General features: G+C 34.2%; 8 protein-coding genes and 2 pseudogenes across 8 annotated transcripts in view; 8 read left to right on the forward strand and 2 right to left on the reverse strand.

Annotated features, from left to right (window-relative positions):
* LOC111430234 (probable polygalacturonase) overlaps window positions 1-3678 on the forward strand; it is a 10706-nt gene extending 7028 nt beyond the window's left edge. The window contains exons 3-7 of the mRNA XM_023066402.1: window positions 1702-2040; window positions 2162-2282; window positions 2446-2620; window positions 2822-2892; window positions 2975-3678. Coding sequence (XP_022922170.1) covers window positions 1702-2040; window positions 2162-2282; window positions 2446-2620; window positions 2822-2892; window positions 2975-3678 — 1410 coding nt within the window. The remainder of the gene's footprint in view (window positions 1-1701; window positions 2041-2161; window positions 2283-2445; window positions 2621-2821; window positions 2893-2974) is intronic.
* Window positions 3679-7578: 3900 nt separating this feature from the next.
* Window positions 7579-11516, forward strand: LOC111430235 (annotated as a pseudogene).
* Window positions 11517-20635: 9119 nt separating this feature from the next.
* Window positions 20636-22892, forward strand: LOC111430236 (probable polygalacturonase). Its single transcript, XM_023066403.1, has 6 exons — window positions 20636-20671; window positions 20945-21283; window positions 21405-21525; window positions 21699-21873; window positions 22036-22106; window positions 22189-22892. Exons 1-6 carry the CDS (start codon window positions 20636-20638, stop codon window positions 22890-22892), a joined length of 1446 nt encoding a protein of 481 aa, XP_022922171.1.
* A 3752-nt stretch (window positions 22893-26644) lies between these two features.
* LOC111430374 (probable polygalacturonase) lies at window positions 26645-28513 on the forward strand. The gene is made up of 5 exons (XM_023066592.1): window positions 26645-26944; window positions 27072-27192; window positions 27363-27537; window positions 27689-27759; window positions 27843-28513. The coding sequence occupies exons 1-5, from the start codon at window positions 26672-26674 to the stop codon at window positions 28511-28513; spliced, it is 1311 nt and encodes a 436-aa protein (XP_022922360.1). The 5' UTR covers window positions 26645-26671.
* Window positions 28514-32429: 3916 nt separating this feature from the next.
* Window positions 32430-34681, forward strand: LOC111430373 (probable polygalacturonase). The gene is made up of 6 exons (XM_023066591.1): window positions 32430-32462; window positions 32729-33067; window positions 33185-33305; window positions 33473-33647; window positions 33825-33895; window positions 33978-34681. Exons 1-6 carry the CDS (start codon window positions 32430-32432, stop codon window positions 34679-34681), a joined length of 1443 nt encoding a protein of 480 aa, XP_022922359.1.
* A 4715-nt stretch (window positions 34682-39396) lies between these two features.
* LOC111430237 (probable polygalacturonase) lies at window positions 39397-41642 on the forward strand. The gene is made up of 6 exons (XM_023066404.1): window positions 39397-39429; window positions 39697-40035; window positions 40156-40276; window positions 40443-40617; window positions 40787-40857; window positions 40939-41642. Exons 1-6 carry the CDS (start codon window positions 39397-39399, stop codon window positions 41640-41642), a joined length of 1443 nt encoding a protein of 480 aa, XP_022922172.1.
* A 3014-nt stretch (window positions 41643-44656) lies between these two features.
* LOC111430419 (protein REVEILLE 6-like) lies at window positions 44657-48957 on the reverse strand. The gene is made up of 8 exons (XM_023066645.1): window positions 48691-48957; window positions 47857-47914; window positions 47524-47647; window positions 47262-47429; window positions 46864-46968; window positions 45965-46074; window positions 45745-45804; window positions 44657-45181 (listed from the first exon to the last, which is right to left on the reverse strand). Exons 1-8 carry the CDS (start codon window positions 48891-48893, stop codon window positions 45074-45076), a joined length of 936 nt encoding a protein of 311 aa, XP_022922413.1. The 5' UTR covers window positions 48894-48957; the 3' UTR covers window positions 44657-45073.
* Window positions 48958-55336: 6379 nt separating this feature from the next.
* On the forward strand, window positions 55337-57121 carry LOC111430294 (heavy metal-associated isoprenylated plant protein 39-like). Its single transcript, XM_023066490.1, has 3 exons — window positions 55337-55601; window positions 55694-55769; window positions 56611-57121. Exons 1-3 carry the CDS (start codon window positions 55596-55598, stop codon window positions 56949-56951), a joined length of 423 nt encoding a protein of 140 aa, XP_022922258.1. The 5' UTR covers window positions 55337-55595; the 3' UTR covers window positions 56952-57121.
* Window positions 57122-60647: 3526 nt separating this feature from the next.
* LOC111430238 (uncharacterized mitochondrial protein AtMg00810-like) lies at window positions 60648-61184 on the reverse strand. The gene has a single exon (XM_023066405.1). The coding sequence runs from the start codon at window positions 61182-61184 to the stop codon at window positions 60648-60650; it is 537 nt and encodes a 178-aa protein (XP_022922173.1).
* A 7765-nt stretch (window positions 61185-68949) lies between these two features.
* The window catches only part of LOC111430240, a 4463-nt pseudogene continuing 1323 nt past the window's right edge, over window positions 68950-72089 (forward strand).

Consider the following 72089-nt stretch of genomic DNA (forward strand, 5'->3'; position numbering starts at 1 on the left):
TTCCTTAGTATGTATGCATTTGGTTGAAATTATAGAACCATAATATCCCTAGACCATGTATGGTATCATGTGCGGAAATGATTCAGTGTTTCAACAAGACCTTTGTTTCGTAAACTAGTTTTCGGGTGGTCCACAGATCATATGGATACATTATGAGATGAGAGAAACGAGTATGACATGATGTTATGGTCCTACTTTAGAATTGTCATCTATTCTTTGGTATGTATGCACCCATAAGGATCAAAATCATAGCATCTATAAGCCATCAGTGTCACTCAAACGTGGGTCGTGCCTCACCATAACATGCGTGGATAACTATATCGTAGTGCCTCACCATATGCACATATATGTATGTATCACACAACAGACACACATATATATATATATACATATCTATGTATGTATGTGTGTTATGTATTTGTATATAGCACATACTTATACATTTTTTAAATTTTCATCCTTTTTGTCTTTAAATGTGAAAAATTTACCATGTATTCATTCTATATTCTTTTATTGAAAAAGATTTGTCTAAAATTTCAAAATCCAATTAATAATAATTTATTTATTGATAAAAAAGAACTAGCTAATTTCTATATTACATAATAAACTTCATAATCTAGATAAGGTAAATTAATAAAATTTTGATTTAAACATAATTTAAGAAAAATTCTTAATAAAGAAAAAAATATAAAAGAAAATTTTAACAAAAATATCAATAGAATAAATGGAGATTAATATTAAGTTTTGCCATATTTGGAGAGATTTCCGCCTATATTCAACTCGCTATAATTAGTTAAAAAATAACTGATTTAATTAAAGGTTAATCAAATTAATATAGAAATATCATTTAAAACTAAACAACCCATTATTTTGGATTGAACATATTTTAGACATAATTTAATTTTTTGGACCATAAACTTTTTCAGTCCAATAAATCTTTATCAAATAATGATTTCCCTTAATCTAACCATAAAATATTTACGTTAGGTTGATTCTCGAATAATTTACTAAAAAAAATTAATAAAAATAAATTTTTAATATGGAAAACCTTTGTTAATTTGTTTTTAAATACTGATTTTGTTCACTTAGTTTGAGCATGTTGTTGGAGTAACTATTTTAACACTCTAATACACGTAAAAGAATTATATAAAAAAAACAAACAAGATGTCAAATTTAAAAAGATCTCACTCCTTATGTTTCTTAAATAGTCTGTTGGACTAATATTTTAGGTAAATCCAACCATTTCATTTACGACAGGAATTTTCAACATAAAAAAAAAAAGTAATAATAGTAATAGTAATAAATTCCTTCCCTATTTTTTATTCTTCAATTATCCTATAAAATCATTTTTCCGTGATCTGAAAACCATAAACTCACCAAGAAAATTAATCATGGAACTTCCTCGAAAACCCACAAAAATGGATGTAATTTTTCTTCTTCTGTCTTTGAATTTCACTTTTTTTTCTTTCTATTGGTCGTGTGGGCTTGGCTTGGCTTGTTATTCTACTTTTCATTGGTTTTTGTTAGGATTACTTAAAATGATTACGAGTTTTTGTTCTAAACCGGGATTGGTTGATTGAAAAACTTTGTTTTTTTCATGTAACCAACATAAAGATGAACCAATAAATCTAACTGTCATTTTAAACATTATTTTATCGAGAAACAAAAAGAGATTGAATCATCTTTGATTTTGTTCGGCAGGTTACTTTGGTGAGAATCTCAGCCGTGATCGTACTGGCATTGGTGAGCATAGCCACAGTGGACGCTATGAATCCGCGTCTAAGTTCGAACACTCTGAAATTTCAGGCCATCAATTGTCGGAAACACTCGGCGTTGCTGACGGAGTTTGGCGGTGTCGGCGACGGAGTAACTTCAAATACTAACGCGTTCCGAAAAGCGATTGAACATCTTAGCACACTTGCGGCGGATGGTGGTGCTCAATTGATCGTGCCGCCGGGGAAATGGCTGACCGGAAGTTTTAATCTGACTAGCCATTTCACACTTTTTATCGATAAAGAAGCAAAAATTCTTGCATCCCAGGTTCGACCTATCGAGTATTTTATTTTTATAAAGCTAACAACTTTGGGAGTGGTGATTTGAATTTTAATTTTTAATCGAAATTAAATGAGTTAAATTTGTTCGTCGTAATTTAATGGTGCAGAAAGAATCAGAGTGGCCACTTGTGGAAGTTCTCCCATCTTATGGGAGGGGAAGAGAGGCTCCGGGTGGACGGTACAACAGCCTCATTTTTGGAACTAATCTCACCGATGTGGTTATCACAGGTGATTATTTTTCTTTTAACATTCTAATTTTTTTAAATGGTTTGCAAAATTATAATCTTATAAGCTTTCTTGCTATCAGAATTAAATAAAAAAAATTTAAGGTAAATGAAAACATAAAAAAAACATTTATAGAAAATAAAGTCGGGTTGGTGACATGGTGTAGGTAACAATGGTACAATCCACGGGCAAGGATCTTCTTGGTGGGAAAAATTTAAGAAAGGGGAGCTCAAGGTAACACGACCGCATGTGATCGAGATCATGTACTCTGATCAAATCCAAATCTCCGATCTCACTTTGATCAACTCACCTTTTTGGTGTGTCCATCCGATTTATAGCAGGTTTGACTATTTCACTTTACTCTCATTATTCTTATATTTTAGGATTATGCTGGAAGAAAAAAAAAATTAAAACTTGTAATAATATACCGTTCAAATCATTCCCAACTAATTTTTTTTTGATATATATATATATATATGTATAGATTTATATTATTATGATTTATTTTTAATTTAGTTTGGTTGGGTTGGGTGAAAATGCAGAAATGTGATTATCCAAGGGCTCACCATCTTAGCTCCCGTCACCGTACCCAACACTGACGGAATCAATCCAGGTTTTCTTCTTCTTCACCTTTAAAACCTCATGGTTCTTTTCTTCGTCAATCCCTCTCCCTAATTCTCTATTCAATTTATCAGATTCTTGTTCCAACATTCGAATCGAAGACTGCTACATTGTCTCCGGTGACGATTGCATCGCCATCAAGAGCGGATGGGACCAATATGGTATCAAGTTCGGAATGCCGACCGAAGACCTTGTCATTCGCCGCCTCACTTGCATCTCACCAGATTCTGCAGGTATCGCCCTTGGTAGCGAAATGTCTGGCGGAATTCGCAACGTCAGGATCGAAAACGTCACTGCAATCAATACACAGTCTGCTGTCAGAATCAAAACTGCTCGCGGACGAGGTGGTTTCGTCAAGGACATTTTCGTCCGAAGAATGTTTCTATCCACGATGAAATACGTCTTCTGGATGACTGGAGACTACAAATCGCATGCAGATGACAAGTTTGATCCCTCGGCATTGCCAGTGATTAAGAACATTAATTATAGAGACGTGGTTGCTGAGAATGTTAATATGTCAGCAAATTTGGCAGGGATATCGGGAGATCCATTCACGGATATTTGTATGTCGAATGTAAAGATTGGATTGTCGAAGAAGCCTAAAAAGTTGCAGTGGAACTGTACGGATGTTGAGGGATTTAGTAGCGATGTGGATCCGCCGCCATGTGCTCCACTGGCTAAAGCAGTGAAAAACGGTGGATGTGACTTTCCCGAGGACAAGCTGCCAATTGAGAATGTTGAGCTGAAGTCATGCTCCGTTGAAATTCCTGCCTTTTAATAGATTTTGTTTTCTTTTTAATTCTATCGAATAAATGGTAATGAAAAATTTAAAGATATAGATAAAATGTCTTTTTCTTAAAATTTGTTAAAATAAGAAGTTTTTAATTTTGAAAATAAGTTATTTCTACCATATTGGTTATAATAAAAATAAAAAAAATAAAAATAAAACTCTTAAATCCAAATATGTTAGTATATGATATTTATGTTTTATTTTTACTTTAATTTTAAGTTATTTTGTTTAAAGACTCTTTATTAAACATTAAATCTATGGCATTTTATGAATACGTCTCAAATGATTATTTTCGCATAAAATGGTTATATTATGTATATGATAGCGATTTTAAGTTAGTACTTAAAAGCCCGTAAAACGGTGAAATTCCAACAAGTTTACAAGGAATTCGAATAGAAGATGTAATATGATCAAGCCTGATTTGGTTTTCCTTCTTGGCTTGATGTGCTCTCAGCCCTTGAATGTCGAGACCTACACACTACCAACACTATTCTGGAAATGAACAAGTTCTAGAGACGTGCGAAAGTGCTAATATTTTGGTGTTGTAGTGTTGTTTTGATAAGTAGTGTGTTGAGTAAGGCATCAATTATTTTTAAGCAATGAAGAGGGCCTCAACATGTTTTTTTTGCAAAATGTGAGCTCTCATGAGAAAGTTAGATGTCACTAAAAAGTTTTCCTATGGTATATGAGTGAGTGTGACGACCCTATATTTCTAATAACCTAGTGTCGCTAACTTCATCATAACATACTCTCTTGTACGGAAATAAATATTTAAAACTTAAGCATAAAATATTTTCATGGACTTACATGTTCGAAAACATCTTTAAAATAACATAATGAAATATAAAATAAAAAAAAAATAAACATTAAAAGTAAACACCCTACACTAAATCATGTGTGACTCTAAACACCCTCATTGAGTTATGAATTTCGACTCTAAAGGGTTGTCTTTTGATTTGCATGGGTGATAATTACTCTTGTAGCCAATTCAATATGCCTAACCATTTTGGAGATCTGGCCAAATATGGAGTCGAAAGCATAATTTTACGAAATGGAGTTCACTTTTTTCGATATAAGGTAAGTAGTGAATAGTTCCCTTAAGTGTTGATTTCGGAACTTGAAAAATGGAATCTCGCCTTCTCAATGTCTCGAGAGGTGCATAGTTTCTAATCAGATCGTAAATAAATTATTTATAAGAGAATCGATGGTACTTCAGGCAAAAAATGTAATTGCATGGGTAAAATAAACTTTAACTCAGTTATAATTATGAACAACTCACAAGAATTGACTAGCTTGTGATGATTATATTAATGGACACAACTTATCATACCGTACATAAAAGTGTAACTCTAGATCTATAATAGGGTATCCTTTGGTTAATGAATAAAAATTAATTAATTTTAATTAATCAACTTTTATATGATTATGGGAGCTAGGCATCCCCTTGCTAACTCATAAGATTTAATTTGAAATGTTTAAATTAATATTTAGTTATAGGGACCCTACTAAGACTCAATTAAAATACATTGGCCTGACAGAGTTGAGGTTGTTGATACCATGTACCCTATAAGCACTAGTCATCATAGATAAGGCACATTCTTATGCCAATGTAGATTCAGATTAGTCTCACCATGATTAAATCTTACTTAGAACTTAATATGTTTCGAGTATATGATATCATGTATGGAAATAAAGTAGAGGCTCTTATCAAGATTTCTATTTCATAAACCAACTTTGAATGGATTAGGGACAACATGAATACACTATGTGATAGCATACTTGAGGATCCCTTCTTCCCAAATTAGACATGATATTATGATCCGACTATAGTCATCACCTATTCCTTAGCATGTATGCATCTGGTCACAATTATAGAACCATAATATCCCTAGACCATATATGGTTTCATGTGCGAAAATGATTTTGTGTTTCAACGAGAGCTTTGTTTTGTAAACTAGTCCTTGGGTGGACTAGAGACCACATAGATATATTGTGAGACGGGAGAAATTAGTGTATGTCATGATGTTATGGTCCTACTTTAGAATTATCATCTATTATTTAGTATGTATGCTCATAGATATTATCAAAATCATAATGTCCACAGGCCATCAGTGCCACTCAAATAGAGGTCGTGCATGACCATGACATACATGGATCACTATATGGTCGTGCCTCACCATGGCATGCATAGATCACTATATGGTCGTGCCTCACCCTATGCATATATATATATTTCACAGCACACACGCACATATATAATAGATACATATCTACATGCATAAATACATACATACATATACATATATACATATCTCACACACACACATATATATATATACTTATACATTTTTATAATTTCATCTTCTTTTATAACTTCAATTTTTTTTTCTTTTAAAGGTGAAAATGTTGCCATATATTTCCTCTATATTCGTTTATTAAAAAAATATTTCCCAAATAATTGTAAAATTTCAAAGATTTCTATATTAGATAATAAACTTTTATATTAAATAGTCTCATTTTTATAAATACTTTATTATAATTTTATTGGATAACAATCTATATACTTTTTTTATTTTTTATTTTTTATTTTTTGAAAAATAAAATTGAGGGTAATATTTCACTTTGATTTAAACATAATTTAAGAAAATTTCTTAAAAAAGAAAAAAAAAAAAAAAAAAAAATTTTAACAATTTTAAAAGTACTCTCAAACTAAAATTGATTTAAAAAAATAATGGGTAGAATAGTTGATAACATGGATCATCAACATTTATTCGATTTCTAACAATATCATCAGAACAAATCAAAATTTTTGGACTTAATATAAAAATCGTGGGATTAATTCGACAACTATTTTGGATTGTAGAAGCACAAGTAGTTTAGTGGTAGAATAGCACCCTGCTAGGATATAGACTCGGGTTCAATTCTTGGTAGGTGCATCNTTAAATTTTAACCATATAGCATTTTAACCACATTTGCGAAAAATAATTCATCTAATTAAATATAAATCAAATCAATAAAGAAATGTAGTTCAAAATTAAACAAGATACTTATAACTTAATTTACGGTTTGGATGGTAAACTTTTTCACGAATTTAACCTAATCTAATCATAAAATATTTAAGTTAAATTGATTCAAGTTGTTCGAGTAATTTATTTAAAAATTTTGTTTTTTTAAAAAATAAAATGTTAGTATAGAAAACGTTTAATAATTTATTTTTAAATATAAATTTAATTGACTTGGTTTGATTTATTTTAACATCCTAATACTTGTAAAAGAGTTTTAACAAAAACAAACAAATAACTAAAACAAGATGCCAAATTTAAAACCCTTTCACTCTTAATATTTCATTAGACATTGTATTGTCTTTAGTATTGTCCTTAATTTCACTATTATTCATCAACGGTTCTCTCTACAACCCAATTTTCACCCTCTAAATAATAATAATTATAAAAATAAATCCCTTTTCTATGTTTAATTCCTAAATTATCCTATAAAATCTTTTCAAACCTTCATCTAAAAACCATAAACTCTAAATGAATTTTCCTCCGAAATCTACAAAAACCAAGGTAATTTTTCTTCTTCTTTCTCTTCCAATTTCCTTTTGGATCTTTGTTTTCTATCTTCACGTTTCATTGTTTTTTCTTTTGGGTTATTGAAAATAATTATGGGTTTTTGTTCAAAATTTTGATTGGTTTTGGGTTTTGTTTATTGAAGAACTTTTTTTTCCTAAATTCTTACTTTTTTTTTTTCGAGAAAATTCCACAATGTAACAAAAGATGAACCCATAAACTCAACTGCATTTTCCACCATTACTTTTTCGAGAAACAAAATGAAATTGAATCCTCTTCTGTGTTTTTTCGAAAGGTTCTTACATCGAGAATCTCGGCAATGATTGTATTGACATTGGTGAGCTTAGCCACCGTGGATGCCATGAATCCACGTTTGAGTTCGAACTCTCTAAAATTTCAAGCGATCAATTGTCAGAAACACTCGGTGTTGCGGATGGAGTTTAGTGGCATCAGCAACGGAGTAACTTCAAATACTCACGCGTTCCAGCAAGCGATTGAACATCTTAGCGCACTGACAGCGGATGGTGGTGCTCAATTGGTTGTGCCGCCGGGAAAATAGCTGACAGGAAGTTTTAATCTGACCAGTCATTTCACACTTTTTATTGATAAAGAAGCTAAAATTCTTCTATCACCAGTTGGACCTTTGAGTATATTATTTTTATAAAACTAACAGCTTTGGGAGTGATGATTTGAATTTTAATCCTTCGTCAAAGCTAAATTGGTTAGATTTATTTCTCTTAATCTAATGGTGCAGAATGAATGGGAATGACCACTTGTGAAAGTTCTCCCATCTTATGAGAGGGGAAGAGATGCTCCTTGTGGAGGGTACAGCAGGCGGAACTAACCTTATCGACGTGGTTATCACACCTGATTATTTCTTTTTCTTTACCTTTTTAACATTTCTTTTCTTAAAAAAATGGTTAGCAAAATTATAGAGAAATAAAATTGGATTGTTGACATGGTATAGGTAACAACCGCAGGATCGCGGGCAGAAGTCTTATTGGTGGGATAAGTTTCACAACGGGAGCTCAACGTAACACGACCATACATGATCGAGATTATCCAGTCACCATACCGAACACCGACGAAATCAATCCAGGTTCCCTACTTCTCCACCTTCAAAATCTTTGGGCTTCTTTTTTTCATCATCCCTCTACCTAATTCTCCATTCAATTTCACAGATTCTTGTTCCAACACTCGAATCGAAGACTGTTACATCGTTTTCGGTGACGATTGCATTGCCATCAAGAGCGGATGGGACGAATACGGTATCAAATTCGGAATGCCGACCGAGGACCTCGTCATTCGCCGCCTCACTTGCATCTCATTGAATTCCGCAAGTATCGCCATTGGTAGCAAAATGTCTGGCGGAATCCGCAATGTCAAGATTGAAAACGTTACTGCAATCAATACAGAGTCTGCTGTTAGAATCAAAATCGCTCGTGGACGAGGCAGCTTCGTCAAGGACATTTTCGTCCAAAGAATGTTTCTACATTGCCAGAGATTAAGAACATTATTTACAGAGACGTGGTGGCCGAGAATGTTACAATGTCGGTAAATTTGGTAGGGATTTCGGTGTTGGGTTTTATGTCCTAAAACTCATAGTTTGTAAACAAAGATATATTCTATTTTCAATAAAGTTATTATTGATGTTTATTCAGTAAAAATTGTTATGGAATAAAGTGAACTTTACGATCATTAATCTAAATCCAATAAACTAAGAACACTCTGGCTATAGTATGATTACTTGAACTATATGTAGAGACATAAGTGGGGATCAAGTTCAAGTATATAGTTAAAATGATCTATAGTATAAGGATAAGGCTGAGTACCTTATTCTGGGGACACTATGAATGCAACCCACTTTTGTATATGATATAAACAATGTGATCACTAAATTGTACATGTGGAGACATGTGAGTGGGGGCGTCCTATGCAATGAGTATTGCATAAGATCGGATCATGAAGAAAACCACTCTCACTTTATAATATCGTTTACTGTTGAGACTAATTTTCTTTTCATTCGATAACCTAGGTAACTCGGTTTTAATCCTGAGCTAACCATGAACTCCTGTTTATTCGGAATTATCCTTAGATTTGCATGGGTGAGAGTGGCTCTAGTTCGCCGACTCAACAGACCTCCCATTTCAGGGGTAAGACTGGGTGAATGGCTGGGGATGTGGGGTGCAAGACGGAATTCACTCCTACCCACTTTTAGGGATATAAGAAAGGTAGTTCCCTTAAGCACTGACTCCAGGTCTTGAACAAGGGGCCCCACCCTCTCATTGGCCTGAGAGGGATTCGATTTACTGGTTGGACCACAAACCAATTGTTCATTAGAGGATCAGTGAGACATAAGGAACAAGAAGTAACTTCAGGGGTAAAACAGTAAATTGACCCAGCTCTAGTTACGAACAACCTGTGAAGGATCGACTTACTAATCATGGTTATATCAGATGGACAGAAATATATCTATAGTGAGGGGAGTGCAACTACTAGGCTATAGTGGAGTGTCCTAGTAGTTAACGAATGTTGGTTAACCAGGTTAATGAGTTTAAACCGGTTAATCTTGGATCGTTGGAGCCCATGATCTATAGGTCCATTATGTCCCTCTGCTAGCTCATATCGGACTAAACCATAGAACAGTGTGACGAGTGAGTTCAAAGTGTTCGAATTCAAATTAGGGAATATGCGTTACATATATACGATATATTTAACCGCAATTTTGTTTTATTTACGAATTAAACAAAAAGAGAGAATCTGAGATATTTAAATATCTTAATCAATTATGTGTTGGAATTGATTGGGATTGGCATTTGAATTAATATTAAATATTAATTAAATAGTTTAATTAATCATTTAATGTTACTTTAATTTGAAATTCATTATTCAAATTAATTGTTGAATTAAAATGAAGAAAGTCAAAATGTTGACTTTCATCTAATGGAAAAATCCATGTTAGTGGAATTTTGAGGTGTCAAAATTTGGTTTAACCAAACTTGCATGTTTGCCAAATAAACCCCACAAGTTTGAGTGGAATTTTGAGTGTCAAAATTTGGTTAACTCAAACATGCATGCTTGCCACATAATCCCAAACATTTGAGTGGAATTTTAAGTGTCAAAATTTGGTGATCTCAAGTTTGCATGAACATGCAAACTTGACTCTTTAAATAGAGTGATTATGATACTTGGAGGGGATTCTTCATCTTGATGAAAAACCTTGAGAAAAACTTCTCACAAACACTCTCTTTCACATATACAAAATCCCTCCCAAGTTTAGTCACTCACCGGATTCCACAATCCCATTCTAAGGCCGGAGGATAGTGGAGAAGACACTAGTGGAGGTTTGAAACCGGTTCGTGTGGCAAAAGAAGTTTGAACTACAAAATATTAGTATTTAAACTCATTAAGTTTTAATACTTATGAACATGCTAGTTATTTACAATAATTGATGTTCTAAAAGTGCCTAAGATCCAAATTGCTTCCGCGTGTGTTATATTAACACCATCATTCGGGAGATCCGTTTACGGATATATGTGTTTCGAATGTGAAGATTGGATTGTTGAAGAAGCCTAAAAGTTGCAGTGGAACTATACGAAAATTGAGAAATTTAGTAGCGATGTGGATCCGCCGCCATGTACTTTGCTAACTAAGGCAGCGAAAAGCGGTGGATGTGACTTTTCTAAAGATCCGCTGCCAATTGAGAATGTTCAATTAAAATCATACTCAGGTTGAAATTTTTGCCTTATAGTAAAGGCTTTGTTTGTTAATTTGTTTTTTAATTCTATGAAATAAATGGTAATGAAATTTAATGAAAATAGAGACAAGATTTCTTTTCCCTAAAAATTTATAAAACAAAAATAAGAATATTTAATTTTGAAAATAAGTTATTTCAATAAGATTTGTAATATTTAGCTATTATGAAAAAATTAGTACAAAAAAAATAATTAAAATACTCTAACATTACCCCTCTCAAATCTATCTACCTTTATTTCCATCATAGTTGACGGGGACAAGCACTACGCATCATTGGCCACTGCTGATGGTCGACGTGCAATGATCACCGAGGAGGTAAAAGGAATGACTTATTCATTCGTGTAGCAGAAACATTTGATTTTATTAAGAATTAAAACAAAACATGTAAATTGAATACGAAACATACCTTTGTAGATTGTGGAAGACAATTCTCTTAAATGTGTTGTGACTATATCGAACTTCCTCCACAAGACCTTCACACCAAAGCAACAACGTGAATGACTGTTTATAGCCTTAAAAATGCGTCTTAGAGTAACCTGTGGTCAATTAAAATGTTATAACTCTCATCCAGCAATACTAGGCCAAATTTCTAATTGCAATTTAAAACCTTAAAAATAGTACTCTAAAATTGAAAAATGAAACTTCCTAAATCTAAGCAACCTCAAGTTTGTCAACCTCCACCCATCTAACTACAAAGCTACATGTGTCATGCTCGACCTAAACATATTTGATATATCCCCTACAAGCCATCTCACTGCTTCAAAGTATGTAAAAACCTGTTTGACTTCCTATTTTAATTTGTATGGTTCATGATTAAAAAAATATATATATATATTTCTAAGCATGATTAGAATGAATATATTGAGAATAGGTGTTATATGTAAAGTTATGAATTTATATATTCTTGTTTCATCAATGTCTAGCATGGTTTTACGGTTGAAATTTATGTCATATGTCTAAAATTTCATGAGCAAAAGAATTCATGTAGTAGGTTTGGGACTCAGGTGTTTTACCTTAAAATACTTAACTCAACCTTAATTTCAACTTTCTCACTTTGTTCAAGACTTGCTTCCTTTCATCAACTGGATCAATATTTAATCAATTTCTTGCATTACATTGTCCTTATGAGTAATAATAATTTTCTTTTATACCAATACTTTAATTTTATATTTGCATACTTCATAATGACGCAATTTTGTTTCGACACTATCACTTTTAATATTTATAGCAGACTATATGATATTGTTGTCCATCAAGCTTCCTTGGTCATTTTTATTTGAAACAACTTACTCGTTAATACACATTGATACATTACTTTCCATCTCTATTGTCATAATATTGCGTATTTTAACTATGTTCGAGACGTCTAACTGAAACATCTAATCTTCCATAGCAAAATCATTTTCATGCATATACTAGCATTTAGTAGTTTACTAAACAATAGTTTCTCATTCACCTTACCAACCTTGCTAAATCTAAGCATCATCAATACTTCAATTAAATTCACATTTCATGCAAGGTAAATCATAACATATTCTACATTATAATAAACATAGAATTAAGGCAACAATAATTCAGTTAACTAAATGGTGTCAAAATTCAATTATGAGTCATATTTTATAATGACTAAGCAGTAACAACATACGCAATCAATAATGTTCCTTTTTCTTATCTTACACGTAATATACCTGACGATGATGGGACATCAGCAGTGGGACCATGGAACATGTAAAGCCCTACATCGTAAGCTAGTCTACAAAATCTATAACCTAAAGCACTAATACCAATTGTAAGGGCCCTAAATTTTCTACTTAATCTAAGGTCGCTACTATATATATATCATGAACATAAAATGCAGAAATATTTTATTTAAACTTCTTCATAAAACATAACTTTCATCTTAAAACACTGTCATGGACTTACGTGTTTGAAAACATGTTTAAAAATGACACAACAAAATATTAAATGAAATAAATAAACATTAAAATTAAAAACACCCTATTCTAACCTAAAAATAAGTACAACTAGCTTATGCATGTGTCATGGTCATATACTATATTATAACTTATCATATCTTTGCACGTGTCAATTCACATATCATAACATATAACCAAACAACAGTAGGGCCACTTACTTAATTGGCTCAGGCCAAAGCTACTACAAATCCTTGATGCTTGATGCTAGCTCTGATAAACGCTGCTCTCAGAAGTTTAATTCTACCTAAAGAGTCCAAAATAATAAATTAGAACTACCGTAGGGATTCACTCACCTAATTTTGCATAAAATAATTTTAAACTTATTTCGATGCCAAAAATTTAGGTAGCCAAAAGTTAGTCATACTAACTTTAAACGCTTCCAAAGAATTGAAACTAGGAGGAAAGGGTCCGAGCGTATGAGACCCAAGTTAGATCAGCCAAAATGCTAGGCTTGAGCCGTCAGAAAGTGTATTCTTCAACTAGATTAGAACCGTTCAAGTGGGATGCTAAATTGAAGTGAGAGACCTCCCTTTTATAGTGGAAGCAAACCCTTCCCTTATAGTTTTAAGCTATGTGGGGACGACTTTTTTTCTTTTTCTTTTTCTTTTTATAATTTTTGGTTAGTACAACTAATATAGTCTTGAACAATATGTACTTCATTTACTGGAGGATCACGTTCCAGTAATAATCTAATGGGTTTGTAGTAAAAGAATAAGGTTGAATTTATTATATGCGTAACACTATTGATTCGCCACATTTTTTAATCGTTACAAATGATTTGATCTAAATTATTCATGTGGAGGCATGCGAGTGTGGTTATCCTATACAATGAGTTTGTATAAGACTGGACCACAAAATATTTAATTTCTCTTTTTAAATCAATTAATTGAGAAAATTAATATTTTGCATGATGATCATATGTGACTCGATCTTAATCACTAGTGATCATAGACGAGGTACATTCTTAGACCAATGAGGTTGATTCATATCCAATTTTTGTCATTACCTATTCCTGAGTATGTATGCATCTGGTTGAAATTATAGAACCATTATAACACTAGATCATATATGGTATCATGTGCGGAAATGATTCAGTGTCTCAACAAGACCTTTGTTTCCTAAACTAGTCTTTGGGTGGTTCAGAGATCATATAGATACATTATGAGATGAGAGAAACGAGTATGACATGATGTTATGGTCCTACCTTAGAATTGTAATATCCCAAAAATAAATAAACAAATAAAAAAATAAAAATAATTATAAAAAAATAGTTAAAATAATAATAATAATAGTAATAAATAAATAAATAAACAAACAAAAAGAGATTCCCACACTTATCTCTCCTCAACCCACGCCACAAGTAACTGCCAAAAAGAAACAGAAAAATAATAATGGTCAGATTTACTTAAAAAAAAATGAGAATGACCTTTACCCATTGACATTCATGCTAGACGAATTCTAATAAATCAGTAGGGAAATGAATAGATTAAAAATAGAATGACCAAAAAAATTTGTGAATAGAAAACATTGAGATAAGGAAAGATTTGGAAACAGAGATCCACTATGAACTTGGAAGATATAAGAACAGAATTAAAATGCAACCGATAAAAACAAAATTAAGGAATTAAAAACCTGAAACTAAATATGGAGAGAGATAAATAAAGGGGGTAAATACAGAGAGTAGTAAAGCCAACTTGAAATAGCTATATCTACTTTTTATACCAGGAAAATAAAGATTTTTAATAAAATATAATTATATAACATTTAAAGACTTTTAACAATGGACCAATGTAAATTAGAGAAATAATTTTGTAGAGTTCAAAATTGAAATTGATGTCATGGGCTCACATAGGTTGACTTGGATATCAAAGGACGGAATCAAACTTTCATTAAAGATATATTCGTGACAACGACTTAAGATTGTCAGGTAAGTGGCCTTACTATCGAAATGATTATATTTGATGTTGACACTTGCCTGTGGTTCTACAGGTGTCATATATACTGATATGTGTGAATTATCTGTGAATCGGTATGCTTATATTATGTTTATGTTATGTTATAATATGTGAATTGTATGATAATAATTTGGTATGATGTGTTCAAGGATATGTTAGGATACGATAAGGATGCATACAACGAAATGTAACGATAGGAGTAAGATACGTTCATGAAACATTAAGGTTAAGTTACATACTAGAGTGCTATGGATAAGAGAGATTGATGAAAGAATAGGGTTAGGATATGGGTAGAAAGTGATAGGTTTGTGATAAATTGATAGAACGATAGCGTTAGAATACGTTCCTGTGATGATATTACTAAGGTACTGTAACACCCCGAGCCCAACACGTACAATTCGCTCTATCCTTGTGACTAGCACCTTCTTATCCATGGTGAGTTTCTAGATTTTATTGGAGGACTTAGAGTGTGCTTTTTATAACGGTCCATTAGAAAGAAATGCTCGGGATGCATTAGGGAACTTAGAAAAAAATTAAAAAGAAATGATAATGTAATCGAAATTTGGGTCAAAGTCAACCGGGGCAAAAAGGTAATTTTGCCTCACCCATACTAGGGGTCTGGACAGACCGGGAAGAAAGGAAAAGGAAAAGAAAAAAAAAACTAGAGAGAGAGAGGAAGATAAATGAACAGTTGGGTTTTTTTTAAGAAGAGGGAGGGAGAAACGCCTCAAACCCAAACCGAAGCACCCTCAATCTTAGGTCTCCTACTAGAGCTACTCGGAGTATCAAGAGAAGTGGTCTGAGAGTTGGATCGTTCGTTTCCAGCATGAAACGCGCAAGAACGTGAAGTAAGTCTGTGACCTCTCTTGTTTCAAGATTTCACCATAGATTCGGGAGTTTATGATTTAGACCTTAATAATCTAGTTGCAACACTTTAGGTTTAGGTGAGGAGTTTTGCAAGTTTCTAGAGGAAACGCGGCAAAAAATCACGTTGGAAAACAAAATCGAGAGATCGTCCTACTTTGGTAAGAAACTGAATTTTTCTCAGTTTTCGACTCCATTTATTAAGCGCCGTGAGTATAAAAAAATATAATAAAAATATATCTGGATAGGTGGACTTGAGATCTTAAATTCTTGTGAAGGAATCGGTTTAATTCGAGTTACGGTTTGGAAGATAGAAAAATCTAAAATAAATAGGTTGATATAGAATTTGACCGGAATCTGGAAATTGGATCAACTCAGGCAATCGACGACGGACACGGCTGCCGCCAGAAAGGGAGGACACGCGTCGAGCAACTGGTGGAGAGACACGTCTGACGCCTCCGCTGACACGCGTCCGACAGTCGACCCAACCCGACCCGCGCTTGGTGAAGCAACCTGACGACCCGCGGTCCAACCCGAAAACCTTCCTCCAATCCCTATACGACACGTGTCAAGCCCAGAAAATTCCAGAATAAGTCTACGTCCGTTGGGGTTCGAAACGGACCTCTGCCCGTGCGTTGCCCGAGCGTACGCCCTGCGCGTGGAACCCGCGCGTAGGGAAGTGTGCAAGCGCATGGGAGTCCCCTGTAAGCGCGTGTAGGCGCGTGAGTGTTCTGTTTTCACCCGTTTTTCGTGCCTTCCCGAGCTTGATTACAAGTATGTCGCGCCTACGGGTAATTTGCTCTAGAATGCATGCAAAACCAAGCGCACCCTACAAACAACGTGTACAAAATCTCACTAGGGTGCGCTTGGTTTTGCATGCATGCTAGAGCAAATTACCCGTAGGTGGCTAGATCTAATGATCCTCTATACTTAGAGAATTAAATATATATCTGTTGGACTTGCTCTACCCTAGTGAGATTTTGTACACGTTGTTTGTATGCTTGCTGGACTATCTTACTACTGCTTCTATCTGTTCATACTATGTTGGTGAACGGGGGAATTTGTGTATCTGCGCTCCGGGTGTTGATGGATGTTATCGCCCCGTTGAGCTTGTATGATTGTATGCGTTGTTAATAATACATAAACTCCTCTTGAATGATTGTGTGAACTTATGACATGATTGATAAGTTGTAGTGTTGTGATATTCCTAGGGTGAACTCTTGTAGGGATTGAGGCGTCTGGGTGTTGATGGATGTTACCGCCCCGTTGAGCTTGTACGATTGTATGCGTTGTTAATCATACATGAACTCCTTGAATGATTGTGTGAACTTATGATATAATTGATAAGCTGTAGTGTTGTGATATGCCTAAGGTGAACTCTTGTAGGGAATGAGTTGGGTTTAGTTAGGGGACCCTCCCGATGTTACTGTCTATGGTGTTGTGAGTGACGCTTAGAGGGAGAGACCCCTTAACCCTAGACTGTTATGGACTTGGGAGACTTAATTTAGTGAATCTGGAAGCCAGGGCCCCTAACTCAATAGTTTTAACTACCATTGAGATATAGAGAACTACATTAGGACCTCGAGGTGTAAAGAGATGACCTCTTAGCCGACAGTATCTAGTATAGAATTCGAGTATACTCTACTTCCCTTCCTACTCTAGTATGGTACTGTTGAGCTAAGCAAGACGCCAGTTAGGGAGATGTTACCCTCCCCTTCCTACTCCGGTGTGGTACCGTTAAACTAGGCGAGACGCCAGTTAGGGAGATGTTACTCTTCCCTTCCTACTCCAGTGTGGTACTGTTGAGCTTGGTGAGACGCCTGTTAGGGAAATGTTACTTAGTGGTAGATCGACTACTCTACATGGGGATCCGTCTCATGGAAAGATGTTGATCACGCGAGTGGGTCAATGTCGCCTGCATGATGGGTCCGTCCTGTGGAAGGATGTTGACCATGTAGTGACTAATTCTAGCTGGGATGTACGAGAGGTACATGAAGATATGAGGGAGTACCTCATCCTTAAACGTTGAATACCGCTTTAAAAGTCAAGTCCTTCCGCCTTGAACTGTGTACTGAGAGTACTGAGACTCTAGGGTCTAGAGTATAGTCGGTGGTTCTCTCCTTAACTTGGATGGGATTAAGAGCCTACAAATAGGTTGCTTACTGAGTATATTTTTATACTCACCCCGTTTCCCCTTTTTTTTTTCAAGTACCGGTCGAGGTGGGGAGGTGTTCGAGAGCTGCACCATCACAGAGGGGTGTCGTTCCGGAGCAGCAGTCCCTTGTCGGTCTTTTAGAGTCTTTTGTATTTTTTATACTTGTAATTCCTTTTTATTAATTTGAAACAAAACTTTTCTCTATTTTGTTTTAATTAAATGGTATTTTTACCTTTACTTTACTTTTCTTTTCTTTTCTTTTCTTTTTGTTTGTTTTCGATTTCGTCTTTTTAGTCACGATTCGGTTTTTCGAACCCTCGAATTTTGGGTCGTGACAGGTACGTTCACGTAACGATATGACTGTGATAGGTATAAGAACGTTAAGGCTATGATAAGTTAGGGAACGATATGACCATGAAGTGTTTACGATACTCAATGTTTATGATACGATATATTGTGATGTGATGTGTCATGTTTAGATTGTTTTGTGTGACCATTGAGGTAATTGTTGTATGAATTTCACGTTATGAAATGACATGATAAAAGCATGGAGCGCTATGTTATGTTTTCTAAATTGTATGTATACAGCATGTTATGAATGACATGATATCACGACAAATGAAAAATATAACCCCGTTAGGATTATGTATGATACGTAGACTGAAAATGAGAAATGACATGTTAAGCTTGAAAGATGATAGTGGGGTTATATTCATTAATGATAAAAGTATAAATATTGGGGATCTCATGCATTATGTATGCTCATGCATTTGGGGGATACCCCTATTCCATCACGAGGGTACGGACGTGTACATCCGAACGGCAGGACAACAATCGTTATGTTTGCATAGAGCTGCCGTGACGGTGACTAGTTCTAACGGGTGTCCGGCCTAAGGAGCTCCCAGAGTATGCTCGCCGGACAAGGAAAATGGCCAAGCAGTGTGCGAACTGACTGGTGAGCTCATACTCGTATGTATGGGCTGTGTGTAGAGTATATGGTACACATCCGAATTACCCGTTAGAACAGCACCGTAGGAAGACAGATTGAAAGATAGGTCCCATCATCTCGTTTGCATGTGATTGTTGCATTTAACCCCAATATTAGGGTCACTTACTGAGTATTTCTTTAAATACTCAAGCCATGTGCTACTACATTTTTTAGGTTAAGGCAAGGCATTCCTGTACGGCTGACGATGACATCGCAACTCGAGACCATGGCTAATGCATAGGATAGTGGTATTTATTTTCTTAGACTTAGGCTAGAATAGGCTGTTTTTAACTTAAACTCTTATTTATTTGATTTAGTAATTTGTTGTGTCATTTTAAAGATATTTTCGAAACACGCAAGTCCATGACTGTATTTTAAGATAAAGGTTATGTTTTATGGAATTTAAATGAAGTTTTCCGCATCCAATGTTTATGGTACGTATACAGTAGCGACTTTAAATTGAGCAGAAAATTTCGGGTCATTTCAAGAATTGTCATCTATTCTTTGGTATGTATGCACCCATACAAGATCAAAATCATAGCGTCTACAGGCCATCAGTGTCACTCAAACGTGGGTCGTGCCTCACCATGATATGCATGGATCACTATATCATTGTCTCACCATGTGCACATATATGTATGCATCACACAACACTATGCATAATGCATAAATACATACGTATATAAGTATATATATATATATATATATATATAAAATGTATTTGTATATAGCACATTTGTATATATTTCATCCTTTTGTTTTTAATTGTGAAAATTTTACATATATTTCTTTTATATTCTTCTATTAAAAAAATTTGCCTTAAAATTTCAAAGATACACTTAATAATAATTATTTATTAATAAAAAAAATAGCTAATTTCTATATTAGATAACAGTCTTGGTATTAAATAGTCTAGATAAGATAAATTGATAAAATTATGATTTAAATATAATTTAAGAAAATTTCTTAATAAAGAAAAAATATAAAAGAAAATTTTAACAAAAATATCAAAAGAATAAATGGAGATTAATATTGAGTAGATTTCCGACTATATTCACCTGATGTGCTACTAATTAAAAAATAACTGAGAAATATCATTTAAAATTAAACAAACAATTATTTTAGATTCAACATATTTTAGACTTAATTTAATTTTTTTTATGGTAAACTTTTTCAATCCAATAAACCCTTATTAAATAATGAATTTGCCTAATCTAACTATAAAATATTCACGTTAGGTTGATTTGGATTTGGAGTTGTTCAAGTAATTTACTAAAAAAAATTTAATAAAAATAAATTGCTAATATAGAAAACCTTTGTTAATTTGTTTTTAAATACTGATTTAGTTTACTTGGTTTGATCGGTTTGACGGTGTTGTTGGAGTAACTATTTTAACGCAATAATCCAAATAAAATAATTAAAAGAAAACAAACAATAAAAACAAGATGCCAAATTTAAAAAGATCTCACTCTTTATGTTTCCTTACACGCTATATTTTCCTAAACTAGGGCTAATATTCTAAGTAATCCAACCATTCCATTTACGACCCAAATTTTAACCCATAAAAAAGTAATAAGAGTAATAATAATAAATCCCTTTCCTATTTTTTTATTTCTAAGTATCCTATAAAATCATTTTTCCTCCTAATCTAAAAAATCATAAACTCACCAAGAAAATTAATCATGGAACTCCCTCAAACACCCACAAAAATCATCCATGTAATTTTTTTTCTCTTTGAATTTCACTTTTTTTTTTCTTTGTTTTCTTTCTATTGATCCTGCGCTTGGCTTGTTATTCTACTTTTCATTGGTTTTTCCTTCCGATTACGTAAATGATCATGAGTTTTTGTTCAAAATCGAGATTGATTGATTGAAAAACTTTGTTTCTTTCATGTCCAACACAAAGATGAACCAATAAACTTAACTTCTGTTTCAGCATTATTTTATCAAGAAACAAAAAGAGATTGAATCATCTTTGATTTTGTTCCGCAGGTTACCGCAGCGAGAATCTCAACCGTGATCGTACTGGCATTGGTGAGCTTAGCTACAGTGGACGCTATGAATCCGCGTCTAAGTTCGAACTCTCTGAAATTTCAGGCCATTAATTGTCGGAAACACTCGGCGTTGTTGACGGAGTTTGGCGGCGTCGGCGATGGAGTAACTTCAAATACTCACGCATTCCGAAAAGCGATTGAACATCTCAGCACACTCGCGGCGGATGGTGGTGCTGAATTGATCGTGCCGCCGGGGAAATGGCTAACTGGAAGTTTTAATCTGACTAGCCATTTCACACTTTTTATCGATAAAGAAGCAAAAATTCTTGCATCCCAGGTTCGACCTATTGAGTATTTTATTTTTATAAGGCTAACAACTTTCTGAGTGGTGATTTGAATTTTATTCTTTAATAGAAAATAAATGAGTTAAGTTTGTTCCTCATAATTTAATGGTATAGAAAGAATCAGAATGGCCACTAGTGGAAGTTCTCCCATCTTATGGGAGGGGAAGAGATGCTCCAAGTGGACGGTACAGCAGCCTCATCTTTGGGACTAATCTCACCGATGTGGTTATCACAGGTGATTATTTTTCTCTTACCTTTTAACATTCTAATTTTTTTTAAATGGTTTGCAAAATTATAATCTTTACCGGCTTCGGTGCTATCAAAATTAAATAAAAAAAAAATTAAGGTGAATGAAAACATAGGAAAAACATTTATAGAAAATAAAGTTGGGTTGATGACATGGTGTAGGTAACAACGGTACAATCGACGGGCAGGGATCTTCTTGGTGGGAAAAATTTAAGAAAGGGGAACTCAAGGAAACACGGCCATATGTGATCGAGATCATGTACTCTGATCAAATCCAGATATCCGATCTCACCTTAATCAACTCACCTTCTTGGTTTGTTCATCCGATTTATAGCAGGTTTGACTATTTCACTTGGAACCCATGCTTGGAAAAAGAAATTAACGCTTTGTAATAATATACCATTCAAATTATTCCCAACTAAAAACAATTTTGATTTTTATATATATATTATTATGATTTATTTTTAATTTGGTTTGGTTTGGTGGGCTGAAAATGCAGGAATGTGATTATCCAAGGACTCACTATCTTGGCTCCTGTCACTGTACCTAACACTGACGGAATCAATCCAGGTTCCCTTCTTCTTTGCCTTTAAAACCTTAGGGTTCTTTTCTTTGTCAATCCATCTCCCTAATTCTCTATTCAATTTATCAGATTCTTGTTCCAACACTCGAATCGAAGACTGCTACATTGTCTCTGGTGACGATTGCATCGCCATCAAGAGCGGATGGGACCAATATGGTATCAAGTTCGGAATGCCGACCGAGGACCTTGTCATTCGCCGCCTCACTTGCATCTCACCAGATTCTGCAGGTATCGCCCTTGGCAGCGAAATGTCTGGCGGAATCCGCAACGTCAGGATCGAAAACGTCACTGCAATCAATACACAGTCTGCTGTTAGAATCAAAACCGCTCGCGGACGAGGTGGTTTCGTCAAGGACATTTTCGTTCGAAGAATGTTTCTATCCACGATGAAATACGTCTTCTGGATGACTGGAGACTACAAATCGCATGCAGATGACAAGTTTGATCCCTCAGCAATGCCGGTGATTAAGAATATTAATTACAGAGACGTGGTGGCTGAGAATGTTAATATGTCGGCAAATTTGGCAGGGATATCAGGAGATCCATTCACGGATATTTGTATGTCGAATGTGAAGATTGGATTGTCGAAGAAGCCTAAAAAGTTGCAGTGGAACTGTACGGATGTTGAGGGATTTAGTAGCGATGTGGATCCGCCTCCATGTGCTCCATTGGCTAAAGCAGCGAAAAGCGGTGGATGTGACTTTCCAGAGGATAAGCTGCCAATTGAGAATGTTGAGTTGAAATCATGCTCGGTTGAAATTCCTGCCTTCTGATATACTTTGTTTTTTTTTATAAAAAAAAAAATCTATGGAATAAATGGTAATAAAAATTTAAAGAAGATGCAGATAAAATGTCTTTTTTCTTAAAATTGGTTAAAATAAGAAGTTTTTAATTTTAAAAATAAGTTATTTCAACTAAACGGGTAATATTTAGTAATACTCAAACTCAAAATCATCACAATAATAATCTAGGATTGAAAAATAAAATGAAACCTCTTAAATCCAAATATATTGGTATAGGGTATTTATGTTTTATTTTTATTTTTATTTTAAGTTATTTTATTTTAAAGACTCTTTATTAAACATTAAATCTATGATAATATTTTATGAATAGTCTCAAATGATTATTTCCGCATAAAATGGTTACATTATGTATATGATAGCAATTTTAAGTTAGTACTTGAAAGCCTGTAAATGGTAAAATTCCAACAAGTTTACAAGGAGTTTGAATGGAAGATGTGATGTGATCAAGCTGATTTGGTTTTCCTTCTTGGCTTGATGTGCTCTTAGCCTTTGAATGTCGAGGCCTACACACCACCAACACTATTTCGAAAATGAACAAGTTCTAGAGATGTGCCAAAGTGCTAATATTTTGGTGTTATAGTGTAGTTTCGATAAGTAGTGTGTTGAGTAAGGCATCAATCATTTTTAAGCAATGAAGAGGGCCTCGACATTTTTTTTTTTTCTGAATTCATACCCTTGCAAAATATGAGATCTCATGAGAAAGTTAGGTGCCCTGCTAAAAGGATTTTCCTATGGTATATGAGTGAGTGTATCGATCCTATATTTTTACTAACTTAAAGTCGCTACCTTTATCATAACATACTCTCTTGTACGGAAATAAACATTTAAAACTTCATCATAAAACATTGTCATGGAATTACATGTTCAAAAATATCTTTAAAACAACCTAACGAAATATAAAATAAAAAAAAATAAACATTAAAAGTAAAAACACCCTACACTAAATTAAATTAATTGAGAAAATTAATATTTCACGTGATAATCATAACTCAGATCTTAATCCTAACTGAGTTATGAATTTCTACCTCTACAAGACTATCTTTTGATTTGCATGGGTGAGATTGACTTTTGTAACCATTTCAGCATTGCTTACCACATGACCAAATAAAGGTAAAATCATAATTTCATTTAAATCATAATTTCACTAAATGAAATTTTCACAGTTTCCCATACCTATAAGTAGTTGAATAGTTTCCTTAACTATTGGTTTCCAAATTTGAAAAATGGGATCCCACCTTCTCAACTTCACGAGAGAGGCTTAGTTTATAATTAGATCATAAAAAAATTATTTATTAGAGAAATGTAATTGCATGGGTAAAATAAACTTTTAACCCGGTCATAATTACGAACTAACTCACCAAAAATTGACTAGCTTGTAATGATTATATTAATGGACAGAACTTGTCCTATAATATATAAAAATGTAACTCTAGATCTAATAATAGGGTATCCTATGGTTAAGGGATGAAAATTAATTAATTTTTAATTGATCAACTTTTATATTATTATTTGAGCTAGGCGTCCCCTTGCTGACTCATAAGATTTAAATACATTCTTTTAATTTTAATAAAATAAAATTGGTTCATAATACTTGATGATGAAAAATTCATATCTAATAGGGCCTTACTAGACTCATTTAAAACAAATTGATATGATAGAGTTGAGGTTGCCATATTCGATGCTATGTACCTACCATATAAGTACTAGTGATCATAGATGAGACACATTCTTATACCAATGAGGTAGATTTAGATTAGTCTCAATACGATTACACCTTACTTAGAACTAAATCTATTTCGAGTATATGGTATCGTGTATGGAAATAAAGTAGAGGCTCTTATCAAGACTTCTGTTTCATAACCAATTTTGGATGAATACACCATGAGGTTGTCATACTTGAGATCTCCCGAATCATGACATGATATTATAATCCAACATTGATTATCACCTATTCCTTAGGACATATGCATCCTGTCACACTTATAGAACCATAATATCCCTAGACCATATATGGTATTATGTGCAAAAATACTTTTGTGCTTCAACGAGGCCTTTATTTCGTAAACTAGTCCTTGGGTGGACCAGAGTCCATATGGATATATTATGAGATAGGGCAAATGAGTGTATGGCACGATGTTATGGTCCTACTTTAAAATTGTCGTCTATTATTTAGTATGTATGCACATAGATAGTATCAAAATCATAACGTCTACAAGCCATCAGTGCCACTCAAATGGAGGTCGTGCATTACCATGACATGCATGGATCACTATATGGTCGTGCCTCACCCTATGCGTATATATGTATGTGTCACACAACACACACGTGCATATATAATAGAGACATATCTACATGCTTAAATAAATACAAACATATACATATATATATCAATACATATATACACATCACACACACATATATAAAAGTAGGCATGTACTTGTACATTTTTATGATTTTCATCTTCTTTTATAATTTTAATCTTTTTTGTTTTTAAATGTGCAAAATTTTACCATATATTCCCTCTATATTTGTTTATTCAAAAAAAAAATTCCTAAATAATGGTAAAATTTGAAAGATTTCTATATTAGATAATAAACTTTATAGTCTGATTTTTATAAATATTTTTTTATAATTTTATTTGATAACCATCAATACACTTTTCATTTTTATTTTTTGAAAAATAAAATTGCAAGTCATATTTCACTTGAAAAAAATTTCTGATTTAAACCTAATTTAAGAAAATTTCTTAAAATAGAAAGAAATATAAAAGAAAAAATTTTAACAAAAACATCAAAACAGTAAATAGGAATTAATATTATCATTAAATTTTAATCAAATCAATATAGAAATATTGCAAAACTAAATAAATATTTTTGGTGAAATATATTTTAGACCTAATTTAATTATTTGAATGATAAATCTTTTTTATCAAATAATGAATTCAACTTAACCTAATCATGAATATTAGGTTGATTCGAGTTATTCGAGTAATTTATTAAAAAAATTAAAAAAAAAAAAAGGTTAATATTGAAATCATTTTATAATTTGTTTTTAAATATCGATTTAGTTGACTTGGTTTGATCCGGTTCTTCGAATTACTATTTTAACACCCTAATACTCATAAAACAATTTTAAAAAAACAAACGACAAATTTAAAACGCTCTCATTTTTTATCTTTCCTTGCATGTTATATTATTATTAAAAAGATGACAAATCTCACCGTTTCACCCTTTAAACAATAATGTAATAATAGTAATAAATTCCTTTCCTATTTTTAATCCATAAATTATTCTATAAAATCCTTTCTCTCCTCATCTAAAAACCATAAATTCAAAAAGAAAATTCATCATGGATCATCCTCCAAAATCCACAAAAATCAATGTAATTTTTCTTCTTCTTTCTCTTTGAATTTCCTTTTAGTTCTTTGCTTTCTTTGAATTGATCGATGGGTGGGCTTGTTCTTCTACTTTTCATTTGTTTTTCTTTTGGGTTATCCAAAATGATTATGGGTTTTTGTAAAAAAAAAACTCAATGGTTTCCGTTTACCTATGAGAAATTTTGTTTTTCTAGATTTTTTTCTTGAGAAAATTTGAAAATGTAACTCATAAACCCAACCGCTGTTTCCAGTATTATTTTCTCGAGAACCAAAAAGAAATTGAATGATCTTTGATTTTTTTCGATAGGTTACCGTGACGAGAATCTCGATTGTGGTCGTACTGGCATTGGTGAGCTTAGCTACCGTGGACGCTATGAATCCGCATCTGAATTCGAACTCTCTGAAATTTCAAGCGATTAATTGCCGGAAACACTCGGCGTTGCTGACGGAGTTTGGCGGCGTCGGTGACGGAGTAACTTCAAATACTCTCGCGTTCCGAAAAGCGATTGAACACCTCGGCACATTGGCGACGGATGGCGGTGCTCAATTGGTCGTGCCACCAGGGAAATGGCTGACAGGAAGTTTTAATCTGACTAGCCATTTCACACTTTTTATCAATAAAGAAGCTAAAATTATTGCATCCCAGGTTGGACCTATGAAGTATATTATTTTTATAAAGCTAACAACTTTCGAAATAGTGATTTGAATTTTAATCTTTAATCCAATATAAATTAGTTAGATCTGTTCCTCATCATTTAATGGTAATGGTGTAGAATGAATCAGAATGGCCACTTGTAGAAATCCTCCCATCTTATGGGAGGGGAAGAGATGCTCCTGATGGACGGTACAGTAGCCTCATCTTTGGAACTAATCTCACCGACGTGGTTATCACAGGTGATTTTTATTTTTTTACTTTTTAACATTATAATTTTTTTTTAATGGTTGCAAAATTATAATCTTATAGGCTTTTTGTGCTATCAAAATTAAATAAAAAAAATTAAGGTAAATAAAAACATAAGAAAAACATTTATAGAAAATAAAGTTGGGTTGGTGACATCGTGTAGGTAACAACGGTACAATCGACGGGCAGGGATCTACTTGGTGGGAAAAGTTTAAGAAAGGGGAGCTCAAGGTAACACGGCCATATGTGATCGAGATCATGTACTCTGATCAAATCCAGATCTCAGATCTCACTTTGATCAACTCACCTTCTTGGTTCGTCCATCCAATCTACAGCAGGTTTGACTATTTCACTTCAGTCCTATTGTCCTATTATTTTATGATTAAGCTAACAAAAATAAAAAATAAAATAAAACTGGTAATAGTATTTTGAATTTTATATATATGATTTATTTTTAATTTAATTTGGTTTGGTTGGGTGAAAATGCAGAAATGTGATTATCCAAGGGCTCACTATCTTGGCTCCAGTCACGGTACCCAACACCGACGGAATCAATCCAGGTTTCCTTCTTCATCAACCTTTAAAACCTTAGGGTTCTTTTCTTCATCAATCCCTTTCCCTAATTCTTCATTCAATTTATTAGATTCTTGTTCCAACACTCGGATTGAAGACTGCTACATTGTCTCTGGTGACGATTGCATCGCCGTCAAGAGCGGATGGGACCAATACGGTATCAAATTCGGAATGCCGACCGAAGACCTCATCATTCGCCGCCTCACTTGTATCTCACCAGATTCTGCAGCTATCGCCCTTGGTAGCGAAATGTCTGGCGGAATTCGCAACGTCAGGATCGAAAATGTCACTGCAATCAACACACAGGCTGCCGTCAGAATCAAAACTGCGCGTGGACGAGGCGGTTTTGTCAAGGACATTTTCGTTCGAAGAATGTTTCTATCCACGATGAAGTACGTCTTTTGGATGACTGGAAACTACAAAGCGCATGCAGATGACAAGTTTGATCCATTAGCGTTGCCGGTGATTAAGAACATTAATTACAGAGACATGGTGGCCGAGAATGTTAATATGTCGGCGAATTTGGCGGGAATTTCAGGAGATCCATTCACGGATATTTGTATTTCGAATGTGAAGATTGGATTGTCGAAGAAGCCTAAAAAGTTGCAGTGGAACTGTACGGATGTTGAGGGATTTAGTAGCGATGTGGATCCGCCGCCATGTGCTCCACTAGCCAAGGTAGCGAAAAGCGGTGGATGTGACTTTCCTAGGATAAGCTGCCAATTGAAAATGTTCAGTTAAAGTCCTGCTCGATTGAAATTTCTACCTTTAAATAGAGACTTTGTTTTTTTAGTTCAATGAAATAAATGGAAATGAAAAATTTAATCAACTATTGGATAAAATGTCTTTTCCCTTAGAATTTATAATTAAAAATAAGTTATTTCAACTGGATTTGTAATATTTACTGAAACTCAAAATCGTCAAAATAATACTTTAAAATTAAAAAATAAAATGAAACCTCTTAAATCCAAATATATATGAATCTATCTGAAGTGTTTATAGTATGATTAAGACACCTTATTTGGTATCACATTTTGTGTAATCTTTTTTGCGTTTTTAGTTTTTAGTACAACAATTATATGGCGTCGGAATTGAACCTTCTGTCGTCAACAAGAAAGTGCACAATAATTTAGTCATCGGTGGCATTGGTAAACGGTAACACCTAAATTGGAAAGAATTTGGAGAGAATAAAAGATAAGAATGAAGAGAAAGGAACCTACTAAGGAAATTAAGTGCAAAGCCAAAGTGATGTTTAAAGACAGAATTTTCAATCAAGAACTAGCCGCATTTACTTCAGTGTTTTTAGAGAGCTGATTAATTCTTCTTTAAAGGGACTCTTGGGCAAGCCCAGTCTATAAGTTAGGTAATCACTAATAAAGGAGATGAAAAGGAAGAGAAAGCTCTCTAATTCGGGAGGGCTTGCAACTATGTCAATCTTTGGTTCTTGTTGCCTCAAGTTCGTCATTCTCGACACCAAGCTAACTACAAAGGTGCAAGTGTTTATTCAAGAGCTTTTGTGTAATAATCCAAGAGCAAAAAAAAAAAAAAAAAAATTAAAATTAAAATTGTTCCAGTTAATTTATGTTGAGAAGGGGGAAGTTGGCCTCTACTTTAAAATGGAGGTCCTTCCTTCATTTCATCATCCCACTTGAATAGTTCAAAGCTAGAGAATATATTTTTATGACGGTTCTAGGTCAGGATTTTGGCCGATTGAGCTTGTGTCTAATAAGCTAGACATTTTCCTTCTACTTTAAACTCTTCATAAACCCTAAAAAATAGTATGACTATCTTTTACTTAATTTAAATTTTTTAAGTCAAATTTAAATTTATGCCTAATTTAAATTTTTTTAGTCAAATTTAAATTTATGCATAATTAGGCTTAGTTAGTTTTAAGGAGTAAATTCCCACATTAGAATTTTAATTGTTCATTGTGGAATTCTTAGGTAGAATTAAATTTCAAAGGTCGGTGGTGAGTTGGCATCCAGCATCAAGAGGTCATAGTAGCTTCAGCGTAGGCCAATCAAGTAAGTGGACTTACTATTGGCATGATTAGAAGTTCGTGTTATGTATGATGGCACGTGTCCCATGGTTATGCACGTGTCATATATTTGATATATATGAGATGTTTATGAAATAATATGTCCATGATATGATATTACTATGATTTAATATAATGAGGATATGATACATTTTATAATATGATATATTTGACGATATGATACATGTTATAATATGACATACTTGACGATATGATACATGTTGTGATATGATTGATAAAATGATACGTACATGATATGATATGGTATATTGAAGGACATGTTAAGTGCATTATATGACATAATGCAATGTATGACATGGATGACACACAGTAGATATGTTTTGACATGATATACAACTCTGATATATTTTTTAAAAGTTATGTTATAAAATGATATGATATGGGAAAATGGAAGAGGTTGTTTTATATAGTTTAATAAATGAAAATTGTTGGGACCTCATGCATCATTATATGTTACATGCATCGGGGAATTACTCTATTTATGATTGGTATGGAAGTGTACATCACGAAATGATAAATGATTATTATGTTTATCATAATGTGCTAGGTTATGGAGACTAGTGCTTATTTATAGCTGGTTAGTATGTACTATATTTGGTAAATAGTACAGTAAATGGTTAAATGGTTATATATATATAGTAAATAGCTATATATAGTAGATGGTTGAATCTAGTAAAGCTATATATGGTAAGCTGAACTATATGTATACAGTATAGTTTTGAAAATGTACTTTCTTTATTGTCTGTATTCTCGTATATATTTGAAGTCATCAATATAAATTCTTTGGCCAGAGTTCTCATTGTATTTTCTGTATCCTATTTTTTGTGTTCATCTCGATCGAGTGTGTGCGTTGTTGTGCGATCCTAACAACTACTCCTACCAGATGTCTGGCAATAGCACCAGAGAATACTCGCTTGACTAGAAAAGGGGCCCAAGAGGTGTGAAAACCGGTGAGTCTTTATTTGCACGTATGAGCCATGTGTAGAATAATAAATAAAAATCCAATAAGCCGTTTAGGATAGTCACCTAAGAGAACACAACTTTAAATGATAGGTCACATTCATAATTGCACGTGTTTGCATCTAACACCAACAGTGGAGTCACTTGCTGAACATTTCTTAAAATACTAAAGCGCTACATTTATTTTCTAGATAAAGGCAAGACACTTCTGTACAATTATGAAGACATCAAAATTTTAAAAACAATGTCACATGCATAGGCCAGTTGTATTTAATGTTCTAGACTATAGGTTAGTATAGAGTATTTTCTATTTTATTTTTACTTATATCTATTTTAATTTTTCGGTTGTCTTTTTAAGGACTTTTTATTAAACATTAAATTCACGACAACGTTTTATGAATACGTTTCAAATGATTAGTTCCACATAAAATGGTTATGTTATGTATTCGATAGCGATATTATGTTGTAAAAATATAGAGTTGTTACATTTTGGATGTTTGGACAGTAGCTTACAAGTGTGCAAACAAGCAAGTTTAGTACTTAAAAGCCTATAAAACGTCGAAATTCCAACAAGTTTACAAAGAGTTTGAATGGAAGATATGATGAGGATCAAGCTTGCTTTGGTTTTCCTTCTTGAATTGATGTGCTCTCAACCTCTGACTGTCGAGACCTACACACTACCAAACCAACAACATTCAAGAAACGAACAAGCTCTAGAGATATGCCAAAGTGCTAATATTTTGAACATCGGAGAATCATGTTTGAGTAATAACCTATATATTCGCTCTATATAACAAAAAAAATAGTAAATTTATATATTAGATAATAGACTTTAAATTCAATAGGTTGGATTATACCACTATAAAGTGATTTTTATAGGTATTTTATTTCATCTTTTATTTTTCATGTTTTAAATTTTAGTAAATACACTTTTTTTTTTTTTATAAACAAAAATAACTTACTGGTCGTATTTCACTAGGATTTAAACATAATTTAAGAAAAAAATTTAATAAAGAAAGAAATATAAAAATAAAACTGTAACAAATATATCAAAAGAATAAATGGATTAATATTGAGTTATACTTACCAGTTTGAAGAGATTTCATCTAATAATATTCAATCTCATTTGCTATCAGTAATGAAAAAATAATTAATCTAATTAAATGCTAATCAAATCAATAAAAAAAATATCATTCAAAATTAAACAAACTTTGAACATGTTTTAGATCAAATTAAATTGTTTGGATGGTAAACTTTTTCAATCCAACAAACTCAAACTCTTGTCAACCAATGGATTCAGGCCTAATCTAACCATAGAAAATGTCTGATAATTTGTTTTTAAATATAGATTTAGTTGACTTGGTTTGATCGGTTGTTCCAATAACTATTTTAACACTCTAATATTTATAAGAACCATTAAAAAAAAAAAAAACAAACAAACAATGCTAAATTTAAAATGCTTTCACTCTTTTTGTTTCCATATATGTTCTATGGTCCTAAACAGATCAACTAATATTCTAGGTAAATTCTACTGTTTCATGGTAATAAATTCCTTTCCTATTTTTAAGTCTTAAATTATCCTATAAAATTCTTTTTCCTCTTGATCTAAAAACCATAAATTAAATAAGAAAATCCATCATGAATCTTCCTCCAAAACCCACAAAAATCAATGTAATTTTTCTTCTCTTTCTAGTTGAATTTCCTTTTGGTTCTTTGTTTTCTTTGAATTGATCCGATGGGCTTTTCATTGGTTTTTCTTTTGGGTTATTCAAAATGATTGTGTTTTTGTTCAAAACCCTAATTGGTTTATTGAAGTTTTTTTTTTTTTTTTTTTTTATCCTCACTTTTCTGGAGAAAATTTGAAAAATGTAACAGATACAAACATGAATCCATAAACCCAAAAGAAATTGAACCGATCTTCAATTTTTTTTTTTCAGCAGGCCGCAGCGAGAATCTCGGCTGTGATCGTACTGGCATTGGTAAACTTAGCCACCGTGGACGCCATGAATCCGCGTCTGAGTTTGAACTCTCTCACATTTCAAGCGATCAATTGCCGGAAACACTCAGCGTTGCTGACGGAGTTTGGCGGCGTTGGGGACGGAGTAACTTCAAACACTCACGCGTTCCGGCAAGCAATTGAACATCTCAGCACATTGGCAGCGGATGGCGGTGCTCAATTGGTCGTGCCGCCAGGAAAATGGCTGACTGGAAGTTTTAATCTGACCAGCCATTTCACACTTTTTATCGATAAAGAAGCTAAACTTCTTGCATCCCAGGTTCGATCTATGGAATATATTATTTGTTTAGAGCGAATAATTTTAGGAGTGGTGATCTAAATTTTAATCCTTAATTGAAGCTGAATTAGTTAGATTTGTTATAATTTAAGTGTGCAGAATGAATCGGAATGGCCACGGGTAGAAGTTCTCCCATCTTATGGGAGGGGAAGAGATGCTCCCGGTGGACGGTACAGTAGCCTCATCTTTGGAACTAATCTCACGGATGTAGTTATCACGGGTGATTATTTCTTTTTCTTACGTTTTAACATTGTAATTTTTTTAAAAAAAATTATAATCTTATAGACTTAGTGCTATCAAAATTAAATAAAAAAAAAAATTAAGGTAAAGGAAAACATTAGAAAAAAAATTATAGAGAAATAAAATTGGGTTGGTGACATGGTGTAGGTAACAACGGTAAGATCGACGGGCAGGGATCTTATTGGTGGGAAAAGTTTCACAAAGAGGAGGTCAAGGTAACACGGCCATATATGATCGAGATCATGTACTCTGATCAAATCCAGATTTCGGATCTTACTTTGAACAACTCCCCTTCTTGGTTCGTCCATCCAATCTATAGCAGGTTTGACTGTTCCACTTCCTCCGCATAGAGTCTTGTGTTCTTGTATTTTAGGATTATGCTCAAAAGAAAGTTAAAACTTGTAATAGTTTACTATTCAAATTACTCACCACTAAAAATGATTTAAAATTTTATGATTTTATTATTATTTATTTTTAATTTGGTTCGATGGAAACTCAGAAATGTGATTATCCAAAGGCTCACAATCCTGGCTCCAGTCACCGAACCTAACACGGACGGAATCAATCCAGGTTTCCTTCTTCTTTACCTTCAAAACGTTAGGGTTCTTTATTTCGTCAGTCCCTCTCCCTAATTCTCCATTCAATTTATCAGATTCCTGTTCCAACACTCGAATCGAAGACTGCTACATTGTCTCCGGTGACGATTGCATTGCCATCAAGAGCGGGTGGAACCAATACGGTATCAAGTTCGGAATGCCAACCGAGGACCTCGTCATTCGCCGCGTCACTTGTACTTCACCAAATTCCACAGCTATCGCCCTTGGTAGCGAAATGTCTGGCGGAATCCGCAATGTCAGGATCGAAAACATCGCTGTAATCAACACACAGGCTGCCGTCAGAATCAAAACTGCTCGCGGACGAGGTGGTTTCATCAAGGACATTTTCGTTCGAAGAATGTTTCTAACCAGGATGAAGTACATCTTTTGGATGACTGGAGACTATAAAGCTCATGCAGATGACAAGTTCGATCCCTCAGCATTGCCAGTGATTAAGAACATTAATTACAAAGAGTTGGTGGCCATGAATGTTAGTATGTCAGCAAATTTGGCTGGAATTTCAGGAGATCCGTTTACAGATATATGTATTTCGAATGTGAAGATTGAATTGTCGGCGACGCCTAAAAAGTTGCAGTGGAACTGTACGAACATTGAGGGATTTAGTAGCGATGTGGATCCGCCGCCATGTGCTCCGCTGGCTAAGGCAGCAAAAAGAGGTGGATGTGACTTTCCTGAGGATCAGCTGCCGATTGAGAAGGTTCAATTGAAGTCATGTTCTCTTGAAATTCCTGTCTTCTAGTAAAGGCTTTGTTTTGTTTTGTTTTTTTCTTTTTTTTTAATTCTATGGAATAAATAGTAATGAAAAATTTAATGAAGATATAGATAAAATGTCTTTTCCTTACAAATTTATAAACAAAAAAAAATAAGAAGTGTCATTACCCCTCCCGAATCTATCTACTTTACCAACATCATAGTTAACGTGCGTAGGGGCACTACCCATCATTGGCCACTGTTGATGATGGCCAACGAGCATTGCCCACCGACGAGGTAAAGGGAATGTATTATTCATTCGCACAACAAAAATATTTGATTTTATGGAACTTTTTCCTTCTTACATGTGACTTTTAACACAAGACCAACATTAGTCTAAATTTCTGGAAAGAATATCCCAAATACTTGAGAAAAAGGATAAAGTAGGTGATATAATAATATATTTAAATATTTTTAGTGTTGCTATGAACCAGTAAGAGTCTTACTAACCTACAAATGATACGTTTTGATACAAAATTAATTTATGACTCTGTTATAGACTTGCATTCTTATGCACAATAGAACGAATGTTTATGATCTAGTTATAAGTTAAGTCTCTCTCGAACTAGTGACAGGGTGAGGCCTCATAGTTCAAGTCCCGACTCATCTACTTACCTCGATATGGGAGAAGTGAATTCCGTCTTATATTATGTTTCCAACTCTCTGTTTGGTCAAATCCGCAAAATAGTAGGTGTATTGAATTAGCTACAAAAATCACTCTCACCCATTCAAATCAAAGGATAAGTCGTCACAAATAAATGTTCATAACTTACTCGGGATTAAGATTGTGTCGTATGTGATCGTTATGTAAAATCTTTTTAATCAACAAATTAATAAAAAGTACTATGTTGTAGTTAAATTTTATAGGAACACATTGAATAAGATATCTCAACTCACATGTCTCCATACAGAATTTAGATCAAATCATTTTTAACCATTACAATGTGGCTGTATCAATAATATTACTAAAACAAGATATTTAACCTTATCTACACTAGATTGTTTAGATTGTTTCTTGAAAATGATTCTCTCATACGTCGAACACATTCTCTACCAACACACTTATTTTTTATTTGTAGCTCACCTCCTCGTCCATCGAACTTTTACCAACACACTTTTTTTTTTTATCTGTAACCACTAATAAAGGAGATGAAAAAGGAAGAGAAAGCTCTCTTGTTCGAGAGGGCTTGCAGCTATGCCAATCTTCGGTTCTTGTCGCCTCATGTTCGTCATTCTTGACACCAAGCTAACTACAAAGCTGCAAATATTTACTCTAAGAGTTTTTGCGTGATAATCCAAAAACAAAAAAAAAATTAAAATTAAAATTGTCCCCACGTAGTTTATGTTGAGAAGTGGGGAGTTGGACTCCACCTTAAAATGGAGGCTCTTACTTCATTTCATCATCCCACTAGAATGGTAAAAAGCCAGAGAATACATTTTTATGACGGCTCTAGACCAGGATTTTGGCTGATTCAGCTTCGATCTAATAAGTTTGGACATTTTCCTTCTACTTTCAACTCTTCAAAAACACTTAAAATTAGTATGACTATCTTTTCGTTAGTTTAGATTTTTGCGGTCGAGTCAAATTTAAATTTATGCATCATTAGGCTTCCCTAGTTTAAATTATTGAGTAAGTTTAAATTATTTATGCAAAATTAGGTGCGCAAATTCTCACATTAGAATTCTAATGGATCAGTGTGGAACTCTAAGGTAGAATTAAACTTCAAAGGTTAGTGTTAAGCTAGCATCAAGCATCAAAAGGTCATAGTAGCTTCGGCGTAGATCAATCAAGTAAGTAGACTTACTATCAGTATGGTTAGAAGCTTGTGTTATGTATGATGACACGTGCCCCATAGTTATTCACGTGTCATGTATTTGATATGTGTGAGATGTTTATGAAATAATATATCTATGATATGATATTACTATGATTTGATATATTGATGATATGATACATGTTATAATACAATGTATTTGACGATATGATACATGTTATAATACAATGTATTTGACGATATGATACATGTTATAATATGACATACTTGACGATATGATACATGTTGTGATATAATTGATGAAATGATACGTACATGATATGATATGGTATGCTAAAGGACATGTTAAGTGCATGATATGACATAATGCGATGTATGACATGGATGACACACAGTAGATATGTTGTGACATGATATACAACCCCGATATATGTTTTAAAGGCTATGTTATAAAATGATATGACATGGGAAAATGGAAGTGGTGTTTTATATAGTTTAATAAATGAAAATTGTTGGGACCTCATGCATCATTGTATGTTACATGCATCGGGGAATTACCCCCTTTATGATGGGTACAGAAGCGTACATTATGAAATGAAAAATGATCATTATGCTTATAATAATCTTACGACGGTCGCTATTCCTACTGGGTATCCGACAATAGCACCAGAGAATGCTCGCCCGACCAGAAAAGGGGCCTAGGAGGTGTGAAAACTGACTAGTGAGTCTATATTTGCACGTATGAGTCATGTGTAGAATAATAAATAAAAATCCAATGACTCGTTTAAGATAGTCACCTAAGATAACACAATTTTAAATATAGGTCACATAAATAATTGCATGTGCTTGCGTCTAGCCCCAATAGTGGAATCACTTATGAGCATTTCTTAAAATACTAAAGCGCTACATTTATTTTCTAGGTGAAGGCAAGACACTTTTGTACAGTTAAGACATCGCAATTTTAAAAACAATGTCACATGTATAGGCTAGTTGAATTTAATTTCGTAGACTATAGGTTAGTATAAGGTATCTCTATTTTATTTTTACTTATATCTATTTTAATTTTTCAGTTGTTTTGTTTTAAAGACTTGTTATTAAACATTAAATCCATGACAACGTTTTATGAATACGTTTCAAATGATTATTTCCGCATAAAATGGTTATGTTATGTATACGATAGTGATTTTAGGTTAGTAAAAATCTAGAGTCGTTACATTTTGAATGTTGGACAGTAGCGTACAAGTGTGTAAACAAGGCAATTTAGTACTTAAAAAAGCCTATGAAACGTTGAAATTCCAACAAGTTTACAAAGAGTTTGAATGGAAGATGTGACGAGGATCAAGCTTCATTTGGTTTTCCTTCTTGGCTTGATGTGCTCTCAGCCTTTGAATGTCAAGACTTGGACACAAAAAACTAGCAACAACATACAAGAAATGAATCAGCTCTAGAGATGTCCAAAGTGCTAATACTTTGGTATTATAGTGCAGCTTGTGAAAGTAGTGTTGAGTAAGGCTTCAATTATCTTAAGCAATGAACGGGGCCTCAACGACTTTACAAAATATGTGCAAGTCTCATAGGAAAGTTAGGTGCCTTGCTAAAAAGTTATTTAATGGTATACGACTAAGTCCATGGCTAGAACTCAAATGCAAATTGGAACTAGGTGAGGTTCTAAGTATATTTAAACACTTATGGGAATACATAGATTGCTTAGAACTTAAAATATACATGTTACGATAGATTAACTTGGGATGATTGTTTGACCCGATTAGGTTTAAACTTACCCCAAACATGTTTTATACATCAAATATGAGTCATTTCACTACTTCGAGGCATGTAAACATCTTGTTTGACTTCATGCTTTAATTTTGGTGCATCTAAACATGATTAGAACTGCTATATTGAGAATAAGTTTTATATGTAAAGTTATGAACTAATGTATCCTTGTTTCATTTATGTAGAATGAGATTTATGTCCTCAAGTCGTAATTTATTATTTAATTTTTAATAATAATTTTGATTATTTTATTTACAATTTAATATTATCAATTGTCTAAAAAATTCAAGAGTACTAATACAATCTTAAACAATATGTACTTAACTTACTAGAGGATCATGTTCGAGTAATAACTTATATATTCACTTAATATAACAAAAAAAAATAGTGAATTTCTATATTAGATAATAGACTTTATATACAACAGGCTCGATTATACAACTATATTTTAAGTGATTTTTATAGGTATTTTATTTAATAACTTGCAGGTCATATTTCACTAGGATTTAAATATAATTTAAGAAAAAAATTTAATAAAGAAAGAAATATAAAAAGAAAACTTTAACAAATATATCAAAAGAATAAATTAATTAATATTGGGTTATACTTACCAAATTCAAGAGATTTCATCTAATAATATTTGATCTCATTTGCTACCATTAATGAAAAAATAATTGATCTAATTAAATGCTAATCAAATCAATAAAAAAAATTATCATTTAAAATTAAACAAATAACCGTTAACATGTTTTAGATGGAATTTAATTGTTTGGATGGTAAACTTTTCAATCCAATAAACTCGTCAACTAATGAATTCAGCTTAATCTAATCATAGAAAATGTCTGATAATTTGTTTTTAAATATGGATTTAGTTGTTTGATCCCATTCTTCCAAAAAAAACTATTTTAACACCCTAATACTCATAAGAACAATTTAAACAAAAAAAATAAAACAAACAAACAATGCCAAATTTAAATTGCTTTTCACTCTTTTTATTTTCATGTAGGTTGTATTGTCCTAAACAGATCAACTAATATTGGATGTAAATCCAACGGTTTCATGGTAATAAATTCCTTTCCTATTTTAATTTCTAAATTATTCTATAAAATCGATTGTCCGTGATCTAAAAAACATAAACTCAAAAATATAATTCATCATGGATCTTCCACGAAAACCCACAAAAACCAATGTAATTTTTCTTCTTCTTTCTCTTTGAATTTCCCTTTGGTTCTTTGTTTTTTTCTTTTAATTGATCTCGTGGGTTGGCTTGTTCTTCTACTTTTCATTGGTTTTTCTTCTGGGTTATTCAAAATGATTATGGGTTTTTGTTTAAATCCCCGATGGGTTTATTGTTGAGAAAATTTGAAAATGTAACCAATACAAACATGAATCCATAAACCCAACTGCCGTAAAAAGGAATTGAATCATTTTTTTTTTATTTTTTTTTTTTTTGCAGGTTACTGCAATGAGAATCTCGACTGTGATCGTACTGGCATTGATGAGCTTAGCCACCGTGGGCGCCATGAATCCGCATCTGAGTTCAAACTCTCTGACATTTCAGGCGATCAGTTGTCGAAAACACTCGGCATTGCTGACAGAGTTTGGCGGCGTTGGTGATGGAGTAACTTCAAACACTCACGCGTTTCGAAAAGCAATTGAACATCTCAGCACATTGGCTGAAGATGGCGGTGCTCAATTGGTCGTGCCGCCAGGAAAATGGCTGACCGGAAGTTTTAATCTGACCAGCCATTTCACACTTTTTATCGATAAAGAAGCTAAACTTCTTGCATCCCAGGTTCAAAGTGTCGAGTATATTATTTTTCAGAGCTAACAACTTTAGGAGTGGTGATCTGAATTTTAATCCTTAATCGAAGCTAAATTAATTAGATTCGTTCATTATAATTTAACTGTGCAGAATGAATCGGAATGGCCACTTGTAGAAGTTCTCCCATCTTATGGGAGGGGAAGAGATGCTCCCGGTGGACGGTACAGCAGCCTCATCTTTGGAACTAATCTCACCGATGTGGTTATCACGGGTGATTATTTCTTTTTCTTACGTTTTAAGATTGTAATTTTTTTTTTTTAAATTATAATCTTATGGACTTGGTGCTATCAAAATTAAATAAAAAACAAATTAAGGTAAAGGAAAACATTAGAAAAACAATTATAGAGAAATAAAATTGGGTTGATGACGTGGCGTAGGTAACAACGGTACAATCGACGGGCAGGGATCTTATTGGTGGGAAAAGTTTCACGAAGAGGAGCTCAAGGTAACACGACCATATATGATTGAGATCATGTACTCTGATCAAATCCAGATTTCGGATCTTACTTTGATCAACTCCCCTTCTTGGTTCGTCCATCCGATCTATAGCAGGTTTAACTATTTTACTTTCTCACAAAGTCTCGTTATTCTTGTAATGTACGATTATACTTAAAAGAAAGTTAAAATTTGTAATAGTATACTATTTAAAACCACTAAAAATGATTTAAAATTTTATGATTTTATTATTATTTATTTTTAATTTGGTTGGATGGAAACTCAGAGATGTGATTATCCAAGGGCTCACAATCCTGGCTCCCGTCACCGAACCCAACACGGACGGAATCAATCCAGGTTTCCTTCTTCTTCACCTTCAAAACGTTGGGTTCTTTATTTCGTCAATCCCTCTCCCTAATTCTCCATACAATTTATCAGATTCCTGTTCCAACACTCGAATCGAAGACTGCTACATTGTCTCCGGTGACGATTGCATCGCCATCAAGAGCGGATGGGACCAATACGGTATCAAGTTCGGAATGCCAACCGAGGACCTCATCATTCGCCGCCTCACTTGTATCTCACCAGATTCTGCAGGTATCGCCCTTGGTAGCGAAATGTCTGGCGGAATCCGCAACGTTAGGATCGAAAACGTCACTGCAATCAACACACAGGCTGCCGTCAGAATCAAAACTGCTCGCGGACGAGGCGGTTTCGTCAAGGACATTTTCGTTCGAAGAATGTTTCTATCCACGATGAAGTACGTCTTTTGGATGACTGGAGACTACAAAGCGCATGCGGATGACAAGTTTGATCCCTTAGCATTGCCAATGATTAAGAACATTAATTACCGAGATGTGGTGGCCGAAAATGTTAATATGTCGGCAAATTTGGCTGGGATTTCAGGAGATCCATTCACAGATATATGTATTTCGAATGTGAAGATTGAATTGTCGGCGACGCCTAAAAAGTTGCAGTGGAACTGTACGAACATTGAGGGATTTAGTAGCGATGTGGATCCGCCGCCATGTGCTCCACTGGCTAAGGCAGCAAAAAGCGGTGGATGTGACTTTCCTGAAGATCAGCTGCCGATTGAGAAGGTTCAATTGAAGTCATGTTCTCTTGAAATTCCTGCCTTCTAGTAAAAGCTTTGTTTTTTTTTTTTAATTCTACGGAATAAATGGTAAGGAAAAATTTAACGAAGATATAGATAAAATGTCTTCTCCTTGCAAATTTATAAACAAAAAATAAGAAGTGTCATTACCCCTCCCAAATCTATCTACTTTACCTCTATCATTGTTCTCATTGGCCACTGCTGATGGCCAACAATCATTGCCCACCGACGATGTAAAGGGAATGAATTATTCATTCGCACAACAAAAACGTTTGATTTTATTAAAAGTTAAAACAAAACAGGTAAATTGAAATGAATACAAATCGTACCATTGTAGAAATCGTGGAAGGCATGTCTCTTGGCCAAACTTCCTTATTTGGAACTTATTCTTGACTATGGAACCTTTTCATTCTTACATGTGACTTTTAACCCACCACCAACATTAGTCTAAATTTCTTGAAAGAACGTTCCAAATATTTGAGAAAAGAATAAAGTATGGGAGATAATAATATATTTAACTCTCTATCTAAGGGTATCACCAATAGCAGGACTGCAGTCAGCCGCTTCCTTCCTCTGTAGTCGTCCGCTCGGGCAGAGTTGTGCCAAGGCTTAGCTTATCTTTGCTTCAGTCGAGGACTGGAATCCTCTGAGATCAACAGAACAGGCTGATAATCGAAGATGCTGAGCAAAACTGCTGGCCTTAGGAATGGATCCGTAACATCAACTGTAGAAGAATGAGGTGAATGTTGATGAATAGGAGAAGGCCACAATACATCTCCAAACTGGTCTCGTTCTCATTTGGGATGCCCTTTTACTCCAGCTATCCCGTAATGTACTTATACTCATCCTCTATCTTCCGGTAATGTACTCAGAGAAGCGTTAGGTTGCTTCTACTAGATACTTTCTAAGTCAGTCACACTTGGTTGGTTACATCGACCACCAAGGCATGAAGGATGGAATGGAAGAGAATGCGGCTGGCTCTTGAGAGTGTTTACTAGTCCATCAAGGCTTTCTACAACTGATGCTGAAATGGGGCTATGAGCCTTTTTTCTTTCTTTCTGGTCTAGTGGCATAAAGGTTGCTATGCCTTCTCATATATCAATCGAATGTTAGACCTCATCTCATCAAGACAAACAAGGTGGTTGGGGTTTCTTTCTCTTAGCAGCTTGACAGTCGAGCTACTCTACTTACTCACGAACCTATATGACCTGATTGAAGAGTAACTGAGATAAATAGGCAGGGGACTTCTTTTCCCTGTATTCCTACTCTTAGTTAGTCTGCTTCTTTCTCTTCTCCCTCCGGTAAAGGAGATTCAATCCTTCTTTCAGCTATGATTCTTTCTCCTCTTACTCCTGCCCTTTTCTCTTTCTTTGACTGATTTGATTGAACTCGGTTGGGTGGTTGGGTGGGTGAACTAGGTGAAGTATCTAATTCATTTTTTAATTTCAAATATATATTTTTATTTAATGTAGCATAATTATTTTTTTCCCTTTTAGGTTTAATATATAGTATATTAAATATTATTGAGAATTTTTTAATTAAATATATTTTTATCATTTATATATTTAATATATCTAACGAATTAAATAGTAATTTGAACATTCAAAATTATATATATATATATATATATATATATATATATATATATATGTATGTATATATATATGTATGTATGTATATATATATGTATGTATGTATATATATATGTATGTATGTATATATATATGTATACTTCAATTTTTAATTAACTTAATTATTTAATATGGTTAGTGTTAGTAATTTGAACCTTCAAAATTAAATATATTTTTATATATATATATATACACTTCAATTTTTAATTAACTTAATTATTTAATATTTTTAGTGTTAGTAATTTGAACATTCAAAATTAAATATATATATATACTTCAATTTTTAATTAACTTAATTATTTAATATTTTTAATGTTAGTTATTTGAACATTCAAAATTAAATATATTTATATATATATATATATATATACACTTCAATTTTTAATTAACTTAATTATTTAATATTTTTAGTGTTAGTAATTTGAACCTTCAAAATTAAATATATATATACTTCAATTTTTAATTAACTTAATTATTTAATATTTTTAGTGTTAGTAATTTGAACCTTCAAAATTAAATATATTTATATATATATACATATATATATATACTTCAATTTTTAATTAACTTAATTATTTAATATTTTTAGTGTTACTATGAACTACTAAGAGCGTCTTATTGACCTACAAATGATAAGCTTGCATGACCTACAAATGATAAGCTTCAATGATACAAAATTATAAGTCGCTCTGTTATAGACTTAGTGTTGCATTCTTATGCACAATAGAACAAGTTGTATCCATAGATATAATTATTATAAGCAAGTCGGTTCTCCACGAATTATTCACAATTATAGTTGAATCAAAAGTCCGTATTACCTATGTAATTATATCTTATACCTTATGTACTATTGATTCTCATGAACAATTTGTTTATGGTCTAGTTATAAGTTAAGTCTCTCTCAAACCCGTGAGAGGGTGAGGCCTCATAGTTCAAGTCCCGACTCATCTACTTACCTCGATATGGGAGAAGTGAATTCTGTCTTATATTATATATCCAACTCTCTATTTGGTCAAGTCTGCAAAATGGTAGGTTTATTGATTCGGCTACAAAATCACTCACCCATTCAAATCAAAAGATAAGTCGTCACAGACAAGAGTTTATAACTTACTCGTTATTAAGATCAAGTCGTATGTGATCATTATGTAAAGTATTAATCATTTTGATCAACGGGTTGATAAAAAAATTTAAATGTCTCATAGTTAAGTTTTCTAGGAGGAACACATTGAATATCACATGTCTCCACCTAAACAATTTAGATCAAATCATTTTTAACGAGATGAGATGAGCCGTCTCAATAGTATTACTAAGATAAGACATCGAACCTTATAGATTATTTCGATTTACAACATTTATTTCACGTGCCTTTCTACACATCTAAACTAGTTCTTGAGATTAAGAACAATATTTATCACAAAACTTCCACTCCAGGAATGCTTTTGACTAAGAAATATTTGTAATCCAAAAGTTGATCATAGGACTAAACGTTTACAAAACCGTTTACAAATTAACTGCCAAAAAAACTCGAATACAGGGCTTCCCTACCTAAGGGCTGTACAGCACTATTTCAAGGGCTCTCCATCTCTATACAAACCAAGGCCAGGACACGATTTTGTGGCTATGTTATATACAAAAGACGCATCAAAATAACTGAGCACATAAAAAAATATATATAATGCAAGCGACCTCACAACATTGCATAAGGCATACATACTTGGCAAGCTTTTTTTTTGGGTCGTCATGCTTTTTATTTTCGGGCAATCCCTCAGCATCGGTCGGCATTCTGTTCGAATAGCAGCATGCTGTTTATCACCTCCTCCTGTGCCAACTAGTTGGCTACCAATTTGGGTTTATGATCATCGACATAGATGGGCTTATCCATATCGCCATGCCGAATTGGCCCCGAATCTATCTCATAGGATGAGAGCAACCTCCTCTGCAAAGGGAAAAATAGGAAGGAAATCATATTACACTAATGAGTGCATTAAAATGACATTGATGAGAACTAAAGGAAGTCGATATTAGTCGCATTTTACTGTTTATCAAAAGAGGTTTAAGATGCAGAATCCGAATTTCATGTAAAATAACGAGATATCGCAATTTATCACAAGAAACGTCGATCAAAATATTTCCAAATGCTGCCTTAGTTTTATGTGTGTGTTCTCTTTCCAGTCCAACCATTTTAAAATGAAAATTGACCTCAGAACTCAAGCTAACACGGTACAACTTACAGAACAGAACTTTACTAAATGAGAATGAATCTGAAGTTACACATATAAATATCAGAAGTTTTTATCCCAACTCAAGTGTCCAAACATTCCAGTTTGGTAGAAACCCTACTAGAACGTCCACAGCTCGCAGCCTAGATTTGATTTTATGCGTAATGTTTCAAGGTACCTAAACTTTTGTTACTTCACATTGTCTATTAAAGCATTTTTTTTTTCCACCCAGAAAACACAAAAATGGGGAAAAAGACTACAAAGAATAATTGGTACTTACATGATCCTCAAAATCAGGACTGATCAAATTGATGGATAAGTTTCTCATCAACAGCAGAACCTACATGGAGGGAATGATTATTGTTTAGTTAACCATGTATATATGATATATTTTTAAACTACAGCTGTTCTTATAAGAATGAAATAGGAAATGCACACAAAATCTTTATTCAACTAAAGCCACAATGCTATGAAGTAGAAAGGAAAGGTGTAAATCATACAGTTTCAACATCAATTGGGTCCATCCTTTTTAACTTTTGCAGATGACCTGAAGCATTTGGGTCAAAGACACTGCCAATGAAGCTGTAAACTTGTGTGAAATCTGGCAGAACTGCACAACAAAAGGGCATTTAAGTATCAAGAAAAACAATAATACACAGGAAATAGGGATTGAAGATTCACTAAAATCATTAAAACAATTCCATAGGAACTTATACCACTAGCAAAACTAGAAAAAGCTCATAGAAGTCGTAGTGATCTAAAACAATAACACAAGAGTTCACAGATATTGTCCAACTCCAAAATTCCGAGGAAAAGTCGGGTTGTATATATGTTTTTTTTTTTCTCTCTTTTTTGGCCTACACATGATATAAGTGTCAATTACATGCCAATAATAATCACAGAAGGCCTTTGAAAAATGAACGAATCGGAATTCTTTTTTACAAAATTCTCTTTTGTGGGAATTGAGATTGTACACTATTCTGTAACACAAACCTTGATCAAGATCTTGAATCATTCAAAGAAATTATACAACATAATATGAATGATGCAATATCATAATTATGATCAAGTCTTTAAGTGTGAGAATATATAAGGATTACATCTATTCTCCAGACTATGCCTCAATATGCTTCTAAAAGCATGTATGGATATGTTATGGATTGACTAACACAAACCAGATTTCTGATTCCTAAAATACATAAACTGAGATTTCATGTATTAGTATCCTACTTCCATGAAGAGTAACAATTAAGAACTTCAAACTAGCTAATGAGCTCCTTGACATAACTACTAAGGATATGCATCCACGATTTTTTATCGAATAAGTTCAAAGCAGTCACAAACTATTTGCAATAAAATAAAATAATTTGAAGTGAATGCAAATAAATGAGAGGATCACCTCTAAAAGAATGAGTGTTACTTCCTTGATCAATTGTTTCAACAAGAGGGCATGCTTTTGAAGGGCTTTCAGTACTACTGCAACAATTATTTGCTGTTGTTGGCACTGCATGCACATATAAATCAAACAAAAAAGTTACATGTGTAACTTATAAGCAGGTTTTAGAAATCAGAGACACGAAGAACTTTAAATAATCCTCATACGCCTGCATCCTAGACACCCTCATATGCCTCTCCTTCCATTTTTTTTTTTTTTCAATGCATGGCAGCCCAGATGACAACATGCTAGGTCTTTAAGGCACCTAATTACATTCATCTTATCCAGTGTGACTAACTTATATGTAAGAAGTCATGAAAAAACTCATGATCTCAGAGCATCTAATATTTAGCCTTTGATACCTTGTGATGAATTGAGTGGCTGGACAGAGTTCACTGGCCAAGAAGGTACAGCTCCACCTGGTGCCGGACGTGCAAGTATTGAAGATGAATCTGGCCTTATGGTGCATCCAGGTTCAAGTAGAGGAGACGTGGACTGAAATGACCCTGGCACTTGAGAAGGCATGGCAACTTACAAATAGTACAAATGAGATTTGTGAGCCACTGTTAGAACAACATAATGTAGTGATATCAAACACATTGAAAAGAGGTGGGGGGGACTAACCATTTTTTGAAGCCTTCTGAGGATATGGATGAGCAGCCTTCCTTTTTGGTCGTGGAGGAGGCAAATGCTCACCACCTCCAGTTTTCTGAACTTTTAAGAAGTACTTCTGTGCATGACTACGTATCTGCGGGGCGTCATTCTCTTAGTTTGTCATTCATAAATTAAAATGTATACAGAAAATTGCACAAACCTCCTCTAAATGAGGTTTCTTTTAAGGGCCCAATTAACGAATAATTTAATTGAATCGAAGACAAGTCCAATTTTTCTAATGATTAGAGCTCAACACTCCCAAAGAAAGTAAGTCGAAAATAACAGGGATCTGGCATCAATTACCTGTATAACAGTTTTCGATCCAACAAAAGCTTCAATTTTCTTCCAATCACGATCAAAACTGGATATAGTTACAAAAATAATAAAGAATCATAATCAAGGCATATGTCAAGAAAAGCTAAGAACAAGTAGTAACCACAATTAAGTTTTCAACCCACTTGGTTTCTCTTTTTTCAAATTTTAAACGGACAAGCCATAGATCATCAGTAAAGAATTTTGAGTCACAAATTATGTTTTCCTCCGTTAACAACCCAGAAACCCCATTATTTCTCGCTTTTCCACCTTTTCTTGTGCCAAATACCAACTCCACCAACATCCTCTTGCTTATAGAACTTCACAATGGCTAATACCGAGCAGGATCAATTATCAGTTGGGAGAAGGGACCGTATTATCTCCTTGTATAGCCGAAGCAGTTAAACTAATTAAGTGGAGTCATAAACAAAGTGGTGAATTCCTAAACTTCTAATTAAAGAATTTCTGAAACACTTATGAAAACCAGATGGATCCTGAAAGCCCTTCGCCCCATCAAAACCCTACTCAAACGCCTACCATTTCCATTTCAATAGAAATACAATCACAGCTACCAAAAATTTTGCATAAACCACCCATAACTAATTTCCACACCTACCACTACATCAATTCAACCACTAAACCCCAAAATTGGCATTCAATTCCCCACATTTTCAACATTTCCTTCGCCACCAAGATCCACCTAAAAAAAATAAAATCACAAACGAAATCGACCACACAGAACGAAGAGAAACAGGCATCAAATTCGAAAACCCTAAACGAGAAAGAAACCAATAGAATTGAATGCAACAAGGGTGAAAAACGTACAGCTGAAGAGCTTCGAGGAACTTGTCGTGCTCGGGCTCAGTCCAGCTCTCTCTAGACTTGGTAATTGTGTAGGGCTTACGAATCTTCTTGGACAAATCCTCTGACGCGGCCATGGTGGTGGTAAACGGCCCCAGCCCTGGCAACGCCATTCCCGATGGATCCAAGTAGAATCCGTCGGACGGATTCGGGTTATTAGACACCATAGAAGATGAAGCAGTAGAAGTGGAAGAGATTCAGGTTCTTACAAAGAAGAAGAAGAAATAAATAATAATAATAATAATAATAATTTTTATTATTTAATTTTAAAAAAATAAAAAATCTGTATCGAGAACAGGATTGAAATAAAATGCGGCTGTTCCAAGGGCGGTTTCAGAATTTATAGATAAACTGGAGTTTCTATCCTCTGCGGTTGCTTTAAGTTAGGTCCATGAAAACAACGAATCAATGCTCGAAACGTGGCATTGAGAATGAAAAAACTTCGTAAAATATTATTTTTTTTCTTTTTCTCTTTTTTGTTTGTGGCATTGAGTATAATTAGCTTTAAGAAATATTATTTATTATTCAAAAAATCTGTTTTCAGAATTTTATAAAAATAAATAAATATATAAATAAGTCCCATGGCGTTACGTTGGTCCGCGATTCAGCGAACAAAATCTGATGCATGAGAGGGAAAGTCGGTTATAACGTGGGAGGTTGAATTTGAAAGTAACGAGGATTCGACACGTGTCATAAAATCTCCCCTACTTTTAACCTCCTTTTCTTTTTTCTTTGGTTTATTTACTTGAAAGTAATTTTTACCCATTCACGTGTCACTTTTTTTTTTTTTTACCAACAAATTTTAAATTTTCTAAAACATAAAATGTAATTACCTAAATATTATACAATTTAATAGTTTTGATTATTCAATAAAGCCTCGTATATTAATATTTAAAGTGCCTACTAAATCACAGTACAACGAACATTTTGTTAAAACGAGTAAAGTTGTATATATATTTATATATAATTTTTAAATTTAAAAAAATTAAGGGAAGAATAAAAGAAAATTATAAAGTCTTCGAACAAAGGAGAAGAGGTCGAGATAGGATGGAGGGCAAAAACAAGAACGGAGAATATAATTTATATTTTAAACCGAAAAAAATCTATAATAGATTAAATGAAGCTCTCTATCTATAATAGATTAAATGAAGCTCTCTAAAAAAAAAAGCTAAATATAATTAATTAATGTTATAATATTAGTCATCCTTATATTTATAATTTAATATTCTAAATAAATAATATTTAGATTAGCCATTTTTTTTCTTCCTCCATCTTCCTTAATATTTTTACTATTTAAGTTATTTTCTAAAATATAATTATTTAATTGGTTAAAAGACTATCATTGGATGTTAATTAATAACTTTTTTATGCAATTAATTTGCTAAATATTTTAGCAGTGCTACTTTTTGGACTTTAAAATTTAATTAATTAATTGATTTCAATTAACTATTTTGATGATAATATATTTAATAGATTCATATGCATTGGAAACTATAATTTAATATATTTTATTTTGTTAAAATAAAAAAGTTATAAAAAAAATGTTTTTTTTTTAATTGGGTGGAGCCCATGTAGAATTTCTCGTGAGTTCTCCAATCATCCAATCCAAATATCCCAACATTTTTATTTTCTCAAAAGGAAAGTAAATTATTTCCATAATCAAACACTCCAAAAAAATAAATAAAGTAAATCACTTTTATGGTAAATTGACCTTTTTACCCTTGACCTTCCTTTTGTCATTCTTGACCGTTCCATTTCTCCCTTTTATCTATCCTCTGCCCAAAGATGTCGCCTGACCGTTGGCTCACTTCCTTATTTGATTTATATTTTCTTTTTTCCTTTCATTTCACCATTTATTTTTAGCCTTTTTCTTCTTGGTTCGAAGGTTGATTTGCTGTCGATTGGTTATTGGTTGAGAATTTTATTTTTTTTATAATTTTTTTTTTTTTATAGTTGTCATTTTCGATATCATTTGATAATCATTTACGTTAAAAACTTTAAATTGATAGTTTCCATTTACGAACAAAATGAAATCATTTGGATGATTGAATGTCGCCATTGAGCTACTCTTTGTGAATTATCTAACATTAAGATAATAAGACGATTTCCACCGACCAACTCGAGTTCTTTTAGTATGTTTGTCTATACTCACATGTGTTCTATAAAAATTCTTAGAAGGTTATCCGACAAAGAATTGCTCCAAGTGAAACACGTTTAGCTAATGAATTTCTATGACTGAGCTACTGAAGAAGAAAAAAAATATGCACCTTGTTGGTACAAGTAATGACCTTCAATTCTTTTAAATCTTTCTCAGTTAGAATCGCTCTCATTCAAATATGGTCTCAATTCATTCATTTATTACTTTTATTTTGTGAAAATTTTTATAATATTTTAAATTGCAAATGGTAATTCTTGAACTTTAATTTCAAAAGATTATATCCATTTTCAACATTTTAAATTGAAGTAGGTGAAAGAAACTTCATTTCACACTATTTCGGGAGAAACGTGACCATTTTGTCTTCATAATTATTTTTTAAAAAATTGTTAATAAACTAAATAATTAATAAAATAGCTCAAATTAGAAAAATAATTAAGAAAAATCGTCCAAAACAATTAAAAAAATAATTAATTATCATCTATGAAGATTTACTAATCATAAAATATGTATTTTTTTTATCATATATTAAAAGTTCGAGTTCTTCGTCCCGTCTCTTATTTAGATAAAACAAAACTACAAAATAGTGAATATTTAACTATATAGCTAGATTTTGACATAAGGTGGGTTATTGTCGATTTTACCCTCTCGAAATTAAATTTGTAATTATTATGATCCTAAATAAGTCCGTTGACAAAAATGGTTATTCAATTAACTAATTAAAATTAATTTCTTCATTGAGAGTATCGAATATATCTTATTAGCACCTACAGATGACCTAGGTAATGTTTAGAATATGTGTTCCGTATTTTAGGTGATTGATAGGAATATCTCTTTAACAAGCATCCACGAGTGGACCAAGTTAAGATTATGACATTACATATGGAACGCTCTACACGTTGACCTAGTTTAGTATATTTCTAGTAAACCATGCACTCTAAGAACGTTAGTATGTACACCTAGAGGATGGATTAGCCCCGAGGAGCTAAAGGGGAGATGAGATTTGAACCACCTACAAGACTCTAAGAACCTAGTAAACTTCCATAGCAAAGACGTCTAACAAAGCTTAATAGGCTCAGTATTGATATGATAGTATCACCAAAGTCTCTGTCTCTTATTCCTTCCAATACACCATTAGTACGCGCCCTNGAAGGTTGATTTGCTGTCGATTGGTTATTGGTTGAGAATTTTATTTTTTTTATAATTTTTTTTTTTTTATAGTTGTCATTTTCGATATCATTTGATAATCATTTACGTTAAAAACTTTAAATTGATAGTTTCCATTTACGAACAAAATGAAATCATTTGGATGATTGAATGTCGCCATTGAGCTTAAATTGATAGTTTCCATTTACGAACAAAATGAAATCATTTGGATGATTGAATGTCGCCATTGAGCTACTCTTTGTGAATTATCTAACATTAAGATAATAAGACGATTTCCACCGACCAACTCGAGTTCTTTTAGTATGTTTGTCTATACTCACATGTGTTCTATAAAAATTCTTAGAAGGTTATCCGACAAAGAATTGCTCCAAGTGAAACACGTTTAGCTAATGAATTTCTATGACTGAGCTACTGAAGAAGAAAAAAAATATGCACCTTGTTGGTACAAGTAATGACCTTCAATTCTTTTAAATCTTTCTCAGTTAGAATCGCTCTCATTCAAATATGGTCTCAATTCATTCATTTATTACTTTTATTTTGTGAAAATTTTTATAATATTTTAAATTGCAAATGGTAATTCTTGAACTTTAATTTCAAAAGATTATATCCATTTTCAACATTTTAAATTGAAGTAGGTGAAAGAAACTTCATTTCACACTATTTCGGGAGAAACGTGACCATTTTGTCTTCATAATTATTTTTTAAAAAATTGTTAATAAACTAAATAATTAATAAAATAGCTCAAATTAGAAAAATAATTAAGAAAAATCGTCCAAAACAATTAAAAAAATAATTAATTATCATCTATGAAGATTTACTAATCATAAAATATGTATTTTTTTTATCATATATTAAAAGTTCGAGTTCTTCGTCCCGTCTCTTATTTAGATAAAACAAAACTACAAAATAGTGAATATTTAACTATATAGCTAGATTTTGACATAAGGTGGGTTATTGTCGATTTTACCCTCTCGAAATTAAATTTGTAATTATTATGATCCTAAATAAGTCCGTTGACAAAAATGGTTATTCAATTAACTAATTAAAATTAATTTCTTCATTGAGAGTATCGAATATATCTTATTAGCACCTACAGATGACCTAGGTAATGTTTAGAATATGTGTTCCGTATTTTAGGTGATTGATAGGAATATCTCTTTAACAAGCATCCACGAGTGGACCAAGTTAAGATTATGACATTACATATGGAACGCTCTACACGTTGACCTAGTTTAGTATATTTCTAGTAAACCATGCACTCTAAGAACGTTAGTATGTACACCTAGAGGATGGATTAGCCCCGAGGAGCTAAAGGGGAGATGAGATTTGAACCACCTACAAGACTCTAAGAACCTAGTAAACTTCCATAGCAAAGACGTCTAACAAAGCTTAATAGGCTCAGTATTGATATGATAGTATCACCAAAGTCTCTGTCTCTTATTCCTTCCAATACACCATTAGTACGCGCCCTACCTAGACTATCGTTAATGTTCAGGCCATCAAGACGTCATACTATCATAGCAGATTTTATGAGGTAGTGTTGTAACCGAGGATGTCGAATGTTCACTGCTAAAACTATACAGACAGCCTAAGTAAAAAAACAGAAAGATTGAAAAACATGTAAGACCCCTAGGGATTCAAATCAGAGATCTGCTCAAAACTTTAAGGTCTCTTTAGATGTTCCAATAGAGTAGATATTAGACCAAAACTGATAAGATAAGGAATCAATACAAGGGGAATAAGATTCGGATTACCACCGAAATTAAATAAAATGTCTTAAAAAACAATAACTCTAAATTATAACCCACCCCAAATTTACAACAATCAAACTTTATTCTTCTTCAATGTAGCATGAATTGAAACATCTTTTGATAATTTTGACAACCTTTTCTTCACATCTTCATTGAAGCATATTGTATTAAACTATACTCACGTTGATTGATTCAAATAGAAACATTCATGGGTCTTACATAATTACCTCTATTTCTCCCTCTAAATCTTTCTCAATTAGTTTGTGATGTCTCACGTTAAACCTTTGTTTTAAAGCCTTGAGCGAAAGTTTGGAAGGGAAAGCCTAAGAAGGACAATATTGGCTAGTAGTGGGCTTGAGTCTGGGACGTTACATACCTCTTCCATAATTATAATTATGTTCATTATTGTTATAACTGGAAGACATTATTCTAACTATTATTAAGCATAATTAATTTTTATTCATTTGTAGGCTTAATTTAGTAGTTTGTTACATTAATATGAATAGAAAAAAAAATGTTACTTATGAAATTATCTTAAAAAAAAAACTTTTTTTTTACCAATTTAGTTTATTAACTTTAATATGTAGCTATGTAGCCATCATACTTTAAAGTGTGTGAATTTGTAAATGATGTCATGTTTGTCAATCAATTATTACACGTTAACTGTCGTGTTCAAAGGTTAAAAAAAAAATTATAGTTTCAGAGTATAACTGAACCGTATTGAAAAGTTCATAAATATTTTATACCTTTTTGTGTTCATAATTTTTCTCGACCCATCTGGAATGTTGGTTGATTCGAGATTTTCTAGACTTCCTCAAATCCCCCAAGAAATGATCTTTCTTTACTTCTCACCCATGTTTTTTTTGCCTTTATCTAAAAGAAACTTCACTTCCTCTTTCCTTTCATTGAAATAATAATAATAATAATTAAATTTACCGAAAAATTGGACTTTTATAGGCTATGTTTCATGGAAGTTGTGTACGACATGTTCGATTCATCAGTGTTAGTTGTTAGGGATGTTTAAAAATTTTCGATAACTCGAAAAATTCGATTAATTAATCGGTTCTATATACGTTTATTTAATTCCGTATATGTCCAACAATGTTCCTACAACACCTACTGTTATGTGTGATTTCTGTGTTAAGCATGACGGTGCCCAATCATCATTTTGATCAATCAGAACCCCTTTTCGAAACTGTACAAGGTTCTTCCAAAGCATACTGATTTCCTAAAAGATACGATAACTCGATCCAGCTCAACCCACGAACAACTCTGCTAATCATCGGGATACAATATTTTTAAGACGCGTAGAATGCAAGCTATTGAAGTCCCCTAAAACCACAAACCTTTGCACCCCACGTTTGTTTTTGTTTTTTTTTTTTTTATCATCAAAACCTTACCTTTTGTGTTCACAATTTTGGTAAGATCCATTTAGGAAGTTGACTCGATGTTTTCAAGGCCTTCTTGGAACACCTGTGTGAAAGAAAAGAAGGCCGCCATTGTAGGCTGCAAAAGTGACAAAAAAACACGCATTTCATTAGTTTAAACAGAGCTTTCAGAGAAAGGAAGTGAATGAATTTTCCATGAATTTTCGTTATTTAATTTCCTTGACTCTTCACCGGAGACCTTTCATCATGACTTAGTCGTCATCATCTTCTTCGTCTTCTTCTCTCTCTATCTTTTCTTTGTTATAAATTGGTTCATTCCGTGTCCTTTCAATTCCAGATTTCATCACTAAATTCTTCTTCTCTCTCTCTCTCTACTTATTTTAATTTCCGTTCTGAAATTCTCCAGAAATGAAGGTACGGCTTGTCGAATTCTCTGTCTCTGTTCTTTGATGGGTTATGGGTTTTGTTTTTTTTATGCTTATTTTTTTGGTTTGATTGTTTTGCAGAAAGTGATTCTGAAATTAGATGTTTCTGATGAAAAATCAAAGCAAAAAGCTATGAGCTCTGTTTCTAGTTTAGCAGGTACTTAATGGAATTTCTTTTGATTCCTTCTCTCTCTCTCTCTCTAAGAAAACAGAGGAAATGAAAATATATCATTGAAGATCTGTCCAAAACAAACCCATCTTTTATTAGAAGAACAGATTGAATCCCATCGAGTTTCTCTCTCTCTCCCTCACTGCTCTGTTTTTCTCCAAACCAATTAAAGTTTCTTTGTTCTTCAATTTTAAATGGAAAATGGAATGAACCCATTATTTTACACGAAGAACAAAAACAACCCATGTTTTAAAATCTTCCATCTCTCTCTCTCTCTCTCTCTCTCTCTCTATCTCTCTCTGTTCTGCTCTGTTTTTGGAGAAATGCTCTGTTTTTCATCAAACCAATTGAAGTTTCTTTTTTCTTCAATTTTACATGAAAAATTGAACGAACCCATTATTTTACATGTAAAAAAAAAAAAAAAAACAACCCATGTTTCAAAATCTTCCATCTCTCTCTCTCTCTCTGTTCTGCTCTGTTTTTGGAGAAATACTCTGTTTTTCTCCAAACCAATTGAAGTTTCTTGTTTCTTCAATTTTAAATGAAAAATTGAACGAACCCATTATTTTACATGAAAAATTGAACGAACCCATTATTTTACATGAAGAACAAAAGCAACCCATGTTTCAAAATCTTCCATCTCTCTCTCTCTCTCTCTCGCTCGCTCTGTTCTGTTTTGTAGAAATACTCTGTTTTTCTCCGAACCAGCCATTATTATACATGAAGAACAAAAACAACCCCATATGTCAAAATTTGTGAAAAAATCCACCACTTTTCTCTCTCTCTCCGTCCTGTTTGGCTGAAAAAATTTGTGAAAAAATGATTGCAGGAGTGAACTCAATCTCAATGGACATGAAAGAGAAGAAACTGACAGTAACAGGGGATGTAGATCCAGTGATGATAGTGAGCAAACTGAGGAAAATTTGTCACACAGTGATCGTATCAGTTGGACCAGAGAAAGAAGAAAAGAAACCAGAGCCAAAGAAAGAGGAACCAAAGAAGGAAGATCCAAAGAAGGCAGCAGAGGAAAAGAAGAAAGAAGAAGAAAAGCTTGCAGAGATGTTGAAGGCATGGCATGCCAGAAATAACCCCTGTTTTTATCCACCAGTTTTCTATCCTCCTAGAAGCATAAGCATTGAAGAAGATCCAAATGGCTGTGTTATTTCTTAAAATCTCTCTCTCTCTACCTCTCTCTGTATATGAATGCCATTTCAAATGGATATTCCCAAGTTTTCTAGACCTAAGTTTTGAGTTCTTTCCTTCTTTTCCACTCCAAAATTTTGTGATTTCATGAATGGAAGATTGAAATTTGGATAAGAAATAATATATTTTTTCGTGTCTAAATACTCCGACAAATGAATTAACGTTTTTATTACTTTAGAAAATTCAAACGGGTTTGACATTTTATTTATACTTTTATCAACTTTTCTATAAAATCGAGAACCGAATGAGACATACAAAAATTAAAATAGACAATATCAATCTGTAGTAGTTTTTAAATTAGTCTTACATATATGTTTCTGGCCACCAAATAAAAACCGTTAAGTTGAGTCATACTTAACTAGTAAACATGTATCTAATTTTGATTAAAAAATTAAACATTCATATCTCTAACTTTTAATTTATTGAACTATTTAAAAATATAATTCCCGAAATTTGAAAGAGTAATGGTGTTCATTTGGCGAGGGGGAAGAACGTTTTTTAAAAATTGTTTTTTTTTAATTAGGTTTCATAATGAGAAACTGATTTATTGTTTTAAAAAAATATATTTGCAAATAAATAAAAAAAATATATATTATAATCAAAATTAATCAATGAAACGAACATAAAAAACCTTATCTCTTAAGTCGTCGGTATAATCGTTGACTTTGACTAAGTCTCTTCTATACCCATTTTTCTGATTATTTATTTTTAAAATCTTAAATAGGAAATATCAAGGGTTGTTTTGTAAATTTGCTATTTTGTTCTATTTTATTTTTTAATTAATGGTAATTTTATATTAAATAGAAATAATTAAAATTTCTTATAATAATAATTAATTTGTATGCCGGTTTTGACCAAACCAACTAAAAACCATTTGCATTCGTAATAAATTCATGCAATTATAATGATAAATTATTGAAAAAATAATTAAATATTTATTTGTAAAATAATAATTCAAAAATAGCTAGATTAGTATTTCTAATAAAAAAAATTATTTAATCTCCAATAATTATTTAATAAAAAACAGTTAAGTTTAATTAGATGTCAAGTTTCAAATATTTTAATTATATAATATTTAATTGAAATTCCTAAATATCCCGATGAATAAATTTTCGGGAGAAAACGACGTTTATAATTAAGTAGGAAGGATTGGTTAGCTAATTGATTCTCGTGTATAAGATAAAAATGACGGTATAAGTTGATATAAATTGGTTGAAATTAAATATTATAATTTTTACGACTATTGAATGGATTACGTCCCGCAATAATTAGAAGTCAAAGATTCAACCCAACTTTAGATACTAGTTGAAAATTTTCAAAACATAAATTATTTTTATACGCAACTGCGTCTTTTCTACCTTTGGCCACAACAACATCGTCGTATAGATCAACCATCAGGGTGTTGCTTGTGGGAGATTTTGTCGTTGTCGTCGTCATTAGGAAATGGTTGGGAGATCCCAGATGGGATTCATGCATACCATTGTTTTTGCAGTTCAGTCCGATTCAATGGTTCGGCTAAGTTGGTTTAGTTCAATTTTAAGGTCATTTTGCTTCGACTTTTCCTCGTTTTAAGCTAAAATTACTTCTCCTTCTCGTGTTTTAAAATGACGATTGCATGTGTTTAGCAATGATCTTAGTTCGTTTAGGACTTATTTAATTTATATATTTTAACTAGAAGCAAGATATTAAATTAGGATTTATGAGTTTAACGAAATCGACGTTTTTTTTTAAATCTTTTATTTAGGTAACTTTTCTATCAGTATTAACGATTATCAATATTTTTAAGGATAATTTCATAAAATTGAGACATTATTTTTGTAAACGACACATATATGTCTGTCAGAATTCAAATCCACTGTGTATGAGTGGAATACTATTTGTCCGCACAAATACAATGTTCAAATGGACATGAGATATATCCAAAGATGCCGTCTTCAACAAAGCAACTCTTTTTGTCAATTTCCACTTTATGATGACGTCAATCCATACAACACAACAATAATAATAATAATAATAATAATAATAATAATAATAATAATAATCAATTATCGATATTACGTATGACTAATGGATTGCATATTTATCCATATGTTAATATAATCTCGAGTTTGACGAGCTAGGCAATTGTGTCTACATCCGTCCAATTAGATAATCACGTATGAGATCCCACATTAGTTAGAGAGGAAAACGAAACGTTCGTTATAAGAATGTGAAAACCTCTTTTTAGTAGACATATTTTAAAATTGTGAGGCTGACGGCGATACGTAACGGGTCAAAATGGACAATATTTACTAGCAGTGAGCTTGGACTATTACAGCACGAGTTCAACCCACAGATTTGCTCGAAGAAAATTGAAAAGGGTATGCTTTAAATTCTAAGAATTTTCCCATAAGTGATGAATCATAGATAGAGATAGACAATAATGCAATATGAGGGGAAAAAAAGGTTTAAAGATGTGAACACACCCTTTTGCCATATTTGGTGGAGATGCCTTTTAGAAAGTTGGTAATAATAATATAGTATGGAGTGGTAGCCAAGTAAGCCTTGACTTGATCATTTAGTGGCATTTGTTTTGTATAGTAAGCATGTTGCCTTTTGTTTTTAATAATTCACAAATGAGAGAAGAATTTCAATACGTCCCTATTGATAATGATTTGGTTTTTTGTTCTTAGTTTTTAAAAATTATTGTAATATCTCGAAAAAAAAATTAATTTTGGCATCGTCGGTAGATTGTTTTATTAGAAGATCAGATTTCTCAAAGAAATCTGACTCTCCCTGTTCATTGACCCATCATTCAACCGATGCTCTAGGGTCATTGTTATCTTAAAGCCCTTGACTCAATTGTTCTTTGTTTATCATTACTCGAAAATTATCTGTTGGATATGACCCACGATCGAAATATAAGAAACAAGTAAAAGAAGCAAGAACAACTTAAGGGGAGAGATTCTTTGAATGGAAGAATTTTAAGCATTTATACTATTGTGACTAGAGCATACATTTGATGATGAGTATTTATAGTGGAGAAAGCCCTAACAACTTTTCTAAACTTTCTCCTCAAGTAAAAAACATTAACAATTTTTCTAATTAAATCACTCAATTTGGTCCAAAATGACAAATCTACTAAAGTTGCTCCATTAGCTAATAACTTATTTTATTAATTTCAGTTTATCGGCTCACAATCTCCCCTTGACTTTATTCAAGATTTTTCACTCCAACAACTCTTGCATCTTTGCGAACTTAATCTTTGCTAGGGCCTTGGTGAGAATATTCGCACTTTGCTCTCTAGTGCATATAAACTCTATAGCGATTTGTCTCTTCTCGACACACTCATGGATGAAGTGGAAACAAGTGTCAATGTGTTTGTTGCGTCCGCAAAATACCAAATTCTTCATCAATGCAATCGTAGATTTTTTGTCGACATAGAGAGTTACCGACTTTCAGTCACTTTGTTCAACAAATTTCTCGGCCACAATACTTGGCATGATGTCGCAGTTGCTACCATGAACTTGGCCTCATAGGAAGATAGTGTCACAGTTTGATGCTTCTGAGATTGCCATGAGATCAATTTATGTTGAGATAAAACGTCGTTCCTGCAGTACTTTTTTTATCGTCAATGCCTCCAGTTAAATCACTATCGAAAAAATCAATTAGTTCTTCAAGACATCACCCTCTTTGATACTTCAGCCCAGAACTTGTGGTTCGCTTCACATAGTAGAGAATGTGCTTAACCGCTTGATGATGCATCATAGCAGTCTTTTCCATGTACCTACTCACCATTCCAACAACATATGAAAGGTTCGAACGAGTATGAGTCAAGTACCATAGACTTTCGATGATGCACCTATACTCAGTGGAATTCACCAAGCTTCCTTTAGTATCTTTCGCGAGTTTTAACTTTGCTTCCATGAGATACTTAGTTGGGTTGCACTCTGCCATCTTAAATTGCTGCATCACCTGCTTAGCATAGGCCAATTGTTTTAGCGTGATGCAATTTTTCCTTTGGTCTACTTCAATACCGAGGTAGTACGTGAGTGACCCGAGATCAATCATCTCAAATTCTTTTATCATTTGGTGCTTGAACTCTTTGATGCCTTCCACATTTGTACCAATGACAATCAAGTCATCAACGTACACACCAACTATGAGTGTTTCATCTCCATTGTTTCTTGTATACACTGCTTGTTCTTGCGAACACTTCATGAATTTTAGAATCTTTAAGCTCTTATTTAGATGTATGTTCCAGCCCTCAATACTTGCAGTAAACTGTAGAGGGTCTTTGGCAACTTGTACGCTTTGTGCTCTTCGGGTTTGATGATGAAACCTTCCGGTTGGGCAACATATAATCCTTCTTGGAGGTCACCATTTAGGAACGTTGATTTGACATCTAAGTGATGCACCTTCTACCCGTGTTGAGCTGCGAGGGCAAGAATCAACTTTACAGTGTCCAATCTAGCCACTGGCGTGAAAACCTTCTCAAAATCAACTCCTTGACACTACACGTATCCCTTTGCCACGAGTCTTGCTTTATGCTTGATGAAATTTCTTTCACTATTCTTCTTCAACTTAAACACCCACTTCGAACTGACGGACTAGTCAATGCCCATATCTTGTTCTTCTCAATGGCTTTAATGTTAGATAAAACCTGATTTTTCCTTATTTAGATTCACACGATTACCTTCATTCTCCGTTTTACCATTTGACAAACACGTCGAATGGATTAACTAAGTTTTAGACCGCAATTTAGGAGGAAGTGGCACAGATTCAGTTGGCCACTCTCCGACCATTTTTAGGATAAGTTATATTTAAATAGGAAATCGGTTAGAATATTTTCACTGGTATCAGAGCCCGGTTGAAGCCATCGGTGTATATCATTACGGAGGAGCCAACCTATCAACAATCAAGTTGAATAGCTCAAGTGGCTAGAGTGTCGACCTAACAACACATAGGTCTCAGGTTCGAGTAGAAGAAAATGCAAAGTGCAAAAATAAACACATCATGGGGTCCAACTATAACGAGTGGACGGATCAAAAGGAGGATCCGACTGATGACGGGCCAGAGGGTCACCTGAGCAAAAATTGCTGGAGCAAGCTCAGGAACAAGGAGACAACCGAGGAGGACGAGCCGGCCCTTTTCATGGTGTGACTGCATTAGTTCTACCTGACGTCCTTAATCCCGAGGAAGAGCTCCCCAAATCCACAGAGGTAATCGACGACGGCATAACTGCTCTTGTGAGTGTCGAACCCGAGGAAGAGCTCCAATTGTGCATAATAAAGGCACCGGCTGGGGAAAAGAGATGAGCAGCAAGAGCACCGGCAATGGGTCCTCGACACGGGGGCAACAAACCATATGACTGGGGCCAAGTCTGCATTCTCCGAGCTTGACTCGGGGATTCGCGTGACGGTGAAACTCGGCGGCGGCTCTGTCGTTGAGATCGAAGGTCACGGCACCGTCCTGTTCGTCGGCAAGGGAGGCAATCATCACAAGCTGACCGACGTCGATAAGGCCGGCTGCCACATTTCCATCAAACGCGGGCTTACTTAGGATTCGTGATGATCGACGGCGGTTGCTCACACAAGTTCGGTGCACGGCAAACCGTCTTTACATCCTAAAGCTAGCGATAGAACAAGCCATAGGGCTTAAAACGGAGTTGAAACGAAATAAGGTAGATATACCACAGGTTTTAGGAGGAGATTGTTAGATAAAACCGGCACCGTCCTGTTCGTCGGCAAGGGAGGCAATCATCACAAGCTGACCGGCGTCTACTTCATCCCGAGACTCAAGGCTAATATTGTGAGCCTGGGTCAACTTGATAAGGCCGGCTGCCACATTTCCATCAAACGCGGGCTACTTAGGATCCGTGATGATCGACGGCGGTTGCTCACGCAGTTCGGTGCACGGCAAACCGCCTTTACATCCTAAAGCTGGCGATAGAGCAACCAGTCAACCTCTCGGCTAGGTACCGGACGATGGAAGACCTATTAGGAAGAGGTGAACCACCTGGACTGGCGGCACGCCAACTCGAAGAAGAGGCGGCCGAACAAGACGTGGAGTCTGGAGGACATGCCGCCAGGTACACCGAGCCATAGGGCTTAAAACGGAGTTGAAACGAAATAAGGTAGATATACCACAGGTTTGAGGAGGAGATTGTTAGATAAAACCGGCACCGTCCTGTTCGTCGGCAAGGGAGGCAATCATCACAAGCTGACCAGCGTCTACTTCATCCCGAGACTCAAGGCTAATATTGTGAGCCTGGGTCAACTTGATAAGGCCGGCTGCCACATTTCCATCAAACGCGGGCTACTTAGGATCCGTGATGATCCGGCGGTTGCTCACGCAAGTTCGGTGCACGGCAAACCGCCTTTACATCCTAAAGCTGGCGATAGAGCAACCAGTCAACCTCTCGGCTAGGTACCGGAAGATGGAAGACCTATTAGGAAGAGGTGAACCACCTAGACTGGCGGCACGCCAACTCGAAGAAGAGGCGGCCGAACAAGACGTGGAGTCTGGAGGACATGCCGCCAGGGACACCGAGCCATAGGGCTCAAAACGGAGTTGAAACGAAATAAGGTAGTCAAAATTTCATCATTCTCCCCCTCCTTATTTTATGCATTTTATTTTCCTTCTAACAACCTGTTGTCGACAATTTTCTCTCACCGAAAATAAAGAATTTCCGGGCCAATTATTTGAAATCCAACATTTAAGATCTTTTTCCATGACCTCCTACTATATCGTTTCAGTTGCTGCCTCATGATAAGTTTTTGGCTCCTCGACACTGTATCTACGTAACTCGTCGTTTCAATTGCTAACTCGTCGGGACCCAATTCTTCTTCAAGTGTATCTACATAAATTTCAGCAAGAGAACGAAACTTCTTTGGTCCATCCTCTGTTGTGGATCCTCCTCTGCTCTCGCATGAAATCTTTGTTCTAGAGGATTTATCACGACTTTCGGAGTCTCTAGTGATGACATGTGTGGACTTCTTGGTGTCGCTGTCGGTGTACATTTTAGGTCTATTGCGTCTCCTTCTTCTTCCAAGGTAGTGAACTCTGTAACAGGCTGCTTGGTATCGCCAATGCTGCACCAATCTCACTTCTTCTCTTTTTCGAATATGACATCTCTACTTACATGAATTTTCTCATCTTGTGAATCATACATCTGTGTGCTCTGGACTCATTCTCTACGTCAAAGCACACCATCTTTTGGCTTCTGTCATCAAGCTTTTTGATATATGATTTTGCAGTCTTAAAATGTGTTGTAACTGAAGACTCTTAGGTACTCGAAGTGAGTTGTCTTGCCGAACCATGCTTCGTAGGGAGTGCGAATGTCTAGCGCCTTTGTGGTAAACGGTTTAAAAGATAAACTGCATGTCATATTGCCTCACCCAGAAAGTCATGGAGACTTGCATGTTCTTGAGTAAGCTTCTTGCAGTGTTCATTATGGTGTGGTTTCTTCGTTCGACCACACCATTTTTTTGTGGAGGAGCGTACGGTGCAATGAGTTAACGCTTGATGCCTTCCTCATCACAAAACTTTCAGAAGTTCTGGGATAAGAACTCACGACCTCGTTCAATGCACAAGGTTTTTAGCTCGTGATCAGACCATTTTTAACAAGTCTTTTGAACTTCTTGAATGCACATAATGCCACTACTTTTTCTCTGAGCACCACATCCAACAGCTATAATCATCAACAAGTAAGAGAAAGTATGTTGTTACGAGCAATTGATGATGGGGTGATTGTGTAAGATCCCACATCAATTGGAGAGGATGTTGGGCCCCAAAGGCGAGTGGATTGTGAGATCCTACATTTGTTGGAGAAGGGATTAAACATTATTTATAAGAATATGAAAACCTCTCCCTAGCATACGCGTTTTAAAAATCTTGAGGACAAGCCCGAAATAGAAAGTCCAAAGAAGATAATATCTACTGGCAGTGGGCTTGGGGTATTACATGTTGAGCCACATAAATCTACATGAACCGGTTGCAATGGTCACTCAACCTGGAAATGGGTTTAAGCTGGAAACGACAATCTTGCTTGTTTGGAGACTAGAAAATTTTCACATAGCTAGTTCGGGTGTATGATTTTGGGTAGTCCAGTAGCCATTTTCTTCTCTCCTATCGTTTTGAGTGCCTAAAAGTTCAAGTGTCCAACTCTTGCATGTCATAGCCAAGCTGGGTCTGCGAGTGTCGTCAATAGAGAGAGAGGATGGCTGGTCTTCAATAGTAGTTTGTACATGCGGTTATGCAACCATTTTGACTTCATCTGTTGAACATCTGCTTCCTTCTTTCTTCCTCTGACCAAGACTAATAATATTACTCTTCAAGATTGAGATATAATATACCTTGGTCAGTAGACGTTGGTCGTCATTCTTGCACTAGAACAAGATGAATCCTTTTTCTTGGATCGGTACAATTGATCCATCACCAAACTTCACGTTTTCATAGGGGTTCTCATCAAACTTCTTGAACTTTCCTCAATCTCCAGTCATGTAGTTGGTTGCTCCACTGTCTAGGCACCACATGTTGGTCTCTACTCAGTTTTCTTCTTTTGTGAGAAGGTTCACCATAACCTTCTCTTAGTTAAGCATCAACATATTTGACGTCTTCTCAGCCAACATTAGTGTGGGCTCTTGATCCTGCGTGAGTGTGAGGTTTGTCTCCTCATCGCGCTTCTTCTTGTAGCACTCTACCACATAATGCTCATACTTTCCACAAAAGTAACACTTGATCATGCTATTGTCTTTCAAGGGGTTGGCATTGTTGTAAGGTACTTTCACGACCTCCTCTGCCACCACGTTCGCGACCATGTCCACGATCTCTATTTCCATTATTATGGTTGCGATGTCCTCTCGTACCTGAAAAAGAAGTGTCAGATGCATCATTCTTTTTCGTCCATGCGAGCCATCCTCATGTATGAGTAAGAGGTGTTTCTCCTCCTCTTTGTCTTCGTAGCCATGAAGTCCCTCCTCATGGACCTTAAGATGATCAACGACCTCCTATACCAACATATTCTTGAGCTCACCAAACTATTCGAGGGAGGTAACAATCTGCATGAATCTTGAAGGAACAACTCGAAGGAATTTCTTAACAATAGAGATCTCCTCCACCTTATCGCCTAACGAACGGATGCCACTGACGATCGTTGTCAACTTCATAGCAAAGTCGTCTATTGACTCATCGTCTTTTATGCGAATAGCCTTGGTTTGATCCAGTACACTTCATCGGCTCGATTCAATTTTCTTAGGCTGTTAGGATTATTTTGATTGGTACTAATTTTGTGTTTAATTTTAGAGTTTGACCGAAATTTTTGTGAAATATAAAGGAAAAAAGGAACAGGTTTGCAACTTGAAGCATTTTTGAGGTAATATTAGAGAAATTTTGTTAAACCTAATTTAATGTGCATGTGAATAAGTATGAAATGCTATTGTATGACACATGAATTATAGTTGTTACATAGATGAAAGCAGTGTTTGCAAACTTAATATCTACAAACTAAAACCAAATAACTATCCTATCCTCGTAATTGCTCTCATTTAAATGCAGTCTGTGAATTATTCATGTACTACTCATTTACTCAAGTGTCACACGTCTACCAGCTCCTATCTTACTTCATCCCCAAACAACACTTTATTGGAAGAGGTACCACTCTGATACCATTTGTAACATTTCATGTCACGACGATCAGGTGACAAGTACATATTTTGAGTCCTTATCCAAATTCTAAGCCTATCGTTACACATTATAGTTATTTAAAATGTATATACTATATTAATTATGAGAAAGTTATTGCTTAAATGATTATTTAAAAAATGTCCCAACAACTGTTTGAAATTAAATTATATTTTTAATTATGGGAAAATGTATTTTATTTCCTCTTTTGTAATTTATTATCATCTTCTGTCTTTAATGTTGTTTTCACCTGAATTCATATGAATTAGATAAAGGGGAAGAAAATGAGAGAATTTGAAAATGATGTTTATGGAACTTTCTCCCGAGCTACGACGATTATGACTTGAATACAATACCAAGATTTGAAAAACCTCTCGAAAATGAAGATGTCTAAAGAATTCTAGAGAAGAATGCGTGAGATTCTCTTGACTTAAAGATAATGTTCTTTAATATATCGAAATATAATATTTTACTTAAATTAGATTTAGGTATTATAAAATATTTGATATGTTCATTCAAAAAGGGGAATGAGAATCGAGGTACATGGTGTGTACAAAAATGTTGACTGCAAAATATGTGGATTCAACAGATGCCCCGGGTCGACATTCCTTTATGACTACTAAACTCCCAGCACTTCACCTCAACTAACACGGTCATGGACTTGAAAAAGAAAATATAGAAAGGAATAAGTATATAGATATAGCCCATAAACAAACTAGTTGTTGGCTCTCATCGCTGAGAAAATGTAGAAAGGAATAAGTATATAGATATAGCCCATATATAAACTCTTTGTAGGCTCTCATCGCATTTTTATCTAGCAGGTGACCACAGACTATCACTAGAATTTATGCATATCATTCTTGCTATGCACAAACTAAGGTAACTAGCTAGCCTTTGGAGTTGTGTCTGATGTCTGGAGTTGAGGCACTACCTCAAGAACATACTCACAACCAGTATGCCTCCACTATGATCAGTCATCTACTAATCACTCGAAAAAAAAGAAAGTGTAGAAGAGTAAGAATAAAATATACTTAGTAAGCAACCTTCTGTACGCTATCGAGTCATAGTGGCTCTTGAATAAGTCCTAGGGTAACTGTCATAGGTATGGAGGAGTCCTCTTGCTCTAAGAATGATCATACGTGTCTATCTAGTGAGCCCTCTTGCTCTAGTGGTGTCATACAACATCTACCTATTCTTAAATTAGTAAACTACTTGTCACATTGCCTTTTCAAGAACAGTAAATGCATATTCCTAGCACCCTCCTTGCGTTGGAACAGTCAACTACCTGCCTTAGGAACAATACCTGTCTATTCATCGTCTTTTCAAGTTAGATAGTAAACTGCATGTTCATATCACCCTCCTCGGATTGGAATAGTATAAGCCCATTACTCTCCACTAGATACAACTGGGTTGACTTAATAATGTACCTTCTATGACTCTTCGAGTCCCATGGGGTGATAACTGAATCTTGTGTACCAAGAAAACCCTAGCCCCTGTTGGTTAGTTCACAATTAGAGGTTGCACCCTAAACGTCCCTAAAAGGTACTTATTCAACCCAAACATGGTCTATGAGGCTCACAACTATAGTCTGGGACCAAAATAATGTAAAACAACCGTTCGTGGTCTAACATAATCATAACAAGCATTCTAAGGCACATAACATTAGTCCAAAGCATAAATGAGTATGAACTAAACCCTAAATCGTGTATATAATAAGATAAATAAGCATTATCATACTTAAAATGCTTAAGCAAGGGATAATAAATCAACCCAGGTTAGAATAAACATAGAAATACAATTAGAGATCTCAAATCATGTGCACATTAGCGGTAAAATCGAATAATGTACTAAATTATAAACTTTTCTATTTACGAGACTTAGCTATCATGAAACTATGTGAATTAGGCTCCTAAACATGTTTTCTAATCATTTATCCATGATCCTAATTGACTCCTACAAATATTTATTAAAACTTGCTATATATGGCTACTTACGTGTTCTTGTTTTACACTAAAAACACTCCTAACTTACTCCAATTCCTTTCAAATTTCACTAATATGTCTTATAACAAAAAAAAAAATTAGGAATGTCATTGAAATCATATCAAGAAACGAGCAACTAGAAGTCGAACGGGCAAGAAAATGCACCCCACATGCTGATTTACACGCTCAATGAAGCTCACCCACTCAGAGCTAGAATGAATGTTGCTACTAAAGTTAACACAGCAGGTCGCATCAGAAGGAATTTGTGAAGCTTTCATGGCCTCTCAGATTGAACCTCCTAATGATCCACTTAAATTCATAACCCACTTCTTCCATTTCGCTACCTCCAATTTCTCTACCCTTTTAGCTCAACTCATCGTGACCTCCACTCCTCCAAATCCGCCGCTGTCAACGCTTTGTCGTCTCCGGCCGAGTTTACCTCCGGTTTTCCATCCACACTCAGGATTTCAGGGCTCAATTCGGATGGAAAACCTGGCGGCCCCGCATTTGTAGGCCAGGTCTTCAGTATATGCGACCTTTCTGGGACTGGTCTTATGGCCGTCTCGACCCACTTCGACATTCCTTTCACTTCTAAAAGGTTCCCCTCCCATCTCTTGTCGTTAAGATTGACTGTAATTGTTTTTTCATTTGGGTTTGATAATTTATGTTGCTAGCGAGTTGATTGAAGCTAGGGTAACAACTGATTTTGCTAATGGGCAGCCAATCATGGCTGTTTATGTATACATTATATGAGAAGTACTGCTCACGGTTTAGTCAGTTTATGAATATGTAATTGGGGGGAACTGTTTATGTGATTCATTTTTTAATAGCTGAAGTGTTGAAGTTTATATGAGTATATAACTTGTGTTTTGTTTGTATTGTTCTGAGCGAAGTATCCGTTCAAGTGTCATATCTTATTTGTTGATTCCGTTCTCTTAGAACACCAGAGTGGCTTAAGAAGATGTTCTCAACCATTACTAAGAGTGAAAGAAATGGCCCCATGTTCCGCTTCTTTACTGATTTAGGCGATGCAAGTATGAACTCCTTAAATTTCTATGTTTATGCTACACTTTATCCTCATTCCTTTTGTAGTATTTATGTGATTTATGTATTTGCTTCTTAGTTACATATGTTAAATGATTGAATATTCCAAGTGCTGTGGTGGGGGCATGTCGTCTTGATTTAGCATATGAGCAGTTCAAGGTACTAAATTTAATATTGTTGGGTCAAGTCTATTGGGAGGAAAGTCCGACATTGACTAATTTAGGGAAGGATCATGGGTTTATATGTAAGGAAATACATCTCCATTGGTATGAGGCCTTTTGGGGAAGCCCAAAGCAAAGCCATGAGAGCTAACGCTCAAAGTGGACAATGTCATACCATTGTTATGCTTGGATTGTATTTCTCAACATTTATATGGAATAAGGTTCCCTCTTCTGCTTATCCCATAATCATCTTTAAGTAGTCTATATAGTTTTTGCATACTCTTTTTAGTGGTGGTATAGATAACTGTGAGAAGCAATGAAAATCTTCATTCAATTCTTTTCTAACCTTTGATGAACAAGGATGGTTTTATGGGTATGTAACGGCCCAAGCCCACCGCTAGCAGTTATTGTCCTCTTTGGGCTTTCCCTTTCGGGCTTCCCCTCAAGGTTTTGAAATGCGTCTATTAGGGAGGAATGCTTCGTTCCCCTCTCCAATCGATGTGGGATCGCACAACCCACCCCCTTGAGGTCCAGTGTCTTCACTGGCACTCTGCCTAATGCCTGGCTCGGATACCATTTGTAACAGCCCAAGCCCGCCACTAGTAGATATTGTCCTGTTTGGGCTTCCCCTCAAAGTTTTAAAACGTGTAGGTTAGGGAGAGGTTTCCACACCCTTATAAGGAATGCTTCATCCTCCTCTCCAACAGATGTGAGATCTCACATAAATGTAATGAAGGGATCTTTATTGAATATTTGGGTGGAAAGGAATTCTAGAATATTTAATGACATGTAAAGGCAGTTGGAGATTGGCTGATTTGGTGAAGACCTGTATTTCTTTTGCGTGTTCTTTGTTAACTTTTTCCGTAACTTTTCTACTTTTGAACAAAAAGATTACCTCTCTCTAACAATATTATGTCATCGGTTCATTTTGGAATTTTGTTCTTTGGAATCCATAACCATAAGGTACATTATTCAAACGGCAAGTAGCTGTACTAATCTGCTGAAGATTCACTATTTCATTTTGGGCATTGGCTTCCATGATCTAACTTCTAAAGTTATGTGTATTATGCAGGAAAAACGTCATCTATTTCAGTTCATTCCAAATGAGAAGCAAGTATGATTTTTCTTGACTGAATAAAAAAACTTCAATTAATACAAAATATCAATCTACCAGCTCGAATATCATGACAGTTAGTCGTGCCGTTAGCCCTTGTGTGCTTTCGTAATGTGTAGGTTAAAGCAGCAAACAAGCTTCTTAAATCCCTGTCTCAAAATGGTGGAATCAAAAAGATCGATGGCGTTCCTGTTTTCGGTGCCCATAACTTGAATATTGCAATAGCAACTACTGATGGGATAAAGTGGTATGTCATTTTCTCATGTTAGTTATGCAGTGTTTGCTACTTTGAGTAAATACGTTGTTGTAAAGGGTGGTTCTATACCATATCATAGTGTGTTTTCAAGAATCAAAAGGCTGTTGTTAGTATATTCTAATTTCTTTCTCGATATGCTCAATAATGTTATGAACTTGTGATACTCCTTACTTTTTTGATAAAAACATGCTCGATAATATTCTTGAAGAATCTGATGATCAGCATTTTCATGCTTTAATCCAAACTCGGCGTTTGCAGCGCCAGAGGGAGATAGTCGATGATAACTCAGCATCAGATGTTCTTGAAGAGATGAGTGATAGTATATTGGAGCCTCCAGTGGTAAGATAGTCGGATAGTTTTCATGTAAATTCTCTCGGTTTTCCCTTTTTCATTCTCTCTCCTTCTTGATATCGTTGAGATGAAGCATGTTGGTTAACAACCACAATACTCTCTTGATTTTTTCACTTGAATCTAATACTATTTGGCATTGAATTATTGCTAGTAACACAAATTGCCCTATTGTGTAAGGGTCTTTGTGGAAAAAGATACCTAAATCACATTCTTTGGAGATGCAACTTTTCGTGCTTTGTTTGGTAGACATTCGGTTTCTTGCTTGCTTGCCCATCATAGGGACATAAATGTTATGTTCGGGTAGCTCCCCTTTTGTCCGCCTTTTTGTGAGAAAGGTCGGTTTAAGCTGGAGTATGTACAATCATGTGGAACCTTTGGGGTGAAAGGAATAATAGAGTGTTTAGGGGCTTAGCTTCTTAGCAGGATAATTTTTATTCTCCCACTTTTTATACTCTATCTGGGTTCCGAACATATTATCCTCGGATCGATTATTAAGCCACAACTAACATGCGTCGTCTCACATTTTCTTCTCTA

This window comes from Cucurbita moschata, unplaced genomic scaffold (assembly GCF_002738365.1).
Source record: "Cucurbita moschata cultivar Rifu unplaced genomic scaffold, Cmos_1.0 Cmo_Scf00033, whole genome shotgun sequence".
NCBI classification, from domain to species: Eukaryota; Viridiplantae; Streptophyta; class Magnoliopsida; order Cucurbitales; family Cucurbitaceae; genus Cucurbita; species Cucurbita moschata.

Coding starts and splice junctions, on each gene's coding strand:
- LOC111430236 (XM_023066403.1), top strand. CDS start 20,636: ATGGAACTCCCTCAAACACCCACAAAAATCATCCAT. Junction 21,874..22,035: donor GTTCATCCGATTTATAGCAG/GTTTGACTATTT, acceptor CTGAAAATGCAG/GAATGTGATTATCCAAGGAC. Junction 22,107..22,188: donor CACTGACGGAATCAATCCAG/GTTCCCTTCTTC, acceptor TCAATTTATCAG/ATTCTTGTTCCAACACTCGA.
- LOC111430374 (XM_023066592.1), top strand. CDS start 26,672: ATGAATCCGCATCTGAATTCGAACTCTCTGAAATTTCAAGCGATTAAT. Junction 27,193..27,362: donor CACCGACGTGGTTATCACAG/GTGATTTTTATT, acceptor GACATCGTGTAG/GTAACAACGGTACAATCGAC. Junction 27,760..27,842: donor CACCGACGGAATCAATCCAG/GTTTCCTTCTTC, acceptor TCAATTTATTAG/ATTCTTGTTCCAACACTCGG.
- LOC111430373 (XM_023066591.1), top strand. CDS start 32,430: ATGAATCTTCCTCCAAAACCCACAAAAATCAAT. Junction 33,068..33,184: donor CTAAACTTCTTGCATCCCAG/GTTCGATCTATG, acceptor TTAAGTGTGCAG/AATGAATCGGAATGGCCACG. Junction 33,896..33,977: donor CACGGACGGAATCAATCCAG/GTTTCCTTCTTC, acceptor TCAATTTATCAG/ATTCCTGTTCCAACACTCGA.
- LOC111430237 (XM_023066404.1), top strand. CDS start 39,397: ATGGATCTTCCACGAAAACCCACAAAAACCAAT. Junction 40,036..40,155: donor CTAAACTTCTTGCATCCCAG/GTTCAAAGTGTC, acceptor TTAACTGTGCAG/AATGAATCGGAATGGCCACT. Junction 40,277..40,442: donor CACCGATGTGGTTATCACGG/GTGATTATTTCT, acceptor GACGTGGCGTAG/GTAACAACGGTACAATCGAC.
- LOC111430419 (XM_023066645.1), bottom strand. CDS start 48,893: ATGGTGTCTAATAACCCGAATCCGTCCGACGGATTCTACTTGGATCCA. Junction 46,969..47,261: donor GCCACTCAATTCATCACAAG/GTATCAAAGGCT, acceptor ATGTGCATGCAG/TGCCAACAACAGCAAATAAT. Junction 45,805..45,964: donor ACCCAATTGATGTTGAAACT/GTATGATTTACA, acceptor CCCTCCATGTAG/GTTCTGCTGTTGATGAGAAA.
- LOC111430294 (XM_023066490.1), top strand. Junction 55,770..56,610: donor CTCTGTTTCTAGTTTAGCAG/GTACTTAATGGA, acceptor AAATGATTGCAG/GAGTGAACTCAATCTCAATG.
- LOC111430238 (XM_023066405.1), bottom strand. CDS start 61,184: ATGAAGTGTTCGCAAGAACAAGCAGTGTATACAAGAAACAATGGAGAT.